This window comes from Muscardinus avellanarius (assembly GCF_963383645.1).
Source record: "Muscardinus avellanarius genome assembly, chromosome: 3".
In the NCBI taxonomy this organism is placed as follows: Eukaryota; Metazoa; Chordata; class Mammalia; order Rodentia; family Gliridae; genus Muscardinus; species Muscardinus avellanarius.
In genome coordinates, this window is record NC_137788.1 from 1,265,995 (window position 1) to 1,334,874 (window position 68,880).

The window sequence follows — 68,880 nt, forward strand, 5'->3', positions numbered from 1 at the left end:
CCTGGGAGGCCGAGCGGGGCTGCCCATGTACTGAGCCCACGGTCCTTCAAGGGTGGACATCACTAGGCAATGCCAAACACTGGCCACATAGGCCGTAACTGTCTTCCTGAACCACCCTGAGGAATTCTAGGCTCCCCCAGGAGGGACAGCCAGTCTGAAAGGCCCGGCAGACCTAGCTGCTGGGCTGGGCACCAGTCAGTGGGAGGCAGCGTCCCCCTTCCCCCACTTACCTTCCCCAGGCAGCGAGGGTGCGCGGCGCTGGGCTGCCCCCTGGTGGAGATGCGGGGCAGGCGGGGATGTGCTGGGTGCCCCTTTCCCTCCGCTTTAGCTGAGCCAGGATTCCAGGCTCCAGAAGGGGAAGACCCACACAGGGCCCACCCAGCCAGCGGCAGCCGGGGACTCATGGGCCGAGCTGCCTCCGGGTCAGCCTTCCGATTCTCCGACCCTGCTGGGCTGTGAGGGGTCAGCTCCAGTTTCCCCATCCATAAAACAGGGGAGCATCCCCTTGTCACAGAGGTGTGCTAAGGGTCTTATGGCTGGTCCCAGCTCTGCGAGGCCCAGCCGTGCCGGCGTAGGATGGAGGGGACCCCTGAATCCTGCGGGTGTCCCTGTGGTGCGTGCTCCCTCTGCACCTCTGACGGGTCTTGTGAGGAGACGGCTTCCCTTCCAGGTTCCTGTGCCTGTGGTGGCCGGTGGCGACCACGGTCCCCACGTCCCTGCACCTGGGTGGTCCCCTTGCCACAGCTGTGGCCTCGGCCTCCACCAGGGCTGAGTCTCAGGAGGGAGCTAGCTCTCCGGGTTCGGGGGCCACTCTTTCCAAACTCTGTTCTAGACCGAGAGACTTGGCAAGGGCTGATCAGCCACCCGGGGCACTTCGGTGATGCGTTTGTCTAGCTCAGCCCGAGTCCACTGGGACGCGGGCTCCTCCGGGGGCCGCGGCAGCGCTGACCCTCGCTGGGCCTCCTGAGCTTCCAAAGGCCTGTGCTTGTCTTTCCTTTCTGTTGGAGCTGGGGGAGTCAGAGGACCCTCGCCGGCAGCCCTCAGCTCCCAGGACCTCGGTCCTGCTGGCACTTCAGGAAGCCTGGGATGCCACCTGCCCCCCACCCCCGCTTCCTGTGGGAAGGCGCTCGGCAGCCCAGTGAGGCGGAGCTCCCCCTGGGAGGGCCTCCCTATCGGTGAGTCTCTGTGCTGTTTCCCAGTGATGTTGCTGGCACCGTTTCTGTCTTCTGCCTTCCCACACTCGGGCCAGAGGTCCCACGCCACCGTCGCCTTCCCCCCCAGGAGCCGCCCTGGGCTCCACCTGTGGCACGGGCGCACGCCGCGAGCCGTGCCTTCCGCTGTTGATTTGGGGATTAAACCCAGTGGCCAAGATACAACCCGGCCTTATTTTGTAGTTTTGTCTTGAAGCAGTCTTGTTGGTTGATGAGAGCCTCGCTCCTTGCTAAGCCTGTCCTCGAACTTGTGACCTTCCCGCCTCAGCCTCCTGTTGCCTTGGTGGTGCCCTCTCGCCCGTCATTCTCTGCACAAGAACCAGCAGGACCTTTCACGCCCAGAGATCAGGCTGTTGCTTCCTCCCAGGCTGCCCTGAAGCCCAGAGCCAAACTCCACTCCTGGGCTCAGGCTCCAGCGCGCTGGCCTGTCCTGCTGCCGAGCCTCTGCCCTGGCCTCCACAGCCTGGAGGGACCTTGCCCTCCATCTTGGGGTGGGGGCTCCTCCATGTCCTCCGGCCTCGGCTGCGACGCTGTTCTTTAGGGCCGGCTGTAGCCGCCGCGGAGCTGCGTCCTCACCGGACACGTGGGCGCTGTGCCCTCACTTGCCGTTGGCTCCTGCTCGTCTGCTCCCAGCTGGACACAGGCCAGGGCCCCCGCGGCCCCCGCGGCTGCCATGCCAGCTCCAGGCTCGGTGCGCTGGTCCTTCACAACCAGTGAGGACACTTTATCAGAGTCTGAGGCCCGGCTGTTGACCCCGGGGAGGGGTGCCTAGCCAGGGGCTCACGAGCGGACGGCCCTCCGCCTGCCAGCCCACTTAACAGGGCCGCCCGGACCCAACCCACGCATGCCTGACCGGCATGCTTTGTGTGCTCAGGAGAGATCTCGCTTCCGTGAGGGGACCGTGTCATGGTCCTTGGTGGCTCCAGGAGTCAGACAAACCAAATGCAAAGGCCCCTGGGGCCAGGTATTAGCCAGGAGGCCAGGAGCCAAGATACCTTCTTTCAGCCTCAGTTTTATGATCAGTAAGATGGAATGATCATGGTCCCTAGACACAGGATTTGCAAGAAACCAGAGTATGCCACCCCACAGGCCTCTGCGGCATACAAATGCTGAGACAGTGCGGACGCAGGAGGAGCTGTGTGCACAGGGCAGAAGTTGCCCTATGGCAGGAGACGCTCACACCTAGCAGGCTTCTGCTCTTCTGTGTCTCCCTTGGCAGCCGGAAAAGAAGGCGCCCCCAAGTCACAGGGCCTTGGCCGGGGCAGACTGAGCCTCCTCAGGGCTGGCCAGCTCCTCAGGCGCAGCCAGCACCTAGCCCTCTGTGGCTCAGCTGGAAAGGACCGAGGCGGGAGAGCGAGGCCCCGTTACCTGCTCGGCGCTCCCTCTGCTCTATACTGCACCAAAGCACACAAGCCGAAGACGTTGGTCTTCTCGTTAGCCCTTTGTGTGTGTGTGTGTGTGTGTGTGTGTGTGTGTGTGTGTGTGTGTTGCTGGGGGTGGAACCCAGGGGATTTCTACCTTCAGTCTATACTCCCAGACCTATTTTATATTTTATTTGGAAACAGGGTTTCACTAAGTGGCTGAGGCTGGCTTTGAACCTGTGCGATCCTCCTGTCTCAGTCTCCCAAGCGCTGGGATTACAAGTGTGCACCACCATGCCCGGCTGTGCAGCCTGACCTTTGACACAGGGTCGGTCCTGACTGAGGACCACGCTGAGGAGTTGGGAAGCCCCTCAGCCCCCCAGGGTGCTGAGGGGCAGGTGTGTGGCGGAGCGGCGCCGCCGTGTCCGATGCGGCAGGACGCCCTGCGGAGCCCTGGCCTGCCTCTTGGGGCAGCGGGGGTGCCTACCTCGTAGGTGGAGCCGTTGGCACAGCGCAGCACCCCGTGTCCCTGACGCTGGTCCCGGACCCAGTTGCCTTCGTACTTGTCACCGTTCCTGTGGGGTGCAGGACAGGGAGGGGCCCGGGCAGCGGCTGTGACTCGGGTCAACTCTCTGACTGGGCTCAGCTGGTGCCACGGGGAGGGAGGCAAAAATAGGCCCTGAACAGATGGCCGTGAGCTCCTGCCTCGCCAGGGCCAGCTCGGGAAGGCTGGCGGCAGGTGGGGACGCGTCTGCCTGGCCCCGTGGCAGGACCTCTCTCCAGAGCATGCTGGGTTCCCCGCAGGATGCACTCAGCTCCTGCCACACAGAGCAGGAAATAAGGAAGGAAAAGAAAGAGAGGAGACTGTGCCGTCTCCAGGGTGGTGTTGGGTGAGAGCAGCCCCAGAACCTGAACGCAGGCTTACGGCTGAGGGCCACCCTGCCAGGAGGGGTGGCTGGAAGGTGTCCTCGCCCCTCCTTCGAACCCAGTGGGTCCACCTTCACCAGCCCGCCTGCCTATGAAGAATCAGCGGGGGGCGCTTTCTACCAAATGCAGTCACTTTCAATGAATAAGAGGGCTGGGGGTTAACTCAGTGTGGACTGCTTGTCTAGCATGTGCCAGGATTCCGTTCTAACAGTGCAAAGGAAATGAAAAGGGAGAAGGGGAGAGAGAAAGCGAGTGTGAGAGCGAGGAAGAGAGAGAAGGCAGGCCTCTGTGGGAGCACGCCGCCCTCAGAGCGATGACGCTCTGGGAGCCGATGGCCCAGGGCCTCTGTGGGAGCACGCCGCCCTCAGAGCCCTCAGAGCGATGACGCTCTGGGAGCCGATGGCCCAGGGCCTCTGTGGGAGCACGCCGCCCTCAGAGCCCTCAGAGCGATGACGCTCTGGGAGCCGATGGCCCAGGGCCTCTGTGGGAGCACGCCGCCCTCGGTGCCCTCAGAGCGATGACGCTCTGGGAGCCGATGGCCCAGGGCTCACTCACTCACCTGAAGAGCATCTGCCCGCGGCCGTGCCTCTTGTTGCCGTGGAACGAGCCCTGATACACCTGTCCATCCTGGTCTACCAGGTGTCCCCGTCCTGGTGGAAGAACCCAAATACACCAGCTTCACGCTGTGCCTCTTGCAGGGCTCTGGGAAGCCTCATGGCGCAGCGGGGCGAGCGGGAAGGTGCCGGTGCAGGGAGAGTCCGGGGCTCAGCGCCTTCTAGGGAGCCAGGCTGGCCTTCCATGCTGGGCTGGCTGGAGGCCGCGGCCACTGACCCATGCTGCCCGGGGGCCACTGTGATGCCTGCCACGACAGGCCAGCATGCGGTGCCATGACAGCTGCTCAGCGCGGCTCCCCAGGTTCTGAGGGGGCTCGCTGAATGAGCACGAAGGAACAGGTCAGCACTGACTCCCCCTCCTCTCAGGCCCGCATCTGCTGTGGGCTGGACAGTGCTGTGGTGCTTGGGGGGCTGCCTGCACATGGGTTAAGAGAAGCCCCACTTGGTGGTGAGCGGAGCATCGCTCCACCCAAGCCGCCGGCTCAGGAACGCTGACCTGAGAGGCCAGAGGGCACCAGCGAGCGCCTCTCCTGGGTGAGCTGCTGGCATTTCAGCTTCTGGGCGATTCAGGAACTTGAGGGCATTTCTCTATTCCTTTCTAGGGTGCGGCTGGCCTTTCTGCCCGAGGCTGGGCCTTTCATCTGCCTCCTCACAGTGGACAGTGTGGAGGAAGTGGCCGGCGGAGGCCCCCGGAGGCCCCACAGCTTCCCTTGGAGTCCCGTGACCACTGAAACCATGGGGGTGTTGGGCCAGGCCCAGCTGTGGCTGCAGCCCTAGGAGAGAACCCCTGGGAGCTCTGAAGACCCACCCGTGGGCCCAGGCCAAATGCTGGCCGTGGAATCCCAAGTGAACAGTACAGTGGTGGCTGTCCCTTGGCTAGTGGCCAGCCGAGGTGTGGCAGGAGGTCACAGGTCACAGCAGGCAGAGGCTGGGGGGCAGGGTCCGACAGGCTGAGCTGCACTGGATGTGGTCAGCGATTGGAGAAGAGGGTGGGCGCCCCCAGCCCACCCCTTAGTCAGACAGGCAGCATCAGCTGCTGCACGGAGTGGACACTGGGATCTACCGCCCCATACCCACCATCCCACAAGGCACCAGACCTTCTCTCAGGCCTTGAGAGAACTCCCCTTCATAGCGGCCCCCGGCTTTATACTTCAAGACGCCATGTCCTTGAGGCTCTCCCAAAACAAAGTGTCCGGAATAGGTGTTTCCTGGGCGCAAATAAGGAGGAACAGGCTGGTGAGGTTTCCTGCATCCCCGTCCCCTGACCCATGGCGGCGGCAGGCACTGCTTCAAAATGCACACCCATCCGTGTGTGTGCGTGTGTGTGTATGTGTGTGTGTGATTCTACCGCTGAGCTGCTACATTTCCAGCCCTACTTTATTTTTTATTTGAAAACAGGGTTTCCCTAAGTTGCTGAGGGCCTCGCTAAGTTGTTGAGGCTGGCTTCAAACCCGTGATCCTCCTGTCTCAGCCTCCGAGCACTGAGATTCCAGGAGTATGCCACCATGCCTGACGCTGTCTCTTCCCCTGGCTCTTTAGTGTGGCTGGTAAAAGAGAAACAGGACGAGGTGGGTCTGGGCTTCTCTGCCTGGCTGGGCTGCAGCTGTCCTGGGCAGCCCCCCTGTCAGCACCTGCGGGGCATGGTGTGCACTGAGCCTTCTCCCCAGCTCTTTGTTTGATTTTTTGTGGTCTGGGGATGGAACGCAAGGGCATTCTACCCTGAGCTACACCCCTAGCCCTATTTTTTATTATTTTATTTTGAAACAGGGCCTCAAGCAGGCAGGGTGGTGCACACTTGTAATCCCAGTACTTGGGAGGCTGAGACAGGAGGATCGCAGGTTTGCCACCAGCCTCAGCTATTTAGTGAGGCCCTTTGCAACTCAGTGAGACCCTGTTTTAAAAATAAAGCATAAGCCAGGTGTGGTGGCACACGCTTGTAATCCCAGCATTCGGGAAGCTGAGACTAGAGGATCGCGGTTCGCAGACAGCCTCAGCTACTTAAAGGCCCTCCACAACTCAGTAAGACCCAGTTTCAAAATAAAGAATAAAAAATAGGGCTGGGGGTGTAGCTCGGAGGTCGAATGCCCCTGGGTTCCATCCCAGATCCAAAAAAAAAAAAAAAAAAAGAAAAAAGAAAAAAGAAAAAGAAAAAGAAAGAAAGCATAAAAAAATAGGGTTGGGGGTATAGCTCTGAGGCAGAATACCCCAAGTTCAATCCCCAGTACTGCAATAAATAAATAAATAAAATAAAAATAGAGTCTAAGTTGTGTAGGATATTTTTTTGTGGTACTGTGGGTGGAACCCAGGGGATTTCTACCTCTGCGCTATACTCTTAGACCTCTTTTATACTTTATTTGGAAACAGGGTCTCATTGTGTTGCTGAGAGCCTCACTAAGTAGCTGAGGCTGGCTTTGAACCTGTGCGATCCTCCTGTCTCGGCCTCCCAAGTGCGGGGATGACAAGCGTGCCCACCACGCCCGGTGTGGAGAGTCTGGTTACTTTGCTGAGGCTGGCTTTGCTAAATTGCTGAGGCTGCCCATGAACCTGAGTTCTTCCTGTCTCAGCCTCCCAACCACTGGGATTAAGAACTTGTGCTACCACGCCCAGCTTTCTCCAGCTCTTTAAAAACTGAGAGCCAAACCAGGCATGGTGGCCCACACTTGTCATCCCAGCACTTGGGAGGCTGAGACAGGAGGATCGCAGGTTCATAACCAGCCTCAGCTACTTAGCGAGGCCCTCTGCAACTTAGTGAGACTCTGTAAATAAAAATACAAAATAGGGCCGGGGGTGTAGCTCAGAGATAGAACGCCCTGGGTTCCAGCCCCAGCACCACACACACACACGTGAGAGCCAAGCCTGGGAATGCTCCTGAGCTCCTACTGCTGCTGCTTGCGAGGTCTGCGGCTCCCGGGACAACATCCTTGGCAAATGGCATGGAAGTCACCGAGCAATTTTCCTACCTGGAGACGCAATGAGCTGAAATATCTTAAAAAGGAAGGGTGTGGCTCTGGAATGATCATTAATTTTAATTTTAATTTTTTCAGACAGGATCTCCCTTTGTGACCTAGCCTGGTCTTGAACTCTGGCCTCCAGCGCTCCCCCTGAGTAGCGGGGACCACGGGTGTGCAGCGCTGCACCTGGCTCTCGATGGTAACCCTTTACTCCATAGAGTTACAGGAAGCCAGGGCTGCCTGCAGAGGTGAGTGCAGGTTTCCAGCCAGGGTCCCCGAGCCACCCTGCGGTCAGGCCTCATCGGCCGGTCTGCCCAGCCCATCAGGGGAACTGAGGCCCCTTGCTCACCAGTGTCCCGTGTCCAGAAGCAGAGGACCGCCGACCCCGGAGAGGGTGCGTGACAAGAGTCAACACCTGCCCTCGGCGGCACTCACCTGACCAGGCCCAGTACCGGTAGCCCTGCCCCGTGATCTCGCCATCTGCAAACTCGCCTTCATAGTAACTGCCGTCTTTAAACAGCAACTTCCCGTGACCTGTAAGATCCGTCTGTGTGGCATCAGTGCGGTGGGAGTGGGTGCCCACGAGCCCTTGCCGCGCAGGCTTCTTTCTCAGAGTAAGGCCCTCGGCTGCCAAACCCACGGGGTGTACACTGGGTTCGTCACCTGTACCACACCTGCTCCTTGAAAACTCACCCACACACTCTACGTTTCTATAAAAAGGAGCCTCGATCTGGGGACGTTAAGGTAGGAAGATTGTAAGTTCAAGGCTACTCTGGGCAACCTTGCAATCTCAAAATAAATGTGTGTGTGTGTGTGTGTGTGTGTGTGTGTGTATGTGTTGCTGGGGATGGAACCCAGGGGCATTCTACTGCTGAGCTATACTCCCAGCCCTGTCTTATTTTTATTTCTGAACAGGGTCTCACTGGGTTGATGAGAGTCTCACTAGCTGAGGCTGTCCTCAAACCTGGGATCCTCCTGTATCAGCCTTATAGGCATGTAACACCATGCTTGGCTTCAAAATAAAAATTATCTTTTTGCAGTACTAGAGATTGAACCCATAGGCATTTTACCTCTGAGCTCTACCCCAAGCTCTATTTTTAATTCTTCTTTTGGCTGTTGTTGTATTGGGGATGGAACCCAGGGGCGTTCTACCTCCAAACCTACACCCCTAGCCCTATTTTTTTTTTTTTTTTAGTCTTTTTGTGTTTTGAAACAGGGTCTCACTGAGTTGCCAAGGGCCTCGCTACTTAGCTGAGGCTGTCTGCGACCCACGATCTTCCAATCTCAGCCTCCTGAATGTTGAGATTACAAGCTTGCACCACTATGCCTGGCTTTTTATTCTTTATTTTGAAATAAGGCCTCACTAAGTAGCTGAGGCTGGCAGTGAACCTGCAATCCTCCTGTCTCAGCCTCCCAAGTACTGGGATTACAAGTGTGTGCCATCATGCCTGGCTCAAAATAATATTTAAAAAAGGGAGCTGGACATGATGGCACATGCTTATAACCCCAATACTTGGAAGGCTGAGACAGAAGGACTACAGGTTTGTGGGCAGCCTTCAGCAACTTAGTGAGGGTCTCTGCAACTTAGTGAGACCCTGTTTCAAAATAAAAGAATGAAATTGGGCTGGGGGTATAGCTAGGAGGTAGAATACTCCTGGTTTCCATCTCCAGTACCACCCCCCACACACACACACAAATTTTTAAAGAGCTGATGGGTAAAGCCAGGCTTGGTGGTACATGCTTGTAATCCCAGTACCTGGGAGGCTGAGAAAGGAGGATTACAAGTTCGCTGCCAGCCTCAGCTGCTTAGTGAGGCCCTCCACAACTTAGTGAGATAATGTTTCAAAATAGAGAAATAAAAAACAAAACAGGGCTGGAGGTGTATCTCAGAGGTAGATGCCCCTGGGTTCAATCCTCATTACTATGCAAAAAAAAAAAAAAAAAAAAGGAAAAGAAAGAAAGAAAAAAAAAAAAAAAAAAACCTCTGCATGGCAGAGCACTTGCCTAGCATGTGTGAAGTCTAAGTTTGATCCCTAGTACTGCAAAACAAAAAAACATAAAACCAAGCATGCACTGAAAAACATTCCTGAATACCCCACTTTCTGGGCCAGAATAACCACAAATGCATGAACAGTGCAGAGAATGTCCCCAATCTCAGAGAAATATGGTAGGCCAGACGTGTCCAGAGGACACATTCTGAGGGTTTTGACAAGTCTTGGATAGGAGCCTCTGAAGGCTCCTCAACATCTGCACGAAAGGAAGCATTTGTGTGGCAAAAAGTCCAAGTGGAAGTTAAAAGGCAAAAAAAAAAAAAAGAGAAAAATACGGAGAATCTTAGCAGTCAACACACGAAATCCCCATCTGCCAGTGGAAATGGGTGGAGGATACTGAGTAGGTAGAATCCACAGACAGAAGAAATAAAGCCATTGAAGAGACACTGGAAAGTCTAGACTCCTAACATTGACTGGCCTTGCCTGGGTGGGTGTGTGTGTGTGTGTGTGTGTGTGTGTGTGTGTGTGTGTGTGTTGTGCCAGGGGATTTTTTTTTCTTTTTTGAGGTACTGGGGATAGAACCCAAGGCATTCTACCTCCGAGCTTCGCTCCCAGACCTATTTTTTTTATTCTTTATTTTGAAACCGGGTCTCACTGAGTTGCAAAGAGCCTCATTAAGTAGCTGAGGCTGTCTGTGAACTGCGATCGATCCATCGGTCTTAGCTTTCGGAATACTGGGATTACAAGCATGTGCCACCACGCCCGGCTTCCAGGAGATTTTTACCTTATACTTTCTTTCCTCTATTTTTTTTTTTTTTACAATGTAGGTCATCTCTTTATAACAAGAAAAAAAACCCCATAAAGCCAATGTCATTCTGGAAAAGATGTAGAGACTGACTCAGGGGGGCTTCCAAGCCTCAGCTTCCTTTGCAGCCCCGCGGCCCCTGGGAATGTGGCATGCTGGGGTGTTCTGTGCCTCCCCGGAACCTCTCAGCCCCAGCCCAGTCTTGCCGCTGGCGGCAGCACCAGGGTGCCGCGACCGCCAAAGTAACAAGAAACGGTCTTAAGTGGCACCGACAGCAGCCAGAACGGGTCACGCTGGCTCAGGGCCACTGGCCACCGCCCCGACCAAGCTTCCCTGGGAAACTGCGGGGAGAGACCACAGAGATTTCTTACCGTGTTTCTTGCCTCCTTTCCATTCTCCTTCGTATCGGAAGAAAGAATTTGGGTATACGTACACACCAAAACCTGAATATTGAGAAGAACACCTGTCACCACCTGGAACGGTGACTTGGCGGGGGACGGCTGGGGCGCTGGAGGAGGCGTCCACTCCCCCGCCTCTCAAGGAGCCTGTGCAGTTCCCTTCAGCTAACTGTCTGAAGGCTGCGAGGGGTTCACTTTTCCTGTTTACTGCTGGCCCACCTATCCCTCCACTGGTTTCTGCAGCGTGGACGAGCCCTATGTGGTGCCAGAGGAGCCTGCAGGGGGCTCGGGCTTTGACTTTGGAAAGCGAGCGAGCTCCCGATCCATCGCAGTTCGTACCGTCCCGAGGCGGCCGCTCTGGAGGGTCTCGGCGCAGCGGGAGCGAAGTCGAGCTCTCTTCATCGGCGGTCGCCATCTTGCCGCCTCGGCTTCCCTAGCAACTGTCTGTGCCCTCTGCCATTGGCCGCCGGTCGCCAGGGGCGTGGCTTTGGACGGCCCGAGCCACCGCAAGCTCCGGAGCGGGGTGCACGGCCCGGAGTCCACGGCCAGCACTGCGCACGCGCGGCGTGGCGCACTTCCGCCGACCCGCCCCTTCCGCCGGGGGCCTTCCCGCCAACGGCCGCGGCGTCCGCACCGGAAGCGGAAATGGTTGGAGCTCCGGGCTCCGCCCCGCGGCCATCTTGGAGGCCGGAGGCGGCGCCGCTAGACGGAGCGGAAGTTCCCGTGCAGCTTTCCGGAGCCCGAGCCGAGCGCCGGCGGCCGCCCTGCCCGCCGTCCTCCTTCCGCGGCCGTGAGGGAGACCGCGGCTCGGCCGCAGCGGAGCTGCGAGGTGCCGGGGGCGGCCGGGGGCGGGCGGCGGGCGGCGCCCCCGCCTTCCTGGGCTGTCAAGGCCGCGGGGGGCGGGCGGGGCCGCGAGAGTCCGCGGGGCCTCGACGGGCCGGCCGAGCCCGAGGGCGGGGTCCGGCGGGGCGCCGGGGGCCGCGGGGCGCGGGCTGGGCCCTGCCCGGCCTGGGAGGCGGCGCGAGGGTCGCGAGCCCGGCCGAGCCCCGGCAGGGGGCGGCGCCCGCCGGCCACGTCTCCCCGCCGGCCGGGCTCTGGGTAGGGGCCGCTCGGCGCCCGCGCAGCTCGAGTGGGGCTAGGTTCGTGCGGGTGTCCTTTTGCCTCCTGTTGCGTGTGCCTTTAGGGCTCCTCTGCATTTGTTGAGTGTGAGGGTGAAGACGGTCGCGGACGGGCCGAAGGGGAGCTAGTTAAACTGGACCAGGTTATATGGTGGTAGCGTTGCAAATGAAGGCGGTCAAACCTCCGTCTGCAGGCAGGCTTCGTAGCATCAGTGCCTCCCCGACAAGGTCGGCCTTGCCTTAGAACCTTCCGGGGTCTCGTCTTCAGCCGGGAAGCCCGTCCGGCAACTACTCTGTTCCTAGGTTGGTTTTCCACCTCTAGTAGAACGGAATGCCCCCTTAAGTGAGTAAAGGCCCCTCAGTAACAGCGAATTGGCCAGTTGGCTCTGGATGTGTGTGTGCAGTGGAGGTTTAGCCGGCAGAGGCCATGTGGAGGTCCAAGATGGTTCTGCGCAGAGGAGTGGGGAGCCCAGACCTTGGGGAGGACCAAGAGGTGGGACGTGGAAAGGCTCCTGAGGAAGGGGACTGCGCCAGGGGCATGTGCCGTGCATGGGCCCAGGGCCCGATTCTGGCTAGGAGGAATTGAGCCCAGGTGGTGGGCAGAGGCTTCCTCCTTTCTGTGCTGTGTTCCTAGATCAGGGATAGTGGATCGCACACCAGCCAACCTGTAGGCTTTAGAACAAGGCACTCGGAGTATTTTGCGCAGTTTCAGGCATGGTACTTGGTGGCATCTGCCTGGAATGGTCTTTATCTTGTTTTCTTTTGAGCACAAAACAATTACATTCAACAGATAGTTGGTTGATTCCCTGTTATGTAAACCAGACAAGGGGCTCCTTTAGGAGCTTGTCTTTTAGTAGGAGGAAACAGACGAGAAAGGCATCAGAAAACAGTTGTTATGAAAATAAGAACCAGATGATGTGATAGAAGGGCCTGGTGGCCAGTCTGGACAGCAGTGGACCGCCTTTGGGAAGATGACCTTTACACTGAGCAGAGGGGAGAGGATTGCAGATAGAACAGCTGGTGTGAGGGCTGCTGTAATTAGGAACGAGGCTGACCTGTTCGAGGGTCAGCACACGCACAGTGCTAGGCTCGGTGGGCTCATCGTGGCTGCTAGCTCCTCAGATGAGCCCTGGGAGGAAGGCGCTGAGGTGTTGTTGCAGTTGCAGGTTACAGCCCCAGGCGTTCCTCTGTAGCCCAACCAGGTCACACCACTGGCAAGTGCAGTATCAGGATCTGGTAGGCGGCTGGGCTCCAAAGTTCACATTCTTAATTGTGCTGCCACGCTTCTCTCCTGTTGCTGGTGAGTTCAGTCAAGAAGTAGTTACGTTTGATATGTGTCTGTCAGATGAGCAGAGAGGGTTACTGCATCTTTGGTACATTTCCCACACATCAGGCTGAGAGCAAGAAGCAGTTAGCTCAGCTTAGAGTACACACTTTATTAGAATAACCAGGTGTTTTTTTATTTTTTATTTTTTGTGGTACCAGGGATTGAATCCAGGGACATTCTACCTCCAAGGTACACCCCCAGCCCTATTTTTATTATTATTATTATTATTATTATTATTATTATTATTATTATTTGCTGTACTGGGGCTGGAACCCCAGGGGCATTCTACTTCTGAGCTACACCTTCAGCCCTATTATTTATTTATTTATTTTGCAGTGCTGAGGAAGGAACCGAGGGGCTTTCTACCTCCGGGCGACACTCCCAGGCATATTTTTTTATATTTGGAAACAGGGTCTCACTAAGTTGCTCAGAGCCTCACTAAGTAGCGGAGGCTGGCTTTGAACCTGTGTGATCCTCCTGTCTCAGCTTCCCAAGTGCGGGGATTACAAACGTGCGCCACCACGCCCGGCTCCAGCCCTATTTTTTATTTTGAAACAGGGTCTCGCTGAATTGCAAAGGGTCTCACTAAGTAGTAGCTGAGGCTGTCTGCGAACTGCGATCCTTCTGTCTCCACCTCCCAAATGCTGGGATTACAAGTGAGCGCCACCACGACTGGCCATTATTTTTTATTTTAAAACAGGGTCTCACTGTGTTGATGAGAGTCTCATCTGCTTCCTGAGGCTGTCCTCAAACTTGTGATCCTCCTATCTTAGCCTCTCAAGTGCTGGGATTACAGGCTTGTGTCACCATGTCCAGCTGGATATTTTCTTTCAAATATTACTCTTGTCACCTCAATTCAAGCAGAAGTGTTTAAGTGGAAAACACTGGTCAGATTTAAGGTAAAATTTGCAATCGCCATAAAAGTGTCACTGAAGTAGTTCTCTGGAGGCCAGATTTTGGTCTAAATAGGGTGACCATTCTAGGTAATGCTTTCTAATACAGGCTCTATTTGAGTGTGGAATTCCCCCCAGTTAGATGTAAAAATGCCCCTCCTGAAAGGGGGCGGAGAGGACCTGGGAGCCATAGTTCTGTTCTGTGGGGAAATTGGTTTTAAAGGTTCCCCTGAGCCTGAAGGGCATTTCTTGATGTCCTTTTGAACAGTCGCAGGCACTGTGCGTGGTGGATCCAGGAAAGTGTTGTAGTCACGCTCACTCATACTTTGTGCTGAAGGCCAGTGCTGTGGCCTCAGAGCTGCTGAGAGCACTGCATCTGAGCTGTGCGTGGAGGCCGTCGGCTTGACATGCAGAGCCATACCAGGCAGCCTGCTGACTTCTCCCTCAAAGGGGCTTTCCCCGTGCCGGCATGAGGGGTAGTGTAGAAGGTCGGGCTCGTGGGTTCTGTGCATAGGCTGCTTGCTGGGACAGGTCCCGAGCTTCTGTGTGCCTCAGCCTGGAGACTTGCTGTGACTGGAGTTTGTGCCTTTGTGTCTGATGTTTAGGAGTGCCTTGCTTTGAAGATGCGGAAACTGAGGCCAGCGGGGAGGGGGTTAGAGGATCTGCTGAAGCCTTAGTTGCTCAGCACAGGTGAGCCTTTAAACCAGACTTGACACTGGCATCTGTTTCTCCTCTTCACTGTCGTCTTGGTAGTGGAGGGAAATGGGCAGGTGTCACCCACAGATTTGGGGGTGCTGAGCATTGTTGCCCCTGGCATCCTCCCCAGCTTAGGGGCCGGTGAGTTCTTTGTCTTTAAAGTAGGATTGATGATGAAAGTCCCAGCATTGAGCAGGGCTTTCCCGAAGCCTTTGAGGGGCCAGGTGACTGGCGAGGCCCTGGACTCTGGGCCTGCTCAGGAGCGGAGCTGTGGCATGACCTTGGACTATCTGAAACATGTTCCTCCACTTTTTAGAGTGGGGGTAATGATGCCCCTTCTCTGACCATCTAGGAACTAAGCAGGACAATGTGGGGACCTTTTGCATCTGGGTTCTTAACAGATGAATTACACCTGGGGTCACACATGCCTGTCAGAATAGCCAGAAGCAGTTAGGATTATCTCTAGTTACCAGATAAGAAACTGAGACAGGGATGGATGGGCTGCCTGCGAATCATGGGCGACATCTTCCTGTTGATGGAGGAGAAGACCTGGCCATGGAGCAGGGCACAGGGAAGACACGGAGTTTGAGGGAAGTTGGGGGTCCCAGAGGAAGAGGGAGGGCGAGGAGCGCCACGTGCCGTGTGCCAGCGAGGAGTGGGCTTCCAGGGTGTTGGGCGGGCAGGCAGGTGGCCATGGGCCTCGTGTCCCCGTGAGGTCCAGGTGCTGGTGGTGGAGATGGGCCAGCTCGCTTGTCCTCTCCTTCCCTTCACCAAAACCGGTCACCTGCTTGTTTCTTCATGAACAGTTCATGGCGAAAGCACAAATGGCTTGGATGAAGTGTTCAGTGTCGAAAGAAACCTGCTTGACAGATGGTCAGCATGGGGCAGGGCAGAGTTTTCCTACCCTCGGATGTGCCCTTATTTAAAGTATCTCACGTTTCGCTCAGTTACAGAATGTCTGAAGGGGACAGCGTTGGAGATTCTGTCCATGGGAAACCATCGGTGGTGTACAGATTTTTCACACGACTTGGACAGGTTAGTGGATTTGTAGATTTGTGTAAATATTTGGAAAAGAAATTGTCAGCTCCAGAGACATCTATCTTCCTAAGTGGTGCGAGTGTGCCGCATTGCTGGACGAGGAGTTAACCAGTCCTTGCCTAGCCCGCCGCCTGCGCTCGGGGTTGGGCTCCTGTCCTCACGTGAAGGCCTGTGCTGCTGCTTGCAGGGAGTCCAGGTGGAGCGGGCCAGGCTCTGGCACGTGTGCTCTCGGCCACATGTGTGCTTTTATTGTTTTGGTTTTTGTTTCTTTAAGTGCTACAGAAGGAACCCAGGGCTGGTGTGCGGTTGGGAGTGTTCTACCACCGAGTTACACCCCCAGCCCTTTTTTTTTTTCTTTTAGCTACTTTTAAAAATGTACAAATCCCTCTTAGCTGCCAGCACTGTAGATATGATGGTGGCCCTTGGTCTGCTTTGCCACCACCGTCCACCTGCTTCCAGGCATCTTGATGGCCTCATCTTTCTTTGTGCTGGGGCCTCAAACTTATATGACTACTCTGTTTGAGCTTAAGTGTGGAAGTCTTAATTAATTAATTTTTTTTTTTTGCGGTACTGGGGATGGAACCCAGGGGCATTCGAGCTACACCCCAGCCCTATTTTTTTATTTTTTTTTTAATTTTTTGGGTGTGGAACCCAGGGGCATTCAACCTCTGAGCTACACCCCCTGCCCTATATTTTATTCTTTATTTTGAAACCGGGTCTCACTAAGTTGTGGAGGGCCTCACTAAAGGCTGTCCGCTAACCGCGATCCTCCGGTCTCAGCCTCCCGAATGCTGGGATTACAAGCGTGTGCCACCATGCCTGGCCCCAGCCCTATTTTTTAATTCTTTATTTTGAAATTGGGTCTCACTAAGTTGTAGAGGCTGTCCGTGAACCTGTAATCCTCGTCTCAACCTCCCAAGTACTGGAATCACAAGTGTGCGACACCACACCTGCCCAGAAGTCTCGTTTAGTGAATAGTTTCAGCCACTGATACTTTGGCTCAGTTACAGATGTATCAGCTTTTTTTTTTTTTTTTTTTTTTTTTTGTGGGTCTGGGGATGGAACCCAGGGGCATTCAACCTCTGAGCTACATCCCTAGTCCTACTTTTTATTCTTTATTTTGAAACCAGGTCTCACTAAGTTGCAGAGGGCCCACTAAGTAGCTGAGGCTGTCTGCAAACCACAATCCTTCAGTCTCAGCCTCCTGAATGTCAACTTTCTATATTTTATTTTTGGTGGTACTGGAGGTGGAACCCAGGGGTTTTTCTACCTCTGGGCTACACTCCCAGACCTATTTTATATTTTATTTGGAAACAGGCTCTCACTAAATTGCTGAGAGCCTCACTAAATAGCTGAGGCTGGCTTTGAACCCGTGCGATCCTCCTATCTCAGCCTCTCAAGCGCTGGGATTACAAGTGTGCGTCACCACGCCCGGCTCAACTTTTTAATTTAAAAAGTAGCCTATATCAAACCTAATGACTGAATCTGGGTGATAGGTATATGTAGTTTTTCTTTTTTTTTTCAGTATTGGGGCTGGAACCCAGGAGTATTCTACCTCTGAGCTACACCCCCAGCCCTATTTTTTATTCTTTATTTTGAAACAGAGTGTCACCGAGTTACAAAGGACCTTACTAAGTAGCTGAGGCTGTTCGCAAACCTTGATCCTCCTGTCTCAGCCTCCCAAATGCTGGAATTATAGGCATGTGCCACCACGCCTGGTTAGGTATGTGTAGTTCTATATATTTTATGAATGTTTGAAAGTTTCCAAAAGTAGAGTTTTGTGTGTGTGTGTTTGTGGTACTGAAGATTGAACCTAGAGACAGTCTACCTCTGAGCCATATCCCTAGCCTCATTGTTTATTCTTTATGTTGAAACAGGGTTTCACTAAGTTGCAGAGGGCCTCCCTCATAAGTTGCAGAGGCTGGCCGAGAACCTGTGGTCCTCCTGTCTCAGCCTCCCAAATCCTGGAATTACAAGCATGGGCCACCACACCTAGCTGAGGCTTTTTTTTTGAACTCGGGTATTCTACCTCCATGCTAGACCTCCAGTCCTTTTTAGCTTTGAAAGAGGGTCTTTCTAGGTTGCAGAGAGTCTTGCTGTGTTGTCGAGGCTGTCCTTGAACCTGGGACCCTCCACTCAGCCTCCCAAGTACTGGGATTACAGGTGGCTGCCCCACACCTGGCTCACCCTCGGCCCTTTTTTATTTTGAAGTGGCCTGAATTGCCAAGTGTCTCACAGATTGCTGAGGCTGGCCTTGAGCCTGATCCTTCTGTTTTAGTAATCCAAGTACTGATTATAGGTATGTGCCACTGTATTTTAGCTATAATTAATATTTTTAAATTGAATTTCAGCCAGGTGTGGTGGGACATACTTGTAATCTCAGTACTTGGAAGGCTGAGACAGGAATCACAGGTTCATAGCCAGCCTCAGCAACTTGTGAGGCCCTGTGCGATGTAGTGAGATATTGTTTCAAGATAAAGAATAAAAAATCAGTCTGGGGAAGGAGCTCAGAGGTAGAATGCCCCTGGATTCAATCCCTAGTACTACATTCACTCAAAAAAATTGAATTTCATGCTTGTAATCCCAGTACTTGGGAGGTTGAGACAGGATTGTAGGTTCGAGGTTAGCTTCAGCTACATAGTGAGGCTTTCTGCAACTTAGCGTGAGACCCTCTTTCAAAATGAAGAATAAAAAATAGGGCTGGGAATGTAGCTCAGGGTAGTGTCGCCTCCCCCAGTTTTTTTTCAAAATTTAAATAAAACATATGTGTATATATGTAAACATGTAGTTGTTTAGAAAAAAACCAGACTTAGGTTTCCCTCGGCATTGTCCACCGCTTCTTGGGTACTTACCCGACCAGTCTCTGGCTGCTAGTGGTCAGGCTGTGGCTGACTGCCTGTGGGTGGAGGAAGGACCAGGACAGGGCTGCTGGCCCAGGGGAAGGCTGCAGAGTCAGAAGAGAAGCCCAGTACAGGCTTGGGAGAGATCCCGGGGAGATGTGGGCGTTGGGACAGGGCTCCGGTGATGGGTCCTGTTGTGTGAGATGCCGACTTGAAGGTGTACGTCTCCTTTCCAGGAGACGGCCTGTTTGTTCTTGGTATGAGGGTTGAACCCAGAGGCATGCTAAGGGCATTCTGACTTCACTACAAGCCCGTCTCTTTTAACATTGTTATTTTATTTTATTATTATTATTATTGTTATTATTATTATTATTATTATTATTATTATTATTTTTGGTGGCACTGGGGTTCCTGGAAGCCCTCCTACCTCCGGGCTACACTCCCAGACCTATTTTTACATTTTTATTTGGAAACAGGGTCTCCTAAGCCAGCGCGCGCGGCTGGCTTCTAACCTGCGCGATCCTCCTGTCTCTGCCTCCCAAGCGCGGGGATGACGAGCGTGCGCCGCCACGCCCGGCTCTTATTTTATTTTGAAACAGTTTTGCCAAGTAGTTTAGGCTGGCCTCAACCTGTGATCTTCTTGTCTCAGCTTCTCAAGTATTGGGATTATGGTGTAGCCCACCACACCCCACTCAGGTGAAGTCTTCTCTTTGGGGTGAAGTCATCCTCCACTATGATGGTCCTTTTGTACTAATGGTGTACCACCAGGATCCATGATCAATTGTTGTGGGGTTTTTTTTTTGGTGTGTGTGTGTGGGGGGGTTCACTGTGGGTTGAACCCAGGGCTATTCTACCTCTGAGCTACACCCCTAGCCCTATTTTACTTTTTATTTTGAAATAGGGTCTCACTTGGTTGACCTCAAATTTGAGATCCTCCTGTCTCGGGCACCCAAGTACTGGGATTATAGGTGTGTACCACTGTGCTTGGCTATTTTATATTTTATGTAAGAGGTGAACCTGCTTTAGAAATTATTACAAATAAGCCGGGCGTGGTGGCGCACGCTCGTAATCCCCGCGCTTGGGAGGCAGAGACAGGAGGATCGTGCAGGTTCGAAGCCAATCGCGCGCGCTGGCTTAGGAGACCCTGTTTCCAAATAAAAATGTAAAAAATAGGTCTGGGAGTGTAGCCCGGAGGTAGAAGGGCTTCCAGGAACCCCAGTACCACCAAAAAAAAAAAAAAAAGAAAAAAGAAAAAAATTATTACAAATAAACTTTGGATTGTGAATTGCAAATTTAGATCAATTGTAATCACTGTTTCGTGAAGATAGATATAATCCCTTGCCATTTTAATTATCTTTTTTTGGGGGGTACTGGGGATTCAACCCAGGGAATTCTGTCTTTGAACCACACACCCCACACTTTTTTTTTTTTTTTTGGTACTGGGGTTCCTGGAAACCCTTTTACCTCCGGGCTACAATCCCGGAGGTAAAATTTTATATTTTAAGAAAATATAAATTTTATATTTTAATAAAAATATAAAATAATACCTATTTTTATTTTTATTTGGAAACAGGGTCTCTTAAGCCAGCGATGCTGGCTTCAAACCTGCGCTATCCTCCTGTCTCTGCCTCCCAAGCGCGGGGATTACAAGCGTGCGCCACCACACCCGGCCACCCCACACCTTCTGTTTTTTGTTTTGAACAGAGTATTGCTATGTTGCTATGGGTCTTGCTAAATTTCTGAGGCTGGCCTCAAACCAACAATCCTGTTTCAGCCTCTGAGTACTAGAATAGATGTGCACCACCACTTCTCTTTTTTTTCTTGTTCACTGGGGATGGAACCCAGGGGCATTCTACCCCCGAGCTACACCCCCAACCCTGTTTTATTCTTTATTTTGAAACAGGGTCTCACAAAGTTGTGGAGGGCCTCCCAAGTAGCTGAGGCTGGCTGTAAACCTGCAATCCTCCTGTCTCCGCTTCTCAAGTATTGGGATTACAAGTGTGCGTCACCACGCCTGGTTTGGCTTCTCTTTAAAAAAAAAGACAACAAACAGCCGGGCGTGGTGGCGCACGCTTGTAATCCCCGTGCTTGGGAGGCGGAGACAGGAGGATCGCGCAGGTTTGAAGCCAACCATGCTGGCTTAAGAGACCCTGTTTCCAAATAAAAATATAAAATAGGTCTGGGAGTGTAGCCCAGAGGTAGGTACAAGGGCTTCCAGGAACCCCAGTACCACCAAAAAAACCAAAACAACAAAAACAAAAAACCCGCCAACTGTAGATGGCATGCTGGCATGTGCCCGTAACTGCAGCTTGGGAGGTTGGAGCAAGAAGATCATGACGTCGTGGGCAGCTAAGGTTGGTGCGTGTCTGTAGTGGTACTTGGAGGCTCAGGCAGGAGGGTCAAAGGGTCAGGAAAAGCCTCAGCAAGAAGTGAGATTCTTGCTGACCTAGTAAGACTCTGTTTCAAAAACATAAAAGGGCTGGGAGTGGCAGCACATGCTTAGAATCTCAGTGTGTGGAAGGCTGAGACAGGAGGATCTGGGTTCTCCACCCTCAGCTACTTAGGCCCCCTGCAACTTACTGAGACCCTGTTTCAAAATAAATAATAAAAAATGGGCTGGAGTGTATATCAGAGGTAAAATGCCCCTGGGCTCAGTCCTCAATACCCAAAAAAAAGGAGGCTGGGTGCAGTTGTGTGCACCTGTAATCCTAATACTTGGGAGGTTGAGACAGGAGGATCACAGGTTTGAGGCCAGTGTGTGGTAACTTAGATTCTGCTTCAAAATAAAAAATAAAAAGGTCTGGGGTATAGCTCAAAGGTAGAACCATCACTGAGTTCAATCCCCAGAATGACCACCCCCCAAAAATGATGTATGCTTATAATCCTAGTACTTGGGAGGCTGAGAGGCATAAGGATCACAGGTTTGTGGCTAGCCTCAGTAACTTAGTGAGACTCTGTTTCAAAAAAAAAGGATAAAGACCTAGGCGTGGTGGCATAAGCTGGTGATCCCAGCATTTGGAAGGGTGAGACAGGAGGATCATGGTTTGAGAACAGCCTCCGTTATTTAGTGAGGCCCTTTGCAACTCAATGAGACCCTGTTTCAAAATAAAGAATAAATAGGGCTGGATGGAGGTGTAGCTCGGAGGTAGACTGTCCCTGGGTTCCATCGTTAGTACCAAAAAAAACAAAAAAAAAACCCAGAATTAGGCGTGGTGGCACACGCTTATAATTCCAGTACTTGGAAGGCTGAGACAAGAGGATTGCAGGTTTGCGGCCAGCCTCAGCTACTTAGTGAGCTCTCTGCAACTTAGTGAGGCTCTGTTTCAAAATAAAGAATAAAAAATAGGGCTGAGGGTGTACCTTGGAGGTAGAATGCCCCAGGTTCAATCTCTAGTACTGCAAAAAAGGAAGAGACAAAAAAAAAAAAACAAAAAGCCTGTTGGGAATATAGCTCATTAATACAGGAATACAGATATTGCCGAGCTGGGAGTGGGTTCAGTCCCCAGTATCACAAAAAACTTACACCCCTATAGAAGAAAGTGTGTTTTGTGGGTGTTCAGGGGTCCGCTCATGCTCTTGCATTCTTGTCTCTAGATTTACCAGTCCTGGTTGGACAAGTCCACGCCTTACACAGCTGTGCGGTGGGTGGTGACGCTGGGCCTGAGCTTTGCCTACATGATTAGAGTCTACCTGCTACAGGTGGGTATGGGCAGGACTGGCACGGCTGTGTCCGCGCCGGCAGAGTGTGGCGCTGGTTGTGATGTCGCTGTTCCAGTTTATCTTGAGCACTTTTCAGTTCAGCACCAAATGTAAGAAGAATTTCAGAGACTAACTTTTTTTTTTTTTTGGTGGTACCGGGGTTCCTGGAAGCCCTTCTACCTCCGGGCTACACTCCCGTGGGCTACACTCCCAGACCTATTTTTTTACTTTTTTATGTGGAAACCGGGTCTGTTGAGCCAGCGCGATCCTCCTGTCAGAGACTAACTTTTAAAGAGGTTTATAGCCGGGCGTGGTGGCGCACACTTGTTATCCCAGCATTTGGGAGGCTGAGACTTGAGGATCGCAGTTCGTGGACAGCCTCAGCTACTTAGGCCCTCTGCAACTTAGACCCTGCTTCAAAATAAAGAATAAAAAAAAAAAACAGGGCAGGGGGTGTAGCTCGGAGGTCAAATGCCCGTGGGTTTCATTCCCAGACCTGCAAAAAAAAAAAAAAAAATAGGATTATATATGACTGTAAGTTGGCCATATTCTCCGGCTAGAATTCCTGGTATCCCTCGTCCAGCCTTGCCCTCCCTTGGCCTGGGTTTCCTCGAGTTCCTGTTGTGGGCGATGTGTGTGGCTCGCTCTGTCCCCGCTGGGCCTCCCCGCTGGGCCAGAGGCCCAGGCCCAGGCGTTTTGTTGTATATGCTCATCTGCAGGTGAGGGGCAGGTACTTCGCCCATCAGTGGCCGCCTTCACAAGGCCGAGCCCTTCTGAGTTCCATCTCACGAGGGACTTGAGGCTGAGAGGCAGCATGCAGGCTCCTGCTTGGGCTTTGTCCGAGCCACTGCTTCCTGGTGAACACCTGTGTTCAGTGACTGCGCGCTCGCCCGGAGAGGGCAGGCTGAAAGCCTTGTGCTCTGGGGCTGTGGGAGATTTCTTCACTTAAGCACTCCTCCTCCCAGTATTTCTCAAGATTTAGGAGACGCCAGTCCATCCACCAGTCAGTAGGTTTATTTATTGGTCTCTGCAGTGGATCTGATGCTGTGTGAAATTCCTTTTTTTTTTAATCCCCCCACACCCCAGCCTGCGCCCCACACCCCTAGAGAAGGTACCAGGCCTTGCTGTCCCTGAAGCCTGGCTTCCCAGCCCCAGGGAGAGTTAAGAGCCTTTCTGTGTGTGTGGAGGGGGAGAGGGAAGTCCTCCTGGTGGGCTGGTCTCCCTTTTGTGTTTGGAGAGTGAAAAATTGGTGGCCTAGTTTATTTTTAATTGGGCCTGTGAGTATTTTGGATGAATTTTAAGTGTTACTTGCCATTTCCAAAAAGTGGGAGATTACCTATGAAAATGGTAATCTACTCTCCTATGGGCGTGATTTTCCTAAAAACCTCAAAGATTGAGCAATGCTGGGCCCATATTTTCACATGGCAAAAATTGGCAGGATCTCAGTCATAAATTCTCACTTAAGCTAAATACAGAAGCTCGTTCTTGCTGTTTTCGCTTACAGGTTTAGTTCTATGAGTAAACCCAGCGTTGGTTTCATGTGACGGCGTTGGCAGTTCTCTAGTTCATTGTAGTGTAGCACTCGATCTCTACAAGATGTCTGAAAGTCAAAAACATTTTAATTGCAACTTGGTCTATTCACTAATGTAAAGACTGGCCTAGCAACCTTGAGTTAGGGCGTGGTGGGGTGGGGCACCACAGACAGGTTAGTTCCACTGTTTTGTGCTTGACTGGGTGGCTCTCAGGCTGTAATACGATGACATAAATCCATTAACTGAACCCAGGGGCATTCTACCTTAGAGCTGTACTCCTAGTCCTATTTTTTTTTTTTTTTTTGGAAATGGCCTCACTAGTTAACTGAGGCTGGTCTCCAACTCGCCATCCTGTCTCAGCCTCCCAAGTACTGGGATTACAGGTGTGCGCCACCGTGCCTGGCTTACATTAACTTTTCACGTCTACTTTTTAGTTGTGTGACTTAAACACTTTTAGGGAAAAAGATTTCCTCTTGTTTGTATGAGAAAGTACACTTTTAATACTTGTTTCAGTTTGGGTACGTTACGGGGCGGCCTGGTGCTCAGTGCACGATGTGTAGGCCCGCCATGCTCTGAGGGAGCCTGGCTTCAGAACATTTCGTAGACCTCAGTCATGAGTTCTGAGTTTCCTGACTCTGGATTTCTTCTGGGCAGAGATCCTCACTATATATTTAGACAGTCTGGGAGATGTGGGTTGTCCACCGGAGGAACCTTACCGCCTCGTGTTGAGTTGGTCGGGACAGTCTTCGCTTGCACGTGACTGTCCGCTCAGCGGGGCTGCACCCTGGCTGGCCCCAGTGCAAGGTGGGCAGATGTTTTTTGTGAAAAGCCTTCTGCCCTCCTGGCTGGGAGCCATTGGCTGTGGGTGTCAGGTGATCTGACTGGCCCCTCGAGGAAGTTTGTTGCTTGGGCCCTGGGTGGTTACTCTAGTATTGAAACCCACAAAGTGATTTAAGAGAACTGGTCACTCTGGGTGTCTGTTAAAGTCCACTGTTACTAGAGTTAGAGCTGCCTTACTGTGTGTGAGCTGTGTGCTTTTCAGCTGAGCTGGGCGTGTCGGCTCAGCGCCGGGCTTGGGCTGGCGGCAGGGAGGGCTGCTTACTCACACCGTGCTCTTCTTTTCCAGGGTTGGTACATCGTGACCTACGCCCTGGGAATCTACCATCTGAATCTCTTCATAGCGTTCCTTTCTCCCAAAGTGGACCCTTCCTTAATGGAAGACTCAGGTAGAGAGTAGAGGCCATCCTCAGTGCTGTCCGGCCGCACTGGGCCTCTCCGCCCTTCCTAAGATGGCTCTGCGCGCACGTGCCTGTGGTGGTGGATAAATTTGTTTTAGAATGACTCATTAAACCCTCGTGCATCTGTGAGGGGGAGTTCACTCTGTTGTTTTGCAGATGAGGAGACTGGGGTACATAGAGTTACATAACTTGCTCAATAGACTGCCTGTGCTGGGCTCACTTCAGGACTCCCCAGTGGGTTCCTGTTCTGGGCCGGAGCCTGCCCGTGCCGCCCCCTGCCGGTGCACACCATGACTCAGCTGCCGGGCCCGCAGGCCGACGTGCAGCTGCTCGCTGCCATCTGAGTTGAGGGGTTCTTGGCGCGTGCTTGTGTTCCTGTGCCATGCCAGTGAGACTTCATTGCTCCTGGCCATACCGGGGCCAGACAGGGCGTGCCAGCCAGCAAGGGTGGACAGACGTCTGCCCAGGCACACCTGCTACCTGGCCGTGGGGTCCTCTGCTGGGGAGAGCTTCTCCTGAGCATGAGGTTTTCTTGACTTTTCAAGTTGGATGATCAGCAGTCCGTGCCTTTTCTTTATAGAGAATAGATGATGAAAACACTAAAGGAAAAAACAGCCACCTTTGTTTAATGTGCTGTTTAGGGGAGACTAGAAAAACCAGAGACCCTCTGTATCTCGGTTTCTCCTGCAGATGGGTGCAGTGGCTGGGCTGCCGCGGCCCCAGCAGTGGCCCGGGCACAGCCCGGTCTGCGTTTTTATTGCTTGTTTTGTGTAAATGTTAAATTCTTCCTCGTTTCTTTACCTTCATGTGGTACAGTGGATGAAAAGTCCATGTAGAGTTGGGTTCTTTTTTATGCATTTAAATGTTTAGAAGTCCTTTTAAAATGAGTCTAAATTGGTGACTCGTGAAGCAGTGAATGGGTTTGCAAGTTGGCTGCAGCCCCCATTTTATCTTTGGTTAAATCAGACAAATCTGTTTCCCATATGTGAGCCTGCGAGCCCCGAAGCTTTTAGGGAAAGCTTATGGCGTGGTGGTGGGAGTGGAATGCAAAGGAGAAGAGCTGCTCTGCCCTGGACTGACATTCTGCCTTTCAGACGACGGCCCCTCCTTACCAACCAAGCAAAACGAAGAGTTCCGCCCCTTCATTCGAAGGCTTCCAGAGTTCAAGTTCTGGTGAGCCAGTTCTTTTTTCCCTCTTACACCTACATTTTTATTTGAGACATTGTGATTGTACATGTTTCTGGGATACAGCGTGAATGTTTCAGTACCTCTGTACAGTGTGTAGCAGGTCTGTCCCTCTACTGGTTTTTTTTTTTTTTTTTTTTTTTTTTTTTTGGTGGCACTGGGGATGGAACCCAGAGGCATTCTACCTGAGATACACTTCTAGCCCTTTTTTTGTGTGTGTGGCACTGAGGATTGAACCCAGAGGCATTCTAACTCTGAGCTAGACCTCCAGCCCTATTTTATTTCTTATTTGGAAGCAGGGTCTCATTAAGTTGCAGAGGGCCTCGCTAAGTTGTCAAGGCTGACTTCGAACCTGCGATCCTCCTGTCTCAGCCTCCCAAGTACTGGGATTACAAGCGTGCGCCACCACGCCCTGCTCCCAGTTACCGTTTTGAAGTAGTGTACTGTCCGCCATAGACGCCCTCCCGTGCTGTCCTCTGTCCCACTGCACCTCTTGAGAAGTCCTTGTGCTCAGTGCAGCTGAGGAGGTCTTAAGAAGGGACTAGTTTTTATTCTACTCAGGCAGTGACCTAGACTTCTTGCAGAGGTGAGGTGTGTGGTGCTTCATTTTGTTGAGATGTTCGCTCACGCAAAGGTGGTGGCTGCACACGAGCACGGATCAAGGGGGCTCTGGGTGAGACCACCACCGGTGCCATTCTCTGGGCATCAGGTCAGCACCGCTGGTCTGCAGCTAGCAGATGTGAGGCTGCTCTGGGATGGAGGGAGCTGGCATCTCAGACTCCAGCCTCAAGAGGGCAGGCCTGGGCCTCTGTGCCCTGGGCCCACGGCCTCCCATGGCCGGCAGAGTTGGGCTACTCGGTTTTCTGAGTAGTTGAGAGGGTCCTGGGCAGAGGTGTCTGGGTCAGGGCCAGGGGTGGTCCTTTGCAGACCGCACTCCTGTAGAGGTTGAGAGCGATGGGAACGCAGCGGGGCGTGGCTCCTGTGCCCCCCCATTGGGGCTGGGTGCTCTGCCTGGCCCCCTGCCCTGGTGCACAGGAGGAGCCAGTGTCTTTTCTTGGGGTAGTACATTGAGCAAACTGGGTTCTTGCCGCTACATACCCTCATTCTACAGCCCGGGGCTGTGTGCAGCCTGGTGTGTGGTGCTGGGCCATGGGGTTATTGGAGGGAGGGTGAAATCATGGGCTCTGGAAGCTCTGGGGAACCTAGAGCAGTGGGGGTGATGGAGCGTGTGCGGAGCCTGGCTGGAGGTGAGGACAGCAGGGGCGCGGCGCGGCACGCTGGGGAGGAAAGCATGCTTGCTTCTCAGGACAGACAGGCAGATGGGGACACACACACACACACTCAGGCACTCTACCCCCCACCTCCCAGCTTCAGCACAGGTGTTTTCAGAAGACTTGGTTTAAAGGGACTGAGAAGGAGCCAGGCACGATTCAGTGTAACGCATGCTCCTAAGGTGCACGCCACACTGCGCCTGAGTGGGGCCTGCGCCTCTGGATGCTCATTTGCGGGCAAATGAGGAGACAAAGGGGTGGCGGGCTAGTGCCTGTTGCAGGCGGAAGGCGGCGCTAACTTCTCCCCTCGCTCCAAGGCACGCAGCTACGAAGGGCATCCTCGTGGCCATGGTCTGCACCTTCTTCGAGGCTTTCAACGTCCCGGTGTTCTGGCCAATCCTGGTGATGTACTTCATCATGCTTTTCTGTATCACAATGAAGAGGCAAATAAAGGTAACGATTTCCGTGCTGCTGCTGTGCCGAGGTGACCGTTACTGCCTGGGGAGCCGTGCCCAGCCCGAAGAGTGCTGTGGTGGGGCCCGGCACGGGCTTCGTGTATGCGGAGAACCCCAAACTGTTTCTGCCGAGGTCCATGTGCACAAATCTACAAGATTTGTGGGAGCCAGTGGCTTTCGGGGCAGCTTTGTGGGAGCTGGGGAAGGAAGCTCCGGGTTGAGCTGGGTCAGTCCTAGGCCAGAGCTCAGGGCTTTGCAGCACCTGCTTGAAGAGGAGTGTTACGAGGACGTCCGCCATGCGGTGTGGCTGTGCCATGCTGCTGTGTCCCCCAGCCCTTTACGGACGTCCACCGTGCAGTGTGGCTGTGCCCCAGGGCCACGCTGCTGTGCCCCCCATCCCTTCTTCACGGAGGGCTCGCGAAACGCTTCCTGACTTGTCAGGCGCAGGTGCGGCTGGGGCGGGTCCGCCCGGCCGTGGAGGGCCGCTGTTAGCAGAGATGGAGTGTGCCACCGGCGTGCAGGTTCCTCTGTGACGTAGGGAAGACGGGCACCATTGGCTTCAGAGTTGGGGAACCGTGGGTGAGCAGTTCTGAAGTAACTCGAGCTTGTCTGTTTGTTTTCCCAGCACATGATTAAATACCGGTACATACCATTCACACATGGAAAGAGGAGATACAAAGGGAAGGAGGACGTGGGCAAGACGTTTGCTAGTTAGAAGCTGGACTGAATCTGGCATACGTGTTCAAGGACGGTTTTGAGCCATTGTAACAATGCCCGTTTCTTCACATAAAGTAGTTGATTACGAGGGAGTGGAATTTTCTTTTTAAAAAGGAGCCTCACTGATCTGTAACTGAAATACAGGTTCTTGAAGACACTGGCATTCAAACCAAATCGCATTGATTCCTATTTGAGTGGTGTCGGCAGAGTAGTCGTAAACCCCAGGCTGAAGCTGGGTAGCAGCCGGTGAGAACGAGGGGCGGGCGGGAGGACAGGAGCGAGGCCGCGAGCGCAGCCAGCCGCAGCGTGCGGGCTGCTCCCGACCTGCACCGTGCCGAGGCCACTGCTCCGGGCCGGAGGGAAGACGCCAGCCTGACTCCTCCTGTGGGGAAGAATGGAACACTTGGAAGGTGATTTTCAAGTAACTTGGGGGTTCTCATGCCAGTTTCCAAATTCCATCTCACTAGAGATGTTTCAAGTTGGCCTCTATTGTGATGACTCAAAACTTTGTTCTTAACTACCATGATTGCTTCTGAGGGCCTGGAATTATAAATATATTATATTTTAATTGTTTGAGATTTTTTTGGACATATTTCTTTGATACATAGTTTGTTTTGCTTTGAATTAATTTAAATTTGTTCTCATGTAACAGCCCCTTTAAAAAGGACACACACAAATCAGTCAGAGTAGACCAGGTTTGCAGGTTTAACACACAGCTTTCCACTTTCTCTTAGGAAAATAGAACCCATCATACGCCAACTTTTTTGATGTGATAAAAAAAGAAACACTCAACCATTTCACAGTGATCCTTTAATTCCGATTTTATTAAAGACAGTGCCCCCTTGTCCATGTAACTTCTATCTAAAACGCTAGCCACCATGTGCAGCCTGGCTGCTTTCAGTCTTCTGGGAGGGGAGCACTTTTGCCCACCAGCCCCCATCCTAGCCGTGGAGGTGCGCCGGGCTCTGGCTGGCTCACGGGCCTCGTCTGCACCAGTGGTTCCTGGCAGCAGGTAGTTCTAGACATGGCACCAGTCAGTCATCTGCAGTTTTGTTGTTGACTTCTGTGTCTGAACTTGAGCTCTCCTTTAAGAGGCCCTGTGAAAGCTCTTTTGTATTTCGGGTCCATCATTCTAAATGATGCTTCCTAGTTCTTTTTTGGTGGTACTATGGATTGAACCTGGGGCCTTGAGTAGACAAGCACTCTGAGCTTTGCCCCCTGGCCGTGTTTTATTTGCAGACAGGGCTTCGCTAAGTTACAGCGTGCTGCCTTGGACTGGCAGTCCTCCTGTCTCAGCCTGCCAGGTAGTTGAGATGACAGGTGTGCACCCCCAGTCCAAGGCAGTACTTTGGTCATCTTGAGAGCACCTGGGGTTCCCAAGTCTGCCTTCATGTTCATACTGTCTTCCTGGCCTGCACTCAGGGCCAAGGTGTGCTGGGAAATCATGTGCCCCCAGAGCTGTGTGGACAGGACCGACTGCTCTTAGCTTTTCTGCGGGCTCTTTTCCTGGCATGGAGGCATCTGTTGCCTAGCAGCCAGGGTGCCATTCCCAGGGTCCCTCTAGTCGAGGAGGTATGGCTGCTTCTTCCTGGCCAGCAGATCTTGATGGCTGAACAAACACCAGAGCCAGTGCTGTGGGCTGGGCCGGAATACCCATCTTCACAGAGCCCTTCATGTTGTCCTTCCCGGCCGTCTTCTGTTCTTAACCAAAGCTAGTTTTCTTTTGTGGTACTAGGAATCAAACTCAGGGTCCCTCTAAGGTATGTCCCTAGCCTTGTTTATTTTTTATTTATTTTTTTGGTGGTACTGGGAGTGGAACCCAGGGGCTTTTCTAGCTCCGGGATATACTCCTAGACCTATACTTTATTTGGAAACAGGGTCTAAGTTGCTGAGCACCTAAGTAGCTGAGGCTGGCTTTGAACCTGTGGGATCCTCCTGTCTCAGCCTCCCAAGCACTGGGATTACGAGCGTGCGCCACCACACCTGGCTTAGCCTTGTTTATTTTGAAATGGGATCCCAAGTTGCACAGCTGGCCTCAGACCTCTTCTTCTGCCCCAGCCTCCCAAGTATTAGGATCACAAGTGTGTGTTTCTTAAAGTTGCCAAGTGGTCTCTCACGAGGTACATTTTGGCAACCTGAAAATAGAGTGCAGGCAGAAGCAAGCTAGGGACGAGCTGAGAGGGAGCTGGACACGGCGACTGGGTAAGCAGGCACCCTGCCCACCTGGGCCTGGGAGAACCCCTAGAGCACTGGGCATTTGAGGGCCCATGTAGGTGGGTGTTAGGAGGCAGACTCACTGAGCTGGCTCTAACCTCCAGCAGGAGATTTGGGTTAAGGCCAAGATAGACTCCCATTTTCTTAAAATAGGAAGCAAACATGTACTAAACAGTATGTGCCAAATAGGCAGAGGAACTCTGGGTGAGCCACCTTGACATCTAGTCCTGGAGAGGGGCTCATCTGGCTGGGGCGCTGGGAGCTCTTGTGAGCAGACTGGCTGGACATTCACCTAGCCCCTGCCTCTGCACAGCCCAACGTGAACCCTCTGCTCAACAGAAATGAACAATAAAATTCTTTCTGGCTAACTTCTGCGATTAGTTCTCAACTGTATGACTTTGGGAGGGAAACCTAAAACTTTGTTTGAATGAGTGGGTCCTGAAGAAGTGGGCTACCACTTTCAGGCCCCTGCCCTGGGGGAGGTGCGGCCTGTCTGCTGATATCCACCTGAAGATGCCAGGCCAGCTGTTCCAGGCAGCTTTAGCTCTCTGTCCTCTACCCTGGTGATTGGGGTAATAGCTTATGTGACAAAAACCAAGTGTGAAGACTGATATTCTGCACAGCTGAAGTTGACTTGAAGATAAGCTGCTTCTTCCTTGGGGTTCCTGAGCCTCCTGGGACATCTGGCACAGGTCAGCGGTAGTGCCGCAGGTAGACCAGCTTCTGGGGAGGGAACTTCTCCCTGCAGAGGGGACACTCCGTCTGTGAAGAACGGGAGGGTCACTGGCTGCACAGTGGCGGGCCCCGCCCTCTACATCTGTCCCTTCTCAGGTGGCCTGAAGCCTGATGGGGTCAGGGTGGCATGGCAAGGTGTGGAACAGCGCTGCCTTGTGACAGCGGCACCCCTGGATGTCTGTCCAGGGTGCTGGGTCTCTCCTGGTGACTGAGCTCCATGGCTGTCCAGCATGGCTGGGTGGGCAGTTATGGAGGACCTCCGGTCCCATCAGCAGGACGCAGTGTGCCATGCCTGCTATTCTGATCCCTCTGTGCAGACCTTCCCAGCAGGTCCAGCCAGGACTGAGCCATGGTGCTGCTCTTGGGAACAGGGCTCACTGAGAAGGGAGCATGCTTGTTCCATAGCACACAACTGTGCTCAGAAAAACGCACTCCTGTCCCATGGCACTTCTGTCTTGTGATTTTGGAAGAATGAATCCTTGTGTTCTTGTCCTATTGCTGAGTCGGCTGGGCCGAAGCCAGGCCGAGGCTCTCACTTGCACTTGGAGTCTGGCCAGACATTCCTGCCATGCCTGGCTTAGGGGAGGTGACATGTATGCCACTACCTGGGACCAGGTCCATCCTGCTGGAACTGGGCTCCCAATGCAGAGCACGCGGGCAGGAGCGGCCTGGCCAGGCGCTGAGCCAAGCCTCAGCAGATGAGTCAGTGAAACTTCAGCCCAAACAAGGCCCCGCACCTGACTTACTGGGGAGCTCTTAAAAGATGCCCTCCACCACCCTGAGACCGACACTGAGGGGAGGCCAGCAGCCTGGCTCTTGCCATGCGGGGACCACGCACCTTGGTGCTGCACCACTCGGTGATGCACTCCCAGCAGAAAAGGTGGCCACAGGGTGTGGCTGTGGCGTGCCTGCGCTCCTCCAGGCACAGGGTGCACAGCGGGGCTCTGGAAACGGCTCTCTCTTCCAGGGAGCTCCTGGGAGGGTTGGACACAGGCAAGGTGAGCATGGCCGTGGCCCTCAGTGTGCCGAGGCACCCCAGGTCCCTGGCGCACCTGCGGTGGGACAGGCTGCGGTGAAGCCTCCACTCCTTCCTGGCTCGTTGTCTCTGTCTGAAGCTGTACAGCTGTAGCCCCGTGGAGAGCACCAGGTGCAGCAGGGAGATGAGCCCCAGCAGCCTGTAGCTCGCACGAGCCCTCAGGTCCTCTCCAGACAGGGGGTCGGCGCGGAGCTGTCAAGGCATGCGCCCCGCAGTCATCAGACATCGAGGGGACTTGGCCTCTGTGTGTGCTAGAGAGCCTACACAATAGGGCCAGGCCTCCCTTGGCACTGGGAGTGCCTAGTCACTGGGACCAGGCCCCAGGGATGGGTCCAGGAGACCAAGGGAGAGGTCCTAGGCTTGAGATGGATCTCTGTGCGTCCTCAGCAGACAGGACCTCAACCACGAGGCCAGACGGGCCAGAGGAGTGTGTGAAGAGTCTGGGGTAGTCCAGGGAGTTCTTGTGGGGAGAAAAGGAACCCGCCAAGCGCTTGAGCACCATGGTGGTGGTGGCGAGCCAGGTATGTGGATGCTGTCCACCAGTGGCCCAGCATAGGGATGAGGCAGGTTTGGGTGGGGCCAGCTGTTCTTCCCCAAAGTGGTGAAATGACAGCCTCAGGCCTGAGCTGGGGACTTGGCACAAGGCTGGACCAAGGTTCCCTTGCTCAGAGAGTGACCCCACCTCCTGGCAGCAGGAAGAGACAGATTCTACCCTCAGGGTTTGTGGTTTGTGGAAACGGGACTTCCCTGTCCAAGCAGGAAGTGTTGAGTCCAGGCTCAGAGCACAGCCCGTGACTGTGTCACCCGCATAGGCCAAAAGGGCGGAGGCTCTGCACAGGGACCCAGACCAGGCAGCAGTGGGTGGGGTAGCCGGATGGGGGCCCTTGGCTCTGCTACTTACATAAGTAACCCCCGAAAGCCTCTTGGCCAGGTGGTAGAAGACGCCATGGATGTAGAACCAGGCGACATGGAGCCGGTGGAGGCAGGCAAGGCCCTGCCTGAGGACGAGGACCAGCCGCTGAAGTGTCCTCCTCTGCTGCTCAGTCAGGGTGGCTGCGTGGCGACGCACCCAGCGCCTCATCCCTGACCGGCCACGCCCGCTGGGCACTGGGCTGCCCTGCGGGGGCCGCACAGGGTCACCATCGGCCTGCAGCTCCTGCTCCAAGGGCAGCAGGGCCTTGTCCAGCAGGTACGGCAGGACGGAGTGAAGTGCGACCAGCACACAGCGGCGCATCCGGGAGGGCACACGCCGCTGGGACGGGTCCACCTGGACGACGCCCACATACTCCTCCCCAAGCGTCTGGTAGCCTGGCAGGACAAAGACGGGGAGGTGCTGGGGCGGGCCTGATGCAGGGCTTCTGGGCCAGCCTGCCCTCTGTCGGCTTCTGTTTCCAAGCACGAGATCCACCCGCCCCATGTGCCACCCTGGACCTCTGGCCAAGCCCACCGCGGCCTGCCATGACCGCAGACAGCCTCGGCCCGGGAGTCTGGCCTGCTGTTACAGGTTGGGTCTGCAGCAATTCAGAGGTGGGGCTTCAGGGGGGCGATGAGGGCGCTGACCTCAGCAATGAACCGACCCACCGATGAGTTCACAGCGGACAGCAATTAGGAAGTAGGACCCGCTGGAAAAGGCGGTCATGGGGTCGCCTTTCCACAGCAGGCCTCCCCTGACGTGCTCTGCTTCCTCCCCACCTTGAAGTGAGCTCCTCTGCTCCACCGAGCCCTCCTTGTCATGACGTTCTGCCTCGCCAGAGGCTCAGAACAGCAAGCCAGACGACCACGGGCTGACTTCTGGGACACATGCTTCCTTTCCTTCCTGCTCTTCCAGGGCTGTTTCCCAGCCACGCCTTCTCTACCTATCCCCTGCCCAAAGATGCAGTCGTCCGTGGCCCCTCCCCCCACATACACGATGCAGCCCTAACTCACATGCCAGCTAGACCTGGCTCACTCCTGACACCAAGCTCCCAGCTCAGCTGCCTAGCTAAGGTTGCCATGTTGACTCAATAAACACCCCCAATCAGCCCACCTCCTGGGAAAGCCTGCTCCCCACTTCCTGTCTCTGTTGAACACAACGCCGCCCTGTTCCTGAGGTCAGGCCCCCATCCTTGACTTCTCTTCAGTGTCTGTGCAGGTCTCCCCAGTTCTACCTCTGCCCCTGTGGACTGGAATCAGCCAGCTCCCCCTCCCTCTGTGGCACCCATGCCTCTTAGGGGGAAAAGCCCAAGGCTTACAAAGCCCACAAACTCCTTGGGAGGATCGCCCCTAGCCTGTCCTTTTCTGCCTCCCACGACAACACATGATGCAGTCACTTGGTGCTTGTCACCAGCCAGAGTGCACTGCACGTGGCAGGGGCCCTAGAGTGACCCTCCTGTAGCACTGGCCAGCGTCTAGCAGGAGTGATCCTTGCGGGGTGCCCAGGTGGGATCGCTGATCCTGTGTCCCTCTTAGGTCTGTCCTCTAAGGGATGACCATCAGCCTTGACCCCTACTGTCCCACCAGATACAAGGGTCAGCACCGCGACCCATTAGTGCCACCAAGGCCAGCCACTGAGAAGTCCCAATACCTGGACAAAGTCCTGGATGAAGGTTCCCAGACACAAAAATGGATGAAAGGAGAGGCTTCTGTCTGGGGGGTTGAGCCCTGGCCTCTAGGGAGAGTCTCCGGTAGCTCCTCCTGCTTGGCCCAGGGAAGGCCCCTTCCCTCCCTGAGGCTGCCTGGGGGCCGGTCACAGGAGCTTCTCACTCCTGGCAGCCTCACTCCCATGCTCCTCTGACCTGGGTGGACTGTGGGTCCCTTGGTGCCAAGGGACTGCCAAAGGCTGTTACCTGCAAGTGTGGTGAGGCCGAAGTAGGCTATGTCTGAGAGCAGCTCAATCTCTTTCCTCCACTCCAGCCACTTTTTTGCACCTGAAAGGAAAAAAAGATGTTATTCCCGGGGCAGCGGTGGGCTCTCCAAAGTTCTAAAGACAAAAGTCTTCTCCAGGTGCTAAGGCCCAGACCAAGTACTCCCCCCTTTAAGAGGTCTTTCTGACCTCTTTCCTCTTCTGACACCCCAACTCCATCTCTTCAGCAAGCCGTGCCTAGTTTCCTCCTCCACCAGGCATCCTGAGAACACCCCACCAGCCGGTCTCCTAGGATCTGCCCACCTCCAGGATCTGTCAGGGGAACTGCTCTAGAGCTTACAAAGTCCCAGGACAGTCTACGTAGTTGTAAAAGCACAGACTGGAGACCACCGATGTAGCATCAAATCTCAGTTCTCCGAGAGAGAGAGAGAGAGAGACAGACAGACAAGAGAAGAAGGAGGCGGAGGAGGAGAAGGAGGAGGGAGGGGAGGGAGAAAAAGGAGCGCGAGAACTCTGGAACCTCTATTTACCCATCTGTAAGACCAATAACAACTGCGGCTCTGATACAGTTAAGTGCAAAGTGTAAGGTAAGCACACTACGTTAAAAAAAAAACAAACACTACTGATCGTCACTCCCCTCTGCGGCCAGCCCGGCCTCCTGGCCCGCTCCCGGCAGCGTCCTGCCGCAGTCGCGCGGCAAGGCTCCCCGGTCCGGCCGTGCCCCCCGCAGCCCGCCCGGGGCCTCCCGACCGTGGGGTGGCAGGTGCCGGCGTCCCCGCCCCCGAGCGCCGGGCCTCTCACCCGCCAGGCTGTGCAGGGCGCTGCCCGCCGCGCTCCGCAGCCCCCCGCGGTAGTACTCGTCCTTCTGAGCCGCGCGGATTATCTCCGGGGGGCTGGCGGCTCGCGCCATGGCCGCAGAGCCCCGGCCACGGACGCGAAGGCCCCCACGTGGGCGGGGTCTGATGACGCACGACGTGCGGCGCAGGTCATTTGCATCACCGGGCGAGGGCGGGGCCTGTGGAGACGGCGCGCGGCGGCCGGGCCGGGGGCGTGTCCGGGGCGTGTCCGGGGGCGTGGCCAGGCTCGGCCGGAGCCCCGCGGCTGGAGGGCTGGTGGCGGGCGCTCCCAGTTGTCCCAGCTCCTGCTGTCTGGCGTTAGGCCGGCGAAAGGTGCTCTGGGGGACCGAGAACCCTGGGAAGACGGTGACGGACAGCCGTCAGTGCTCCCAGCCAGCCCGTATCCCTCCCAGCCACTCTGCTCTCGAGGAGGCACGGAGGACGGGCGCCTGGGGCGGCGCCAAGGCCGCACGTCAGTGGGGGACAGAGCCCTGTGGCCGCCACAGGCTACAATGGGACCTGGTTCCCGCTCGGCGGGCCGGGGTGGGGGAAAGGGAGAGGAGTTAGTGAGGGGAAGGGGCTTGGACTGGAGGGGAGGGACATGGGGAGGGGCTGGGTGGAGGGAGCCGAGGGGGGCGGGACTGGGGTGGGGGTAGGAGATGGAAGCGTCCTGGAGGGCAGGGAGGAAGGGGGCCTGGGAAGAGGGCGGAGCCTGGGGTGGGTGGGGAGGGGCCCGGCTGGAGGGTTGGGAAGGGATGGAGGGGTGGGGGGTGTAAAAGGGGAGGACAGAGGAGGGGCGTGGAAGGGAGGGTCCGGTTGAAGAGGGCAGGACCTGGAGGGAGGGGAAGCAGGCTGGGTCCTGGCTGAAGCCGGGTGGCAGGTCCCCGCAATGGCTCTGGTGTGTGGTCCAGCGGCATCCCGCAGGGAAGACGGGAGGTGCTCCGGGGCCCTGTAGGCGGTCGAGGAGCCCGGGGGACTGCAGAGGGAAGTAGACCCAGAGCCTGCTGGCCTGCCTCACTCTGGGGCTGCACGGGCTGTGGTTCCTTGTCTGGCCTCTGGTCTGCAGGGGCTCACTGTAGGAGCGTCCCTGGACAGGCTCAGCCACTGGGCCAGAGCCCAGGGCCACCACTGGGAAAACTGGTGTAGGGGTAGAACACTTACCGCTGCAGGCAGAGCCCCTCCTGGAGGGCGGTTCCGCAGTTCCCCCTGAAAGAAGCCCTCAGTGCCCAGTGGGAGTCCCTGCCCCTGCTGGCACAGCCATCTCCTGAACGCAGAGGCTGCCCTCGGCTCCCGGTGGGCAGCCTGGGATGGACTCACTGGCAGGGCCAGACTGCAGGAGTGACCCTTGTAGAGAACAAGATGCCCACAGGTTTCTGGCCAACTCTCATGTGACAGTTTGAAATGCAGGGTTCCTTCTTGGCCCAAGGCTGCTCTGTTGCGAGAGTCCACGGGGAGGTCTAGATTCCTTCAGATTCAAGAGCTCAGTATTAGGGCAGGCCCCCAGGGCAGGCCTGTGCTGGACGCCCCTCACTGACAGATCCCTGCACAGGACTGTGTTTTCACCATCTTTTTTTTTGTGTGTGTGTGCACAATGGGATAGAAATCCCAGCCTCAAGGGGGCACAAAACAAGAAAGAGTAGCCAAGTGTCTGTTGCAATTAGGGGAGTGGGGCTTGGGGATACTTCTGGGTTCCAGTCTTGGTCTCCAGGCCTCGACTCAGCTGTGGAATGGCACCTCGGGCCCTCAGTTCCCTTGCTTGCTTGGGGGCAGGCCATAGTGCCTTAGTGCATTCCAGGCCTCTGGTCCCCCAAGGAGTCCTTCTTAAGGAGCAGAGCCCAGGACTGCCAGCAGATGGCGATGTCGGCCCATCTGCTCTTCATGGGTTAACTGGTAGAATATTTAGGGTTAGGGAATATTGTCCCAAAGATGGCCTGGCCCTGTGCTCAGGCTCCAGCAAGGGACTGCCCCATCTCGAAGCCACTCAAGGCAAGCTCCTGGCGCGCTGCAGCTGCACAGTAGCAGAGGGCTGGCCTCTGCCTTGGGTGGCTGGGCCCTTCCTCTGTCGTGCAGGAGAGTCTAGACCATTCCACCGTCGCCTCCCCGGACCTCAGTTTTCGGTGATGGCTAGCTGTGCGTCTCTGGCCCGTGCCCTCACCGCTGTCTTCCTGGTAGAAGACACAGGAGCGTCTCTCATCCTCTGCAGGGATGGTGGGGGAGGCCGCTGCTGCTGCCACGCCTGGGTGATGGCCATCTCCGGTGGCATGGGCGTGGGCGTGGACCTGTCCTGGAGGCCGGTCCCTTGAGCTAGGAGGTGGCAAAGTGGCAGGTCTGGGGCTCTGAGGAGGCAGGAGCCTGGAACTGGTGCCCTCTGTGGGGAGCCCCCACTAAGGGTGGTAGTCTGGTCCCAGATGTGGGGCCCAGTGTCCATTCCTCCCTTCTCTTAAGCTGTAGTGAACAGGGGTAGGAGGAAGAGCCCCGCCTAGCCGAGGTGCCCAGGTACAGCACAGACCGTTAGGGCGTGGCCCTCAGAGGGAGGTTCCCCAGCAGTGCAGCCATGAACCTGGAGAACAGGTTTCTCCATCCTGCGGTGGGAGGCCCAGCACACTCCGCCCTTGCTGCAGACAGGAGCCTGGAGGTACTTGCAGGCACACTGGGCCCCGGGCAGGGGAGATGTGAAGCCCCAGAACAGAGTTGGGGAGGGTCAGGGAGGCAGAGGTGGGACCCCTGTCAGGGGCCTCTGGGAAGGCCCATCAGGGGGCTTCGGTGAGGTCAGGACCAGGGACTGGAGGGCACACCTTGAGATGCTCTGGAATGGGTGTTAGGCGGTTCTGGTTCTGGCTCAGGCGGTGGCTGGGGACAAGAAGACACAGGAGCCAGGTGGAGCTCGGTGCATGAGTGAGCAGAGCCACCGGGGCTCTGGTGGAGCTCAGAGGGTCGTGTCTGGAGGGAGACGAGCGCGCCGTGAGTCCACGCTCTCCGGACCCTCACCTGGCTCCTATCTCTACGCCGCCTCAGGGTGGGGGGCAGCTGGCCCTTACTAGGGGAGACGAGGCGTCCCCGCCTGTATGCAGCCGTCATTTGGAGCTGAGCTGGCTGACAGGGCAGGCTGGAGCCAAGGGCCAGAACGTGGGTTCTGGGAAGACTTCCCAAGGAGAAGGCGTGTCCTGGGAGGAGGCGAGGGGCTTTGCCGTGCAGGTGCAGGCTGTGTAGATATGAGCAGGTCGAGCGATGGGCAGGGTGGGGCCGAGGGGCTCCGGGGAGCTCTCTAGCTTCCTGCAGCCTGGAGGGAAGGAGGCCTGTGTGGAGGACACCGCGGCGTGTGGCACCCAGTGGGCTCTAGGTGAGGCCAGAGCGGCCCACGAAGGAGGCTAGGCTGGAGAGGCGTCCGTGCCCGACGTGGGGTCTGCATGGCATGGCAAGGCTGGCCCTGTCCTGGGGTTCCTCCTGGGCAGGGCAGGGCGTGCTGGAGACACCCCACAAAGCTTCCGCCTTCAGCATTCAGCACCCTCCCAGTGCCGCGGGAGGGGCCTGGTGCCTGGCAGCCTGGGGAGAAGGGGGCCAGGGTGCTGCCTCTGCACTGCAGAGCGGCCTCGGACAGGCCCTAGCCTTCCCTGGGCCTCAGTTTCTCCTCCGTCAGATGGGAGAATAGAGGGCTCACCTCCCCCTGGTATGGGGGAGATGGCAGAGCAGAGTTCAGCCAGCGTTTAGCAGCAAAAGTCCTCTGTTCCCAGGCTCTGGGGAGAGGCTGGGCCGGGGGTGTCTTGCATGCCGTGGTCCTTGTTCCCAGTGCCCAGCCTAGAGTGTGGAGTGTGGATGGTCCAGGTCCCCGGGCGTGAGCGTGCCAGGGTGACAGTGCAGACTGGGGCAAGGCGGAGAATGCCCAGCTTCTGCCCGCCCCCGCTGGCCCCGGGGCTCCTGAGAGGAGTGCAGGGTGGGGGGTTGGTTTTGAAGCTGAGGAAGTGGGCTAGAACAGCTGCAGTGGAGAAGTAGCCCAGGCCAGTGAGCTTCTTGAAGGCTGGTGCCTGGGGTTGCGCTGTCCTGGCAGGAGCTCCTGCCAGGCAGACGCAGCGCCTGTGGGCCTGGTTCCACCAAACGGGGCTGGAGCCTGCCACGGGGGTTCTCCCAAGAGCCGGGGCCCTGTGGGGGACAAGCTGGCTCTCCAGGTCTGTTGGGCTGCGGGGCTCTGGATCTTTCTGCCCCTTAGCAGGCCTGCTGAACTGAGAGGGCTCATGGGGCCCCGGACTCTGCAGTAGGTCCCCTCTCGGCTGCTCGCTGCCCTTGTTCCTGGAACAAGACTAGATAGGACCTAACCATTCACCCCCAGAGCCTTCGGGGGTTCCCCTGTACCGGCAGGACAAAGATCTCGCCTGCACCTGGCTTGTGGGGCCCATGTGGGCAAGCTGGGGCCCGAGAAGCCGTTCTGCGGGGCAGACTCCCACCCAGGCAGCCGGTGCCCCTGTTCCTCGGGGACACACCCTGCATCTTCCTAAATCAGCCTGCCTGTGGGGCGGCCTCACCAGAGCGGTCCTGCCCCAGGCCTGTCCTGTGGACCATTTAAAATGTTGCCCACCCCTGCCGGGCTTGCCCTGCTTTCACAGGCGCGGCCCTGTTGAACGCACTGTTTTCTGGGCCTCCTTGATGGGTTTCAAGTTTCGAAGGCTTCTCCCTTTGTCCTGGAGGGCCTTCAGAAGCTTTCCTGACACACAGACAAAAGCTCCCAGCTCCTCCAAGGGCGGCTGCTCCTGGGTGGGGGTCAGGATCTGGGGGATCGCCCCCCAGGCCCTGGAGCTAGCATGGCCTGGCAGAGGAGGCCCGAAGCTGCTGTGGCGGCACCCGAGAGGATCTGTAGAAGTGTGGCCAAGAACCTTGCTGGGCCCGCTCATCACCCATCACCTGGCCCCCAGGCCCTGCCTGTAGGCAGCGGGTGTGTCCCAGATGGGGCAGGGGAGTGGGCGGGCATTTAGGCAATGCCAGGCCTTTGCTGGGCTCCAGTGCCAAGGTGGGGAAGGGGAGCGGGCAGGGCCGGGCCAGGAAGGTGGACAGCCAGGCTGCTGTGTGCTCACCTGTGCAGCGGGAGTGAGGGTGTCCTCTGCAAGCACCCGTTGTATTCCTCTGCCGTGGCTGCTCCTTTGTATACCGACTCAGCCCTGCCCGTCCCTGTCTGCGACTCCCCAGCCCCCAGATACACGGGGCATGCTGGAGTCACAGTTGAGCCGCCCCTCACTGTCCGCCTCACGGGCCGCCTCTGTCCCCAGCCCTGGGCCTGTCCTCCATGCTTCCTCACTGCGGTTGGCCTGGCTCACTGTCCAAGGCCCTCAGTGTGTGGGTCCTGGCCTCGTCTGCTCCAGGAACCCCGTGCTCTCCCTGTCCCCTACTTGGGGACCCTCCTCATCACAGTCACTGCCCGTGCAGTGCGTTTCCACTGATTATGTGTCCAGAGGAGCTGAAGGGCAGCAGGTGCTGGGCTGAGGGATGGGACTGGCTGGCGTGGCTTGATGCCCTGACCGAGGTGGTGCACAGCCGTGCTTAAGCCACCACTGGGAGATGGATTTTCAATTCGTGATTGGCTAAGGAGCCCATCCTTCGGTGGCCGTGGATGGTGCAGACAGTGTCTGAGATGGGAGGTTGGGGACAGTGTGACCTGGCTCTCCAGCCCCCAGTGCCAGCTCCGCCCCGTGGGTGCTGCTCCGTCGGCCTCGGGCCTTTGTACACACCGCCTGTGCAGAGGGCATATAGGGGAAGCCCCAGCCGGCAGGCCCCCGTCTTCCCTGAGCCCATGCTCTGTGTTTTTGGCAGCTCTTTGAGGAAAGAGCCCTGAGACCTGGCCAGGAGGTGGAGCAGGGGTCCCAGATCATGGCCACGTGGAAGGGCAACGTGTCTGCCCCGAGGCCTGGCCTCGCTGGACCCCAGTGCTGGGTGGACACGCATCTGTGATCCCCTATGGGAGGGGAGTCTCTGTACCCCACTTTACAGATGAGGAGACCAGGGTTGTTCTGGGAGGGACAGATTCTTGGTCTCATGGGGCGGGTCTCAGACTGAGCTCTGGCCCAGAGTCTCCACCTTTGCAAGGCGGCACAGGACTGCGGACGGCCACCTCACCCGGGGGCCCTGTCTTGACGAATCAGTGGCTAGGTGGGTAGACTGCCGTTCACCCTCATCGGCACCCGCGCTCTGATCCCCGGGGCCCTACTTTGAAGTGTTTAGTGGCCATCTTTTGGTATCTGTATTTTCCAGAAAGAAGAGATTCCTGCTGCAAGTATTTTCACCAGTATCAGCAGCGGGCAGAGGTTTCGGTCTCAGGGCTCCTTTGCATTCTGAATTGTTGAGGACCCCAGAGATTTTTTGTTTAGGAGTGTTTGTGTCTAAGGGTGCTGGTTGCTGGAGCTGGAGCTGGCTCAGACCAGCTCGCCAGAGTCAGCTGTTAAATCTCCAGTAATTTTGTGAGCTGGTTGTTGAACGCAGCCATTATTAAAATCAAATTAAACTAATTACATGTGTAAAACATACAAATTACATAAAAACAAAGGTAATCAAGGAGTATGGCATGTCGCTTTCTAATTGTTTCCACCCTGCTCTTCTCTCTGCTCCTGTCTGGATACAACGATGAGTGTCTGCGTGGCCGAAGTCCCACGTGAGACTCCTCGCCCTTTCCCGGCTCATTTCCCGGCGGCGGCTCGGAGCTGGCCCCCGCAGGAATATCTCCGCGTGGCAGTGGCGGCGCCGCGCCTCTGAGCCCCTCGAGCGCGGCTGTTCAGTTCTTGCTTGGTGCACCTTAGTTACACCATCTGATACGTAACCGCGTTAGAAACCCAGAGTGGTGATTTGAGACCATCCTGTTAAAAATGATAACTACATGTTAACATAACACGCATACGAACATTTTCTGGAAAATAAGCTGTACTTGTTCGAAACCAAAAATTCAGTAAGCAAGAGCACCATGTTTTACGTTTTTGCCAAGCCCCTCAGCATCTGGCATGTGAGACGGGTGGGTTCTCCAGTCCGCCTCTGTCGCACGTGTTGTTTTGGTTGAGGTGTTTGAAGCACACGGCTCACAGAGACATCCTTCTCATAGAGCCGTGGCCTTCCCCACAGCCCCGCTGTACCCAGCTGGACCGACCGGTGCTGGCTTCCTAGAGGCAGCTGCAGTGAAGGATCTGAAAGTGTATGGGGGACGTTTTTATGTCGGTACAGTGAAATCTATGGGTCTGTTTCTCACCTGGACTCATCGTTCCCTGTGCACGCTTTTGGAATGTATGTCTGGTCACCTGGAAAACGTTGGTTTACCGCATCATACAGGTTTCCCAAAGGTTGACACATCTCATCACACGTTATCCCAAATCACTGTTAGCATCACACGGATCTCCTGAACAAAGCCTCCACAGGCTCGCAGCGGCCGACACAGTTTTACAAAGTGCTAATTTTCACTTTAGCATGAATTTTGTCCTTGGCAGTGGATCCTGCGGCTTCCCTGCTTGGTAAGCGGCAGGCTCACTTCTTTCCTTTTTATTGCTGTTGTTTTGAGAGGGCGTCTCGCCCTGTTGCCAGCTGGCCCTACACCCCTCGACTCAAGCCATCCTCCTGCCTCAGCCTCCTGAGCAGCTGGGCCACAGGCGCTCACCGCCACGCCTGCGTATTTGGGAGAAAACATCTGCCAGACATCCAAGCTGGCACAACCACAGTTCTCCTGTTAGGTAAGACGGCGATGCGCGTGGGCCCTACTTTGAAGTGTTTAGTGGCCATCTTTTGGTGTCTGTATTTTTCAGAGAGCAGAGATTCCTGCTGCAGGTATTGTAATCAGTATCAGCAGAGGGCAAAGGTTTTGGTCTCGGGACTCTTGCATTTTGAATTGTTGAGGACCCCAGAGATCTTTTGTTTAGGAGTGTTTGTGTCTGAGGGCGCTGGTTCTAAACTCGCAGCTCAGCTAGTTTTGCTGACGGCTCCATCCCTCGCTCCTCCCTTGCCCAGCCGCCCAGGTTTTCATGCACAGTATTGACAAGGTGACCCAAGGGCTGAGGCTCAACGCAGCATCATCCTTACGGCTCCATCCCAAAGCTTCCTGGGGAAGAGGCCCCTTCCTCTGAGCGCGTGGCGGTCTAGCCTACAGCTCAGCCCGCCATCCCCGCACATGTCAGCACTGGGTAGAGACAACGCCTTTATTAGGAGACAGGTTTGGACCTCGTGGGTCCTGAAGGTTCCAGGGACCCAGGGTTCCGTGGGCTGCACTTTGGGAAACAGTGCTCCTGAGCCGGTGGCCGGGCAGCGGGTGTGCGACCTGCCCTGACTTTTACTCCTTTATTCAGCACTGCGCTGTCAAGTGCTGTCCCCCTCCCGTGCCACCGCTCTTTCTCCTTGCTGCTAATGCCAGCGCGCCACCCGCTGGCCACTCCCAGGGCTGTCATGGGTATCTTCCCTTCACTCCTTCGGGGGCCGGCCGGGCGTGTGGGCGCGCTTGTCATCCCAGCACTCAGGAGGCTGAGACAGGAGATGGAGGTTTTAAGCCAGCCTCAGCTACTTCGTGAGGTCCTTCGCAACTCAGTGAGACCCTGTTTCCAAATAAAGAATAAGAAGTAGGGCTGGGGGTGTCGCTTGGAGGTAGAAGGCCCCTGGGTTCCATCCCCAGACCTGCAAAAAGAAAACAGAAAAAGAGGAGGCAAAAGCAGCTGGTCTCAGAGCTGTGTCCATGAGCTCAGCCCAGCGACCTCCCATGCCCGAGGCTTGCTCTCCCTCCACCAAGGTCCTCCTGGCTCGCTCTGGGCCATGGTGGGCAGGCGGGCTCTGCTTCCACTGTGAAGCGGTCCTTGGGCCTGCCGCCCCCTCCTGCCTGGTCTCAGGGCCAGGGTGATGAGTTCTTCGCCGACAAATGCAGCCGGCAGTGCCTGGCACTCAGGACCTGCAGCTGAGCGCCGGCCGGCTCAACCAGCTCTCCAGGCGACCGAGCCTGTCTGGACCTGCGGCCGTGTTCTCTGCACAGCTCTGTGTTCTCTACACCCACTAAGTCCAGGGGCGGGTAGCAGGGCCTCACAGAGGGGCCTCGGGCTGGGACAGGCGGCCGGGGGCTCCTGGAGAGGGTCCAGCTCTGGGCTCACCCACTGTGCCAAGGGGGCCCCGGCTCCTCAGTCCAGGATTCCTGGGCCCCGGGTCTCTGTACTTTGAGACCACCTCCCAGCAGGACGTCACGGCCAGGGATAGAGGAGAGTAGGAATAAGGACTCTGGATGGGAGAGAGCGTCGAGGGGCCCACCTGGAGTGGAGGCTTCTCAGGGGCCTCTGAGGACCTGGGAGAAGTGGGACTGGAATGGGGACCTTGGCTGCCGGGCCCCGGATTGAGGAGGGACACGACAGGCAGGGAGGCTTCTTGCTTTCCAGGTGCGGAGGGAGGGCCAGCCCTCTGGTCTTGGGCAGTAGGTTCAGGGGGAGTCGGGCATTGGGGAGCAGCTGGCTGTGTCCCAGGTCAGCCACAGCACCAGCGAGGGAGGTGGGATGTTGCCCTCTCTGGGCCTCAGTTTCTCCCTGAGAGTGGAATTTGTGTGTGGTCTGGGTGTCTGGCAGGACCTGGGGCCAGAAGGGAGAGGACTTTTCTTTGGCCCCCCCCCCACTCCGCCTCCAGAGTCTGGGCTTCTCCTCTGCCCACGCCCTGGGGCTTCCCCAGCCACGGAGCAGAAGAAGGTGGGAGGACGCAGGAGAGCGGGCTGGGGCTTGCGGCGGGGCTCGCTGTCTCCTGAGGAGCCAGCAGTCGTGGGACATTCAAGGGACCCCTGCAGCCATCAGAAGTGCCAGTGAGCCTGCCTGCTGCAGGTGGGAGCAGTGGGCGCCTGCGAGCCCAGGACTGGCGAGGGCTGCTAAGTGGGGGCCACTTCATCCTCCGGGGGCTGGAAGAGGAGGGCTGGTTGCTTCATGGAGGAAGGTCTGCCAGCCTGGGTGTGGACCTCACACTCTGGGCACCTGCCAGGCCCTTGGGGACTTCCTGACTAAGTGGGGACAGGTCCTGTTGCCCAGCCTGGGTCTACATGGGGTCAGCAGTGAGCAGCTGCCTGTGATGGCAGCCAGTTCCCAAGGGCTTGATATTGGCATCCGGGCCAGGGTCTCAGCAGAGGCCAGAGGCCAAGACAGGGCGCCTCCCCTCCCTAGCCTAGGGCCCAGGCTCTGGGGGACCAGGAGGAGTGAGCCTGGCCCACTCCTGGAGGGCCCCTTCCTCTCCTAGCCCCTGGCCCACATGGTGGCCCGCCTGCTGCAGGCCCCTGGCCGCTCCTGCTGGACCACATGGCTGCAGCAAAGGGCACCAGCAAAGACTGGCATGGCTCGTGGGGCGGGCCCCCCGGGTGCCAGGTGCAGTGGGGCCCACGCCAGCGGCTGACCTCACGGTGCTCAGCGGCCGCCTCGGCTTGTGGCGGCCGGCATGGTGCTGTTTCCTAATTAGGCTCCGCAGTGCCAGCCCAACCAGAGCCCCATGCCTGGCCTGTGCTCTGGCGGGCGTGTTGAGGCACGGCTCTGCTCCCTCTGCAGCAGGAAGCTGACTCCCAGGCACCGGCGGGCACGGGCGAGAACGGCGGCTGGAGCTGGTGCTCAGGCAGCCTTGGTGGGGCGATCCCGTGCCTGAGGGTGAGTCTGGGGTGGGAACCCATGGCAAGGGGGACCTGGGAGAGGAGGGAGGCCAGCCTGGGGCCCATGGGCTGCCTGATGCCCACTCCATACACTGCTCTGAGCCCAGGACCCCAGGACTGTGCTGGACAAGCCCAGTTGATCTTGGAGGAGCCTAGGCCAGGCTGGGGGGCCTGGGCCTGGGGCATGTGGGGGAGGAAAGGCTTGGGGTTGGGGGGGACCCAGGAGCCTGGCTTGAGGAGGGGCGTGAGGTGGGGGTTGGGGACCTTTCCTGCCGGGGTTGCTGTCAGGAGCCTGGCCCTTCCCACGCCCTGGTTACTCTTCCCACCTGGGCCGAGGATGGCTCTGGGTGTCTGGAGGGTCCATGTCTTCCGACCTCCATCTGAGGCCAGACCCAGAGTCTCTGTCTTGGGCAGTTCCAAGGGCTACAGGGCCCAGTGGCTAAGGCCTCCTCCCCGGCCCCGTCAGTCTCTCTGTGGCACCCTCCCAGGAAGGTACCGAGGAAGAAGTGTATGGGTGTGCTCTGGAAGGAGAGGAGGCGCTGGGCCAGCAGTGGGGAGGTGGGAAGGAAGGTTCTGAGCAGTGGGGCTCAACAGGGCCTGGGGGGATGGGCCTCGGAGCAGGACAAGGGGCTGGTTGGAGCCGAGTGCTTCGGACCAGCCACGAGAGTTGGGGGCTTAGAGCTCAGCCAAGCAGGGCTACCTTTGGTGACGGAGGCCCGTGAGATCACAGGCCCCTCCATTCACGGCATGAGCAGAGGGTGGCCGGAAGGCTCCAGGCCTGGGCCTCAGTGACCCTGCAGTGGGACCATGGCACTGGAGGAAGGGCACAGGGTTGCCTCTCTGGGTCCCCGGAGCATCGGAGCCCCAGCAGGCCAGGGCTGGCAAGCATGTCCCGTGCAGCCAATGGCGCCATGGGCTCCAGGGCGTCAGGGGACCTGGCTTGGCCGGCCTCTGCCAAGTGGCTCCTGTTTTACTTTACATTCTGATCAGGCTTTGGGGAAAGAGTAATAGTCTGGACACTCTGGTGAGGAAGCTAGTGGCTCAGTCATGGCGCTTGGGCTTCATCTGCTGCTCACCAGAGACTTACGGTTTTGCAGCCCGTGCTGGCCCCTCCTGCCCACTCCGCACCCATGGCTGCGCCACCCTCCCTGTTGGTCTATTTATTTATAATGTGAAGTGGAGCTGGGCTGCAACCCAGTCTCGTCCAGTAGGGGTCGCCATGGTTCACTCCACCTTCCAGCGGGAGGGTTGCTCACTCCGTTGTCTGGACAGAGCTTCGCACCGACTCTCCCTGTCCTTCTCGCTCTCTCTAGGTATGCGATGAGCTACAGGCCCAGACTCCAGCTCAGCAAGAGCCGGCAGGGATCCTGGGAGCAGAGGGACGGCACAGCAGCTTCTGCCTGCACATTGCTGATGGCTGGCTCCTGCTGCTAATCCGGACCTATCGCATCCCACCAGAGTCCCATCCCTCCAGTATGGCTCCCCCACCAGCCGGCCCTCTCGTTCCTCCTCCTCCGCCAGAGGGCCCGGGGCTGGATCTAGAGAGCTACCGGCTTTTCCTGAGTGCCAACGTCCTGCCTGTGGGTGAGTCCTGGGTGCTGTGTACTGAGAACATCCCCTGGAGCCCTGGGGATGATGTGATCTGGATCCCGCCCGGGCAGAAGGGTGCTCTGCCATCTCCCCTGGGACAGGAGTCCTGCCGCGGTGGGGAAGCCCGGCGTGCAACTCGGGGTGACTAGCATGCACCCACCGCTTCACGTGGGCAGATTCTATTTGTTTTGACATGGGGAAATCATATGGCCCACCTGGGAGAGGAGTTGAATCAACTCCTGGGACAGTTCCCTGTCCCCGCATGCTGGGCCTGGCGCGCACGCATGGCAGGAAGGATGCTGGTCCCCAGTGTGGGGAGGCTTTGGGGTCAAGTGCGGTCCTCAGGCAGTGGGCGCTGGTCCTCCCACCCCTGAGTTTCAGCTTTGCCAGGTGTTCTGGGGGGGGCAGGTCTGCCTCTGCCCACTGGGTGTGCGTGTGCCTGAGTGTGTTTGCATTCACGCTGTGCACCCCCGCGCGTGCCCCGCGGAGCCAGCTCTGGCTTGTTAATCCCACATTCTCCAGATGCGCCTGGACAGGCCTCCCTGCCGGAGGCTGGAGATGTGCTCAGCTGCGCACCATCGCTGCCAGGCGCGGGCCCTGGTTTCAGCTCTGCCTGGACCAGGCACCAGGGAAGGGGAGCTGGATGGGAAAGGGAGGTCTCTGGTCCTGGGGTGAGCCCTGTGGGCAGGCCAGCTGCCTCCCGGAGGCCATCCTGGGCAGGGCTACATCAGCCGCCTTCTCCCGGCTGTGCAGTCCCTTTGCGGTTCAGGCCGAGTGGGTCCCAGTTCTTTGGGCTGGCAGCCACCCTGGCCCAGGCCAGCTCAGCCTCCTAGGCAGTCTGCTGGCTGTGTGTGTGCGCGTGTGGGTGCAGGGTGTCAGCAGGGTGTCCTGGTGCTGAGGGCTGGGGTCTGCCCTGGGGCTGTCCTGGCCCACTTGGCTGCAGGGTCCTGGGCTGGGCAGCTCCCATGGAGCCCAGCTGCCTGTTCTTAGGCTTCTGGTCTCTGTTGCCTCTGGGGGGCCAGGCTGCTGAGATGCAGAAGCTGGGCATGGCCTACCACTCCTGTCTTCCTGCCTCAGACCCTCCACTGGGGACCAGGGAGCACTAGTGGGGGTGAGGAACAGGTTGCTGGGGGAATGGAGCTCCCTGGCCAGGGCTGGTGCAGGTGGGGAGTGTGGGGCCTCTGCACTGGGCGTGCAGGGCTCGCGGTCGCCCTTGCAGTCTGTCCTGCCCTTGTCCTGGTATAGTTATGGTTTGGGTTTCCTTTAGAGCAACTTGGACCAGTTCCACAGACCAAAGAGTAGGGACCTTATTAGCGGCTGGCACATGGAAAGGACGGGGGGGGGGGAGCAGTGCTGGGGTGTGGCGCTCACCCTATACCACAGCCCTGGGCACAGGGGTCCTGCTTGGGGTGCTGAGATCTGCATTGCCCCTGGCTGGACCTCCCGTCCCTGACGGAGCCCTCAGCAGACCCTGGATCAGCTGCCTCCTGGTCCCTGTGCCCCTGCTCCATGCCCTGGGCCTTGGGTGGCGGACTGGGGAAGCTGGGCTGGACAAGTCCTAGGGGCGCTGCGGCAGGGAGGATGGTCCCTGGTTCACCTGCCTTGCGGACTGAGCTCCCCTGAGACATGCATTCCTGTAGGCCAGATGGGGAGGCCCTGTAGCACTCCCTAATGGGCGCGGTGGTGCACGCTTGTAATCCCAGTACTTGGAAGGCTGAGACAGGAGGATCTCAGGTTTAAGGACAGCCTCAGCAAGTAGTGAGACTGTCAGCTACCTAGTGAGATTCTATTTCAAAATAAAAATAAGAAATAATGCTAGAGGTGTAGTTCAGAGGTACTTGAATCCCCAGTTCTCCCTCCCCGCAAAAAAGGTGAACCTGAGGGCTTCTGCTTCTGCTGTTCCCCACCTGCCCTGGCCCTACCGCATGCACCCCCTCCCTGTGGGCTGAGTTCCCCTCTCAGAGGGCCGGCTGCAGTGGACAGGCCCAGTGAGCCCCGGCCTCCGGGGCTAGTGAGCCGGTGATGCTGAGGGGCTCCTCCCACAGTGCCCCCTCCCAGCCTGATTCCTGCTACTGGTGTGCTCAGTTGTCCATAAAACCACAGAGCGCTCGGAGGCGGCTGGCCGGCCTCCAACCCAGGTGTGTGCAGCTGGGTTCCCGCTTTGTTACTGAAGAGAGGGCCCAGCTGACCCAGGAAGGCCGGTGTGTGGAGTGACTGCGGATGGGGCATCCTCTAGGGTGGGCGGCATGTGTGCCAGGCATTTGGGCCAGTGCCCTCCTGTCCCCTGGAAGTGCCCAGGGAGGAGGCTCAGGCCAGCAGGGCTCCCGGCCAGCTGGGGCTGGAGCAGCTGCGGCAGCTCAGCCAGGCCCTGAGGCTGGCAGGGGGGATGGGAGCGTCCGCAGCAGGACATGGGCTCCTGGGCTCTCCCACTTCAAAGAGTGCTCAGAGCTGGGCTCCCTCTAGGACCCTCTAGCACCAGTGCTGCTGGCCTCTCTGCTATGTTTTTGACTTGCTATGAAAGCGAGACTGATTCTGAAGGTGTTAGATTTCTGTCCCGGCCCACTGGTTGCTCAGGACAGGTCCTCCGCTCCTTTCAACCTTCAGCTTTTCTCCTGGCGCCGTCTCCGGTGCAGCACCCACCCCGGCCATTGCAGGGTGGCTGAGAGACCCTGTTCCTCGCCGGTGTTGCAAGGGAGCCTCGCTTGGTGCCTGTCTCTCCCTCTGGGCGCCTGAGGTGGGGTCTGTCTCTCTGCTCAGCGGTATTTGATGTACCTTGGGCTCTTTGAAGCTCCCGCCTGCAGCTTCCTGTTAAGAAGCCAGAGGAAGCGCCTGGCTGCGCAGTGGGGGTGTGTGTGTGTGATGGTGCTGGGGGTGGGTGATGGGGCCCGCGGGGAGCCCCAGCGCCTTTCCAGTGCAGTCCTGCCTGGTGCAAGGTCAGAGGCTTTTCTAGAAGGAGGCAGGAAACATGGACTCCCCCCCAGGGCCACCGGAGACTGGGGAAGTGGCCCAGCAGCAGCTGTCCAAGCACAGCCGTGTGGGGTGCCTGAGGCTGGCTGGACGTGTGTAAGGTGGGAGGCTAGGTGCGGAGGGTCCTGGCTGGGACCGGGCAAGGGCCCAGGGCTGCGGTGGGATCCCTGGGACAGGACAGCGGTGGGAGCAGCTGACCTGACCGGGTGCACAGTCTTTTCTCTCATATCCACAGCACACGTGGTCCTCGCTGTGACTCGAGGAGGGGGTCTCAGAGCCCTTAGGGCTGCTGAACAAGGTTGGGGAGGGCCAGAGGAGGCAATGAGCCATTTGGGTGTAGGGTCCTGAAGCCATGGCTACAGGGGGCCTGCCGCAGCCTGGCCTAGCCTCAGCCCAGCTTCAGCCCAGGCTAGACTCAGCGGGGACACCTGTCCAGTCAGTTTGCTGCCTGGGACTTGACTCTGGCTGAGCTCATGCCTGTTGCCCTGGCCTTGGGAGGATGGAGGATGGCATGGCCCAGGTGCCAGGCTCCTGTCTCTCTGCTGTCCTGCACTCTGGGCATGGGTTGAGTGGGCACAGGTGGCTGCCTCCTGGGCACAGCTTCTCCTTTTGCGTGGGCAGCGTGGCCGTGTAGATGGGAGGGGGCTCTCCTGGCTGAGGGAGCTCTCCTGGCCTCCACCAGGAGGCACTGTGGGGTGCTCTGGGGCAGCCTGTGTCTTGGGGGTCAGGGAGTCAGGCATGCTGCTCTGCCCAGGACTGTGCCCCTTAGTCCAGACCCCTAAGTCAGAAAGATCTCTCACTTTTCTGCTGAGATAGCCCCTGTGCGTCTGGCATACAGTTGGTGCTTAATGTATGTTGGCATGGGCTTTCAGGCTGGGCCCAGCAGACTGGCAGGGGGTGGGGGGGGGCTGAGCCCAGATCCTGCCCTGGGTCAGGAGTCTTTGGGGGTCTGTTTTCTTTCCAGCTTCTCAGGGATCACTGCTGGCCTCGGAGTCTTGGCAGGCTGCAGCCGCCTCTCTCTGAGCAGATTCCTGTTCTGGAGATAGAGGTTCACCCCCACCTGGGTGCCCCCACAAGCCCCAGAAATGCCCAGCTCCAGCTTGGACCGGCCGTGGCCAGCCCAGCTCGGCCTGGGCCTCAGACTCCTCAGCATCATTGAGACAAGTTTCAGAGCCCACTCAGGTCCCCCTGTCTGAGCACCAGCACCCACCCGCGCGTCCCCAGGCCCAAACCCAGGAGCCTCCTCTGACCACAGTGTCCCTTCCATCCTCGGGGCTCTCCTCTGTGTGTCGGACCCCCACTTTTCTCTACCTCTGAAGCCTGGCTCATTGGACCCCCCCCCCCCGTCACACAGCTGGCCCGGGCTGGGCAGGGGCAGTGGCCACAGGGCCTGCTTCCCTCGGTCCCCTTCCTGCAACCCCACGTGCCATACACGGGCGCACTTACATACTCATATATGTACACACCGTACTTGTGTACACACGTGCACACAGCCATCTGCCTCTGTTCCAGAGCTCAGTGCTGATGCCTGCTTGCCTGGTCTCCGAGGCCTGCCTCTCCAGCTCCCCAGCCCCCTCCAGGCCGGGCGTCACAGCTCCCTGCTGTGCCCCCAGGGCCCCCCAGCGGCTTGGTGGGATGCTGGGCACTGGGCCGAGGCTTCCTCCAGGGTCGCGCTGCACTCCTGGCCACCCAGCGGCAGCCCTGGAGGTGCCCGGGGGCTACTTGTCAACAGTTGTAGGATGAGCGGTGACCGGTGAGTAAATGATCAGCGGCACTGGCTGCTCTGTGCCGGTGCCAGTTGGTTTATAAGGGATGCAGCCGCCCTGGGGCCTGGGGTGGGGGAGAAGAGAGGGACGGGCCTGGCTCCCTGGCAGTCCCTGCTCACTGGCGCCCCCTGGGAGCGGCTCTGTGAGGCTGAAGGACCTCGGGCCAGGAACAAGTTTCAGAGCCCGCCCAGGCCTTGGTGCAGGGTCTCTCCAGGGGGACCCCTTTCGGTACCCCTGTCCCCAGCGCCCTCTCCTGGCACGCTCCCCCCAGGCAGGGGCATGTGAGCATAGCCCTGAGCTCAGTCGGGGAAGGCAGTGCTGGCTCTGGGCAGGAGACTTTTCTCTATGGGGGCCTGGGATGTCCTGCCCCAGTGCCCAGGAGAGGGTGCTTGGACACCCCTGGTTTGGGCAGGTGAAGCCTCCGTGCCCTGCCCTTCTCTGAGCCTCGGGTGGGCGCAGTACCATCCTTGCCTCCTCCCCAGCTGCCTGGGGGTTCACACTGTGGCCGCTGCAGCATTTTGAATAAGGATTTTCTCCAAATTTGGCCTCAGGTCACAGGCTGGGAACAGCCAGCTGCCACCACCCAGAGGCCTCCACCTTCCCCTTGAACTCAGGGGCTCGCTGGCTCGGGGCCAGCCCCGGGGCAGCCAGGGCCGTTCACACCCTAGCACTGAGCACTAGGCCTCGCTGGTCCAGTGTGGCTGCCCTGTGCGGGGACCCGGCCTGCCCACGCTGAGGCGCTGGCGCACGGATAGCGCCTGTACAGGTGGTCCTGTCCCTGCTCTGAGGCTCCCTGACCTGCAAGACCCGTGACGGGGCCACGGGATCTGGGGTACACAGACTCTGGGGACCCCAGACGCCTGCATTTGCTCTTTGTGCCTCAGTTTCCCCTTAAAACAGGATAACAGGTGTCAGTGGGGCTGCAGCACCCACAGAGGTACCGTCACCCTCCCGGTGTGTCCCCGCCCCTTTTGCCTGTTGGCACCAACTTGACACAGCAAGGCGCCTGAGGATCTTGGAGCAGAACGGTCAGCGCTGCCCGGCGGGAGGCCAGGCCACCCGCCCCGCCCGGGGTGCCCACAGGAAGTGCTCGGGCCACTGTCCACCTGCGCGCTGGCCAGGCCTGGCCGTCTCTGCCTTGGCGCGGGCCCCAGCCCCGGGATGGGAAGCAGGAGCTGCGGGACTGAACGCCAATCCTGCACATCGTCTTGGGTTCTGATTGAGAACGGGACGTCTTAAGAGCAGATGCTCGTGGAAAACGGAACACTTTCTAAATTTAGCCAGTTGAGAATTGCACATTTACTCAATTAGACTTATTGATTCGGTTCGTGTGCTCGCCCCGCGGTGTCCCGGCTGCTCCTCTCCTGCCTCCCTGCCTGCATCTCTCCAGGCTTGTGTGTCCACACTGGTGACCCTGGGGCTCTGCCCGGAGCCGTGTGGCACAGCTGGAACTGGGCCAGGCTACCAGCAGGGGCTGTGAGTTTCCTGGGGGCAGTGGGGCCAAATCTGGGTGGATTTCCCTCTAGCAAGAAAACAATACTAAGCAGGGCTCAGTGGTGCACACCTTTAATCCCAGTACGTGGGAGATCGAGAACGGAGGATAGCAGGTTCGAGGCCAGCCTCAGCTACTTAGTGAGTCCCTGTTTCAAAATAAAATAGGATTGGTGGTATAGCTCAGAAGTAGAATGCCCCTGGGTTCAATCCTAGTACCAAAAAGAAAAAAAGGGCACTCCTAAGGTCCCCAAAGGCAGGCCTGTGGCATGCGGGGAGCAGTGTCATGTGGCTTCCTGCCCGCAGGGACCTCGGGGTTTTGCTGGGAAGATCAGACTTAAAACAAGGGCCAGGTCATGTCCTGGGACAGTTCAAGGCACAGCCAGGAAAGGTTTCCTGGAGGCAGTGATGTGCTCTTGACCTTGGAAACCAGGGAGCAGGGAGGGGGACGCGGGGCAGGAGGAGCCGGGCCCCTGCAATAGCTGTAAGAGGCCATGGCCCAGGGGAAGACAGCTGGGGTCAGGCAGGCGCCCTGGGGGCAAGTTAGGCAGCTCCCGGCAGCATGGCCAGGTGTGCTGGAGAGGCCGGGAGGCCTGGTGGGGCGGAGGGCCAGGCCCAGGTACCTGGGAGACTTGGAGGAAGACAATGGCCATCAGGGGGCAGGGGAGGCTCTTGGGCCGGGGGCAGTGGTGGCTGGGGCGGGGCAGGCTATGTGCCCTGGCTGCTGGCATTGCCCCCAGGAGCGCCTGGCTGTCGCCATGGGCCCAGTGGTGCACCACCTGTGTGTGCAGGCGGCTGGTCCAGCACCGGCCCCACCTGCCCAGAGATCCAGGGGTTCTTGGAGCCTCTGCTCAGATAGAGATCTGTGGCTTCCAGTTTGCACTTCCGTTTTGGCTTTTTGTGGGAGGAAGCCCAGGTCTTTCTGTCTGGTTGTTCTCGGTTTCCGTTTGTCCTGTCTGTCTCTGTGTCTGGGCCTCTGGCTCTTGGCCTTGTCTCTTGGGGAAGAGAAGTCTGGCACATCCTCTCTCCTGGTCCTTCACGTGAAGACCCCCAGCACACCCTCCATGATCTGCACGCAGACACGGGCTGTGCCCGCGGCCCTGCTCCCAGGACCTGATGGCTTTGTTCCATGAGAGGAGAACCCCCTAGCAGAACCCCCACGCTGTTTGGGAGAGCGGTGCAGGCGGGCATGGTTTGGAGGGTGCTGCCCAGGAAGTGGAGGGAGCTGGGCTTTGTCGCCCTGCCTGCACCCAGCCCCAGGGTGTCTGAACCAGAAGGGGTGTTCAGGGACATCACTGTGAGGGAAGCCCCCAAGGGCCCGAGGGTGGGGAAGTGTGAAAGGAAGCCCCTCGCTCCACTGCCAGCCTCCGCCTGGCCAGGCCCCTTCTGTGATGTCTCACAGCCAAGAAACCTTGGCACTGCAAGTGTGCTCACAGGGTGCTTCTTGGCTTCCAAGTGGGAGTACAGTTCTGGCCTGAGCCTGGCTCCTGCCAGCCCCTCGCAGGTGCTGGGTGGGTGGGGGCATCGAGGGTGGACAGGAGGCTGGGACCCACTGCATTCCTTTAGTGTGTGCTCAGTACTCGGGATTGGACCTGGGGTGCTCTACCCCTGAGCTACACCCCAGCCCCTTTAGTATTATCATTATTATTATTATTATTATTATTATTAATTAGTCTGGGGATGGAACCCAGGGGCATTCAACCTCCTTGCTACACCCCCTGCCCTATTTTTTATTCTTTATTTTGAAACAGGGTCTCACTAAGTTGCAGAGGGCTTCACTAAGTAGCTGAGGCTGTCCACAAACCGTGACCCTCCAGTCTCAGCTTCCCGAATGCTGGGATTACAAGCGTGTGCTACCACGCCCACCTCCTCCTCATCATTATTATCTAAAACATCATTTTAATCTAAAATAGGGTCTCTCTAAGTTACCATGCTCTAGCCTTGAACCTACAGTCTTCCTGTCTCAGACTCTTAAGTACTGGGATTGCAGGTGTGACCACCATGCCCGGCTCATCCATTCTTTCTTTGGTACTGGGGATTAAACCCAAGGGCATTCTACCTCCAAGCTACCTTCTCACCTCGGCCCTGTTTCTATTATTTTATTTTGAAACAGGATCTCACTAATTACCACGCTCTAGCCCCGAATCCACACTCCTCCTGTCTCAGCCTCCGAGTACTGGGATTGCAGGTGTGACCAGCACGCCCGGCGCACTCATCCTTGCAGCCACAGAAGTGCAGGGGTTCGTTCACAGCTCATTTACTCACCCCTCCTACAAGGACTTTTGGGTCCTGGGCCAGCTCCTGTCAGGGTGGGATGGAAGAACTCTGGCCTGGGCACAACTGGGCTCTGGTGAGGGGGTTGGGCGGAGAAGTTGTGAGAGACAGTATTCCAGGACGAAGCCAGGGCAGAGCGTGGGCGGGCGTCCTGTGGCCAGCGAGCCAGGAAGCATCTTCCTGAGTGCGCACATGGAGCCCTGGGGAGGTCCTCCTCTAATTGCCTCTGCCCCCTCCACAGCCCCATTAGGGCCGCCGGAGCTCCTGGCGCAGGGCTCCGACAGATGCACCCAGAGGTGCTGATGAGGGCGGAGGCGTGGCTGCCTCTCCTGGCCATGGTGGGAATGCCCAGAACCCACCTGGCCTCAGCTGGATGACACATTCCTGAACACACAGGTGGCTTGGAGGCACCCAGTGCTCCTGGAGAGCACAGAGCCCTGCATGTGCAGGGTGCAGCCCATTTATTTATTTATTTATTTATTTATTTATTTATTTATTTATTTATTTATTGTGGTACTGGGGATGGAACCCAGGGACATTCTATCTCTGAGCTATACCCCCAGCCCCATTTTTTTTTTTTTTTTTTTTTGCGGGTCTGGAGATGGAACCTAGAGGCATTTGACCTCCAAGCTATACCCCTTGCCCTCTTTTTATTATTTATTTTGAAACAGGGTCTCACTGAGTTGCAAAGGGCTTCACTAAGTAGCTGAGGCTGTCCACGAACTGTGATCCTCCGGTCTCAGCCTCCCAAATGCTGGGATTACAAGCGTGCCCACCACTCCCGCTGGACGAAGCTCTTTCGATCAGCTTTGGCCCCAGGTCTATGGCACGGCCACAGGGTTCACTGAGTGGCGTGCAGAGCCAATCTGGGCAGAACCGTGGAACCGCTGGGTCTGTTCCTAGGGAAACAGCCTGGTGGGTTTGTGGGGGCTCCTACCGGAGCCCGAGTCTCATGTGTCCTGTTAAGTCACTAGCCCAGGCTCAGGAAGTAGACAGGGTCTACCAAAGAGCAGAGACGTTGGCAGCGCTGGTCTCGAAGGACCCCCTCCCATTTAGCCCCTTCCCCACCGCGGCCTCAGGAACCTGCTTCCAGTCTGGTGCCCAGCTCGGGCCCCAGCTCCGGCCTTCCCTTCTCCTGTGCGCAGAGCTGAGGAGTCCAGGAGTTTGTGCTTACAGAGTGGGCCAGATTTCCCCTCCCACTCCGGGCAGCACAACAGACCCTAAAGGGTAGGGTCTAGAGACCCCCAGCTGGGTGCAGAAACATCATGTGTGGCTGGACGGGCTGCCCTGCAGTGAGCGCTTTGACTGCGACCCGGGGTCTGGGGGTTGCCTGGCGGCAGGCGGGGCTCTCTCTACACCACAGCTGTCAAGGTGGGACTGGCCAGAAAGCCCAGCTCCCGGTCCAGGCCTCTGACGCTGGCGCAAGCCGGGTCCTTTTTCTCGGCTGTTTCTCCCCACTGCCCTTCATCGCTGCCTGTTGCAGGTGGGGCAGAGGAGGGTCCCAAGAAGCCCTACCCCCACCCCAGACCCCGGGATAAGCCTGACTTTCTTGCCCGGTGCAGTGAGAAGTTGCCTTGCCAGGCTGGCCCAGCCCCTGCATTGACAGCATCCATCTTGGTCCTCTTTCCAGGCATGAGAGGTGGTTTCCAAGACAATCAGCACCAAACCCCCTAACCCAGCCCCAGCCCCAGCCCCAGCCTCAGGGGGCCATGTAGCCCCCAAAGACGAGACCTCTGGGAGCCGGGTGTCAGCCCTCCCCATGCAGGCACCTTCGGGTCTCTGCACGTGGTGGCCCTGGCATCTCTGCTGGAGGAGGGGTGGCCCGGGTCTCTCTCTTCAGGCACCTGGGTGGTGGCGGTGGGTGGGTGGGAAGCCAGCCCGGCAGGTGCCCTGCCTGGGCTGCGCTATGCTGCCAGAGCTGGGGAAACGTCTCGGCCCCGCCCCCTCCTGTCCTGATCTGGGGCCGCGCAGGAGCTGAGCTGGTAGCAGAGCGGAATTGCGGGGAGCAGGGAGGCTGCGGCTGCATTTTTGCGGAAAAAGTACTTTGGCTGCAGCGGACGGTGGGAGCCGGCCCAGCCGCGTGCCGCGCCCCGTCCCCAGCTCGGCGCCAGGCGCTCAGCCTTGCGCTAGTCGCTCCGGGTGCCCGCTCTGTGCCCGGAGCCCGCGCCCCCGGCCCCTCCCGGAGCGAGGCGGGCAGGGGGTGTGGTGCGGGCGCACGAGTGACTGCACGCTCCTCGCGGCGCCTCCACGGGGCGCAGTGTCACGGCGCCCGAGCGCGCTGCGCGCACAGCCCTGCGGCCGCGGGAGCGGGGAGCGATGCCGCTGGAGCCCGAGCCCGAGCCGGTGCCTGAGCCCGGCCGCTGACCACCGGCTGGCCGCGCCGCCGCCGCCGCGGAGACAATGGACGCGGGAGCCGCCCCGCAGAAGCACAGTAGGTGCCGCTCCTGTTGCTGCCGCCCGGGCCGCAGCCGGGTCGGGGCCAGGCAGGGTGCAGACGGAAGGGTGCTGCCTGCTCCCCGCGCCGCCCTGGAGAGCTGCCCAGGGGTCTGGCTGAGGGGAGGGCTTTGGTCTTGGGCGCTTGGGCAGGGGCGCGCTGAGGGACCACATCGGGAGGCAGGGCGTCCTGGGCTCTCTTGGTGGCCCATGTGCTGTGTCGGGGACCCCAGGGCCACCCTCTGCAAACTTTCCTCCCTGGTCTTGCGTGGCTGTCCTACTGGGGCTGTGGCTGTGTGCTGAGACTGCCCCCCTCATGGTGGGCCAGGGCACCTCCCTCCTGGTGCAGTGGGCTCCGCCATGCAGTTACGAGGGACATGCGATGGACGTGCTGCGGGGCTGCACATCTGCCTGGCTGCAGGTGCCGCCTTTGGCCACTGGCCAGCCTCTCTGGCATCAGCAGGTGGGGCGTGTGGACAGTCCTGGCGGGGGCTGCGGGGCTGGCTGTGGAATGGTGGGAGAGAGATTGGAGTCTGCTGCAGGGGACTTGCTGGGCTCTGGGCCTATGGGCAGAATTATGGGGCATCTTTTAGGGGAGGTGGGCACACTGGAGCGGGCAGAAGTGAGAGGCCAAGGAAATGGGAGTCCTCTCCTCCCTCGCCCTCCCTGCCCCTCCCTTCCCTTCCCCTCTCTTCTGCCCCCTGCCACGCTGCCTGGTGATCTCCGCAGCAGGTGGGGTGATCACGGCCCCCCAGCACAGCAGCTTTTCTCTTGCCTTCCCCATCCTTGAGCTGCGAGGAGCACACACCTGGTTTGTGCTCCCCAGTCCCCTAACGTCCTGGGCTCCTGAGGTGATTGATGGCCAGCTGTCTAGTGCCTAGGCTGCAGGGCCCGCGCCTCCACCATGGGAGCCTATTCACGTTCTGCCCGGCCCCAAGCCAAGGTCCAATTAGGGGTTAGGTCAGAGGTCAGAGGTCACCATCCTACTCCTGCCTGGGTGGTGGGGACAGGAGCTGTCCTCTGTCTCCCCTCAGGACCCTGGGCTATGGAAGCAGTTAGCCCCAACCTCTCCTGTCTTACCACGGTTGGGTTCCTCCTGCCCTTAACCCACAGCGCCTCCTCTGCCAGGTCTGTGAGCATCAGAGCTCCAGAGGGGATGAGGGAGGCAGTTGTGTGAGCAGGGTGTGCCGTGGGCTGCCATGGGGCCGCAGTCCCTGCCCAGGGTCCAGCGGCGTGCTCCCCTGCGCTCTGTGAGATGATAGCCAGGTCCTCATCCTGCTCAGCTGTCCCCCAGGAGCAGGGCAGTGAGTGGCTATGGCTGGGGGCTCGGTGACCACGCCTGCCAGAGAGTGTGTGCTGTGCTTGGGCGCCCGGGGAGGCCTGGAGACCTTGGTGTCTTGGAATCCTGCCCGTCCCTGGTGCTCGGAGGGCACGAGGCTGGGACAGGGAGCCCTGTGGAGCCTGCACACTCCTGGTGGGGAACAGCCGGGATGGAGTCCAGAAGTGCTGGGTGCCTGGGAGCGGCTTGTCCCATAGGTGACCGGGCAGCCCGCCTCCCACACTGGCGCGTGGGCACCTCCCATCAGGCCAGGGGCTTGTGGGAGGAGAGGCCCTGCACACCTTCCCAGGGCCAGGGGGCAGGTGGCCCAGCTCCTGAAGCTCTTACTCCCCTCCACAGAGTTCAGGTTACATAATCCCCTACCCCACACACGGCTTGTTGTAAGCGGCAGCAGCCAGGTTTGACAATATGAGTTGTAATTGGATTTTAATTTTTAATGTTTGCAATAGATGAAGAGCTCTGGGCCAATTTGTAGATATTCTGTTACTCTGCACCTAATAGGGCTACTTCATTAGCTGCTAACTACTGGGCCCGCCTCGCAGCCTGCTCCCCAGAAGGGCAGAGCCGGGCCCGGAGTGTGCGCTGGCCACCTGCAGGCTGCCTGCCAACTGCCCCAGTGGAGGGGCTGGCCCAGGGGCTGGGCTGCCTGCGGGCTTCAGAGTGGGCTGAGAACTGGTCCAGAGGGCCCTCTCTTTTCCCTGCCAGCCTTCCTGTCACCCACCCTACTCCTGTGTCCATGGGGGGGCTCAACCTGCATGCCGCGGGGCTGTGGCTGCACCTGGCTGCCAGGCAGAGGTGGCCATCAGGGCCCCGGCGTCAGCATCCTCACTGAAAATCCAGCTTCCCTGGGCCATCACAGACCTGCTGGGACTCTTGACCCTAAGGCCACTGGGTCCAGGTAGCCCTGGATCCTCTGGGTTTCCACCTGCCACTTCCAGCTCTCCCTGGGAGCTCAGGTGGGGACAGGAATCTGTACTCTGCAGCGGGTCTTCCAGGTACTGGGGGTGGGGCAGCCTCTGGGGGGCCATCTGGCCACCGGGCAGGCCAGGTCCCAGGAAGAAGCAGGAGCCGGTGCCCGCAGTCTCTCTGTTCATCCCAGCGCGAGGGGTCCCAGGGGCGAGGCGGCTGTCTGCGACCGCCCTCTGGATTATTCTTAGGTCTGTTGTGTAACAGGCAGCATTGGAGGCAGGGGGAGGAAGGGCTCCTGGAGACGTCTCCAGCGGTAGCAGCTAGCCAGCCGGGAGGCAGCTTTTGTCCTCTCTGCCCGCCCGCCACAAAGGGACAAAGGAGGCTGCTTCCAAGGCCGGCCAGGAGCCAGCCAGTGTGGGCCACAAGAGGGGCCCCGGGGCCATTGGGCTCTGGGTGCCTCTTCACCTCCTGGGGCTTCCGGAGGCAGAGGCTGAGGCCGAGGCCGAGGCTGGCTCAGGGTGGCCTCAGCCTCTGTCCCTTGGGCCTCATGTGTGGGTGCATAGGTGCATATGTGCGGTGTGCATGTTGGGGTGTGTGGGGGGTGCCTGTCCCTCCTCTAGGGCCAGCTCTAGAGCAGCGGCGGCATTGGGGATGGAGGCGAGGTGCCCACCTGGCCCTGGGGTTGCCTCCCTGGCCCCCCATCCTGCACCATCTCCCACCCCTGCTGTGCTCCCCGCAGGCATCAGTGCCGGGATCTCCGCCCCCATAGATGGAGCAGGCTCCTTGCACCTGTGTCTGAGCTATAGCTCAGACCCCTGTTGGTGGGAAGCATGGGAGCAGCTGGGCTTGCTGGGGACCCCCAGGGACCCCAGGGAGGCAGAGGGCAGAGGAGGCCGCAGACCCGGCCCTACGGCGCTCAACTCACATGTGTCCCCTGACATCACGGCCCGTCATCTCCTCCGGAGACCCACGGAGATGCATGTGCGCTCTGATGCCTGTACACACGCACATATACACCTGCAACAGGTACGCTGGCCTCTGCCTGGGGAAGGGGAGAACTGGCTGGCATCCTGGGGCTCTGTTTTCTCTGGAGGCTGTGCTGTGTGCAGAGGGGTGCCCTTCCTCCGCTGATGGGTCAGTGGCTGGGGTGTGAGGGGCCAGGAGGGAGGGGGGTGATGAGAAGGTTCTGCGTTGTTGACTGAGGACTCACTGTGTGAGCCCTGGCTCTGAGCCTGGAGATGCCAGGGGCAGGGAGGACAGGGGACAGTGAAGGACACTGATGTGCCCTTCTCCTTGGGCTGGGAGGCCTAGGGAGGCTTCGGAGCTGAGCTCCATGCCTACACCATGGCTTAGCCTCCTGCCCTGACATGGATCTGGACCTGGGGGGTATGGTTGACAGATTGACCTCATTTGCCTGCTAGCGTGAGACCCAAAGCCTGCAGAGGTGCCTTGGAGGGTACAGTTGCTGCATGCAAGGGCACTGGGGCTCCTGAGGCCCCGGCCCCCCTACCTGGCTGTGGGACCTGGGCAGGTTACCTTGCCATCTGTCCTTCCCTTCCTCTTCTGCAAAGTGTTGTCGGGAGCCGCCTGCCCCAGGGCAGCTGCTTCTACTGACCAGGGCACCCAGAGGAGGCCTGTGGCTTTGCTGGCCCCGGGTGGCACCGGTACGTGCAGCTACTGGGTCCTTGTTCCCCAGGGGTGGCCCTCCCCAGGCTGCCCTGCCAGACCTGGGCCAAGACATCCACCTTACCAGAAAGCTTTCCCTGACAGCTGGCCCGTCACCTCCCTACCTGGACTCCAGGTGCTCACAGGTGGCCTGTCGACCAGCCCAGGATGGGAGTGTTCATACTTGAGGGCTGCTGGAACAAATTGCCTTACTGGCTTCAAACATTAGAAGTCTGACCTCTCCCAGGTGTGGGGACAGAAGCCTGAAGCTCAGGGGTGGATGGGCCACGCTGCAGGTTCTGGGAGGGTCCCTCCTGCCCGCGCCAGCGCCTGTGACTCCTGGGTGGCCCCCACTTTGGGAGTCATTGATGGTGTCATCTCAAGATGCTTAGCTTAATTCCATCTGCAGAGACACACTTTTTCCAAATAAGTCCATGTTGGCAGGTTCCAGGGACTTGGGCTTATCTTTCTGGGGCCGTGTGGTCACCCTGCAACACTATGCCAGAGGCAGGGGTTCAAGTCTTCAGCCTTTGGGTGCCACAGGCTGAGGACAGGGCTGGTGGGGGCTGCGTGGAGGGCATGTGCAGAGCTTCCCAGCTCTGGGAGCCCCCAACTGGCCAGCTTACCAGTGTCCACGTCCCAGTCTCTGCTTTAGTCGGGCACTGCCTCCTGAGGGTAGTGGGGAAGTGAGGAGGCCCTGGGCCTCCCGAATATTCTTTTTCTCAAACTCTAAGGTGCTGCTCCTTATGGCCATGGTACAGGAAGGGCTGGCCGTGGTGGGCTGAGCAGCTGTCCTCAAATACCTCCCTGTTTTGAGTAGTTCCGACGGGCCCCAGGGCCCTGCTGCTGTCCCGATGCAGCTCAGATGGGAGGTGTGGGCTGGACTCCTCTGGGACTCCTGGCCCCAGTACTGCCCAGTGCTGGAGCCTCTTTATGTGTTACCTTGAAGCAAAAGAGAATGGCAGGTTCAGACCCTGACCCCTGCCAAAAGTCAGGGCTATGGCAGTAGAAATATGTGTTTTAAGCAGGCACCCAAGGGATCCTACAGCCGCGCCGTCCCGGTTGAGGGAATGCTAGGCCGTGTGAGGAAGTGATTGTCCAGGCGGGAGAAGTGGCTCTTCTTGGGAGATGAGGGCCCAGGTCTAGCTGGGCATAGGCTAACGGGATGGAGGGCACAACCCTGGGCCGGGCAGATGGCCCCCGGCTGCACCGTGGCTCAGCCACCGTCATCTTCTGCCTCCTGCGCTAACAGTAGCAGGGTACGGGCAGGATGCGAGGCTCTGCCCCAGCAGCCCTGGCAGTGCCGCCTGCGCCTGGGCTCTCGAGCAAAGGCCAGAGCAGTGGCCTGGGGCCTGTCCTCCCTCTAGACCCCGACCCCACCTCTGCTCAGTTCTTCTCGGGAGAACCAGCAGCTTTCAGACAGCTGAGAAGTGGCTACAGACGCCTTTGACTCATACCGAGGAGACTGGCACTGAATCGGGGCTGCTGCTAGGAATGCAGGCCTCAGTTTCCCCAAGCTCAGCCTTTGGACTGCGCCATTTCTCAGGAAGTGGCTGAGTCAGGCCATTGCTTTGCCTGAGTCTCGGAGACACCGAGGAGAGCCATGGTACCCGTCCATGACGGGCAGAGCGTGCCCCAGGCTGATCCAGGCACGAGCCGCCAGGCAGGGGTGGCTGCCTGGCCTTCCCTTGCTGTAGCTGACCTGCAGGCAGCAGATCCCGGGAAGCCTGTCCCTGGGGATCTTTATTTGTGAGAGGCTCGGTTTTCCGTGAGATTTCAAGCGCTGGCGCTCGTCCTCCTTGGCCCTTCACTGTGGGGTGGCGGGCCCCCTGGGCGCCTCATTAACCAATCGTGAGATGCCCCACTTTTTCAAGAGCTTCTGATTACCATCCTGAGCCTCCTGCTCAAAGCCAGGACGTACCCGGCCTTCTGGGATGCTTCCTGCAGCCTTTAATAAACAGGAAAGATGCGAATGAAGGGCCTGGGCCTGCCCAGCGCCTTGTGCCTGCTCCAGTGAGCTCTCTGGACCCGCTGTGCATTGTGTCCTGCTCTCACTGAGGCCACACTCATTAGAGGTCAGATTCGTGCGTCTGAGAGCTGGCAGCCTGGGCTCCCGTCCCACGGTACCTCTGGCTGGCACTCCCGGGCTGTGGCCCTGGGGTCAGGCGCGCTTCTCCGAGCTTCATTTTCCTTATTTGTATGCAGGGAATGGTGGTGGCTGAGAGTGAACCTGTGGAGAAGGTGAGGCCCCTCCCAGAAGGTGCGGTCGCCCCACCGGCACCGGAAGGGGAAACTGAGTCCAGGGAGGCATTCTCATTGCTCCCCTGGGGCCTGACTCTTGGCCACTGAGCACACGTTGTCTGATCCCCTGGAGACAGGTTCTCGGGCAGTGGGCACAGGCGGTGCTGTTGTGCTCCAGGAGAGAGGACACTGGTTGTCTGCTCAGCACCAAGGTTCTGACCCCCAGCGCCTCCCAGTGGAGGGTGGGCTGCTGCTGGGCCTGTCCCGCGTCCTTCTGTGGGCTAAGGAGGATGGATCTCAGGGCTCTGTGGATCGTGGCGGCCCTCGGGAAGCCAGTGCACTCCAGCAGCTCCAGGGACTCCCTTGGACCCCACTTCCAGAGAGAGCCCCTCCCACCTACTCTGGCCCCAGGTATTGGCTCCAGGGCTACCACTGGGCCAGAGCCTCTGACCCCGTCACATCCCATCACCATGGGGCCTGCCCTGTGGGATCTGAGACGCGGGCATGCTGCAGACCCTCCCCCGGCGCAGAGAAGGTCTTGCACCTCGGGGGATGAGCCACGGCCATCCCAAGGGCCCGCGGATGGGGCTCGGCACCCTGAGTCCCACCCGTCCTGGACCATGGCGTGCTCTTGGGCTTCATCTTGGCTGCCGGGGGAGGCGATGATTCAGGCCCGAACTGCAGAGGAGGCTCCGTCGTCCTCAGGCTGGTGCGGAAGTATCTGTTCGCACCAAAAGCACGTTCTGAGCCCGGGGACTCTGTCATCCTTTAGCAATGCCAAGCCTGTAGGGCGAGGCTGTGTTCCGATGAGGGCTGATGGGGCTGAGGCTGAGCAGAGCCATCTGGGCACCGAGTGCAGGACCTGGGGCCGGCCCTCGAGCGGCAAAGGCAAGGGCTGCCTTCCCTCCCGGCCCCAGCTCTCCTTCCCAGGGGGCGCCCTGGGCACGGGGAAGGTGGCGGGCAGTCTGTGCTGCACTGCTCAGCTGAAGTTACTGTCTCTTCCCTGATGCCCAGCATGGCACCACGAGTCTACCCAGGTTTATAGGAGTCGAAGTGGAGGTAGAGGACTGGGCTGAGCTGCTGGGCTGAGGACTGCGGTCCTCGGGGCCAGCCGGAGATCCCCTGGCCCCTCCACCCCGGGCCTTGCCTAGTGGGAGAGCAGCTCAGCGGAAGTATCTCATCTCAGCTCAAAGGCGGCAGCTGCCACCCTGGAGCGAGCTCCGTGGAGAGGGGGCTGTCATGGCAGAGATGGGAGCCCTTGATCCTGCCCCTCCTGGCCCACCTGCCTGTCTCTCCTCTCCCAGACTATTTGGTCTTCGGAAGTGGCCATCGTGTACCACCTACCCCTCCCTGAGCCGCCCAAGAGAGCAACAGATGGGCCCTGGCAGGTGCTTAAATAATTCACAGAGACTGGAGCACGCTGGCTGGGCTCCCCAATCACGGGGCTGGGCAGGAGGCGTCTCGCCTCTGGTCAGGCGCCCAGAGGGCTGTGTGTACTGCTCCCCTGCCCAGCCAATCAGTGCCCTCCGCTGGTCTACCCCTGGCAACGTATACAGCAGGAGCACAATAAAAGCAGCTCCTTGGCTGGCCAGGACCTCTACCTAGTCCAGAGTCGGGCTTTGCTTGGGATTTCTCTGAGCTGTGCTGTCTAACTTAAGGCAGAGGACAGCCTGGAGGAGCCTCCCCCGGCCCTTTCCACCTAAGTGCTCTCAGAGCTTCCACCTCCACCTGGCCTGCCCCCCTGCCAGGCCCAGCAGAGGGAAGCCGCGCTGTGTCCATATGCTGCTGTCCCTTTTTGGAGTCCATGGAGCCTGGGAAGCTGCTGGATGCCCTCTCCCAACAGCAGATGCTGGCAGCGGGCGCAGCTAGCACACTGCGGCTCGGCATGCATGTGTGTAGGCAGAGGGGCCCCGGCCTGGGACTGTGTCCCCCGTGTCTCAAATAAATAGTTGGGGTGGATGGCTGTGGCCTCTGGTGTCCCCAGCGTTGTGGCCAATGGTGGGGCAAAAGAAGCTGCGGGAGGATTTCCCAAGCCGGGATGGGACTTTGAGGGGAGCCTCCAGCCGTGGGGGAGGGAGCCCCAAGAGCATCAGGCTGGATGGAGGAGGACCTGAGGCCCGCTGGGGATGAGGCGTCCTCCCCCAGGCCAGCCACTGGGCCCATGGCCACAAGACACCTGGCCGCGCCTCCTGTCTGGTCTCCAGGGTCGGGGACCCTTAGGATGTTGCCCAGACCTGCTGGGCCCATGGGTAGGAATGGGGGTGAGGGCTCTGACTGCTTCCCCTAGGCTACAACCCAGATGTCCTCTGCTGCAGTGGCCGGCACCTGCGGTGAGACAGACCCTGTGACCTGATCCGCTAGTTTCTGAGAACAGCCTCCAGGTCAGGCCCACGGCCCACTCCTAAGGAGAGGAGCCATGATCATGGCGAAACTCCGAGCAAGCAGCCACCTTAGCCTGGAAGGGGGCGGGCAGCCCCTGACTTCGTTGTGGCCTTTGGGTCTCACTTGGGGTCGGAGGACAGAAGCCCTTCCCGGGAACCGAGGCCGGCATACCCTGGTACTGAGCCACGCACCCCCTGCCCTGTGTCCCTGCCCAGTGCCCCATCCCATGTCCTCGTCCTTGTCCCCCAGCCTCCCAGGGGCAGTGTCTGCCGGTAAGGCTGTTCTCGACCTTTATCACAAAGGCTCTGGAGACCAGGGGACAGCAGAGCCAGGCGGGCCCCCAGGCTGGGGCTGTCACCCAGTGCTGCTGTCTGTAGGTGCCTGTCTGACACGAGCCCCGAGGGCTGCCAGGCGGGTCCCGCAGGCCGGGCTGGACACCCAGGGGCCACGCCAGGCAGATCTGCCTCCTAGGAGGCTCTCTGCGGACTGCACAACCCTCTTACTCTTTGCTGACTTGCGAGCTGTGGGGCTTAAACAGGAGATGAGCCAGGGTGCAGCGCCTGGCTGCCCGCTCCCCCAGCCAGTTGCCAGGGTGGCACTGGGGCCCAGAGGGCTCCGAGTCTCACACCTCTTCCACCCTGGGAGGCTTGGGCAAGATGGTGAGCTGCAGCCTGGATGATTAAAACACCTGGCATGACCATACCCCTCCGGGCGGGCTACAGAGACCCAAGACAGCCCTCCTGTTCCTATTCCTCGGGGCTGGCGGAGCCAACAACGTCCTGAGCAGACCCTGCCCCTTTGCTGGGCAGGAGTGCCGAATGGCTGACCCAAGGCCTTCCTACCTGGGATTCTGCAGGGCCTCAGAGCGCCCCGAATCGAGGTGCAGGGAAGTGGGGACCAATGGGCTTCTCCAGCAGCCCCCAAGGTCCTGGGGAAACGGGTCGGTCCCTTCTGGGCAGCGGCCCGTCTCTGAAGACTGTTGTCTTTCCCTGGGGCTCACTGGCTGTGTGGGTGCCACAAGGCGGGGTGGCTCAAGGAGCCACTGGTGACAAGAAGCCTGCCACCCAGGTTGGGGGCTCCCCAACAAGGGGCAATTGTACCAGGGCCCCTCGGTGGCTTGAGCCCACTCCAGAGGGCCACCCCTTCCCATGGCCTAAGGCCAGGTCCCTAGGATACCAAGCCTTTGCTCTTCCCGGGACCCCACACCTTGGGCACCTGGCGCTGCACCCTGGCTGCCTCATGTTCATCTGAGGCTTGGAGCTGCCTGGAGGCCCGTCCGGCCCTCGGTCCATG

The 68,880-nt window shown here is 58.2% G+C and overlaps 2 protein-coding genes across 2 annotated transcripts; one reads left to right on the forward strand and one right to left on the reverse strand.

The window, feature by feature from the left end:
• Positions 1 to 15,246: 15,246 nt before the first annotated feature.
• On the forward strand, positions 15,247 to 28,265 carry RER1 (retention in endoplasmic reticulum sorting receptor 1; the record flags this gene model as incomplete). Its single annotated transcript, XM_080692530.1, has 6 exons — positions 15,247 to 15,327; positions 21,765 to 21,869; positions 24,528 to 24,627; positions 25,734 to 25,812; positions 27,413 to 27,548; positions 28,176 to 28,265. The coding sequence occupies 6 exons, from the start codon at positions 15,247 to 15,249 to the stop codon at positions 28,263 to 28,265; spliced, it is 591 nt and encodes a 196-aa protein (XP_080548656.1).
• A 2,909-nt stretch (positions 28,266 to 31,174) lies between these two features.
• PEX10 (peroxisomal biogenesis factor 10) lies at positions 31,175 to 36,004 on the reverse strand (the record flags this gene model as incomplete). The annotated part of the gene is made up of 6 exons (XM_080692338.1): positions 31,175 to 31,243; positions 32,055 to 32,190; positions 32,269 to 32,444; positions 33,154 to 33,560; positions 35,078 to 35,158; positions 35,896 to 36,004. 6 exons carry the CDS (start codon positions 36,002 to 36,004, stop codon positions 31,175 to 31,177), a joined length of 978 nt encoding a protein of 325 aa, XP_080548464.1.
• Positions 36,005 to 68,880: the final 32,876 nt, after the last annotated feature.